General features: G+C 42.5%; 1 protein-coding gene across 6 annotated transcripts; it reads right to left on the bottom strand.

Moving 5' to 3' along the window:
- Positions 1 to 20,257: 20,257 nt before the first annotated feature.
- LOC132883345 (deoxynucleoside triphosphate triphosphohydrolase SAMHD1-like) lies at positions 20,258 to 51,765 on the bottom strand. Of its 6 annotated transcripts, none has more exons than XM_060916866.1 (18): positions 50,709 to 51,765; positions 48,579 to 48,630; positions 47,636 to 48,424; positions 47,358 to 47,544; positions 46,418 to 46,449; positions 38,675 to 38,835; positions 33,255 to 33,370; positions 32,789 to 32,859; positions 29,376 to 29,501; positions 29,195 to 29,289; positions 28,456 to 28,564; positions 27,330 to 27,421; positions 25,122 to 25,237; positions 24,387 to 24,526; positions 23,732 to 23,821; positions 23,538 to 23,642; positions 22,752 to 22,878; positions 20,258 to 22,463 (listed from the first exon to the last, which is right to left on the bottom strand). In XM_060916866.1, the coding sequence occupies exons 4-18, from the start codon at positions 47,476 to 47,478 to the stop codon at positions 22,444 to 22,446; spliced, it is 1,521 nt and encodes a 506-aa protein (XP_060772849.1). In that variant the 5' UTR covers positions 47,479 to 47,544; positions 47,636 to 48,424; positions 48,579 to 48,630; positions 50,709 to 51,765; the 3' UTR covers positions 20,258 to 22,443. The 6 variants fall into 6 exon arrangements, 5 of the variants coding, with proteins under 5 accessions (XP_060772849.1, XP_060772833.1, XP_060772839.1 ...); XM_060916850.1 differs by having other exon boundaries at positions 47,742 to 48,424; XR_009654307.1 differs by having other exon boundaries at positions 20,260 to 21,021; positions 21,459 to 22,463; positions 47,358 to 48,424.
- Positions 51,766 to 72,089: the final 20,324 nt, after the last annotated feature.

Genomic DNA, 72,089 nt, shown 5'->3' with positions numbered 1-72,089 from the left:
CCTCTGTATTTGTCTGACCTTCTTCACATCGTCACTCCAGCCCGTTCCCTTCGTTCCTCCTCTTCCATCCACCTCACTGTCCCCTCTGCCCGCCTCAGCACCATGGGGAGCAGAGCTTTCAGCCACTCTGTTCCCCACCTCTGGAACTCTCTGCCTCCTCACATCCATAACTCTGACTCTCTCTCCATCTTCAAGTCTAAACTCAAAACTCACCTGTTTAAGACTGCTCAATCACTTTAACTTCTATTATACTCTCCATTGTTTCTTTTGTATGCTGATTTTAATTATTGTTTTTTATTCATTATATAGTGTTCTTGAGTGTCTTGAAAGGCGCTTATAAATAAAATTTATTATTATTATTATTAAAGGAACAGTTTGGGATTTGACCCCTGAATCACTTCTGTGATATGATATGATTTTGTATCCTCTGATTGATACATGACCAAAGTTTTTCAGAATCTGGGATACACACCAGTTGTTTGTCCTTTTTCAAAAATAATCACTTTCTAAGCAGGTTAAATGCCTAACAGGAGGATTGCTTGATAAATAACATATAGATCCCAGTGTTCTCTACGGGTGCTTTTAAAGTGATGCACCACCACGTTATAATTCTGGCCCGCCGCCCTTCCCTTGGCCAAAAAAATCCCCCAAAAACCGTAACTTCATCTGTATACACCAAATAAATCATAAAGTATTCGCTTTATTATAATTTTGTAACTATTTAACACGCAGAAGACCATTAAATGAATGCATACGGGGCTACCTGAAGTGGCCACGCGATTGCAATAGAAAACCATCCGGCCGGCTGCATACAGATTGTGACCCAGAGCTCTGCAGATTGAGGTCGATCCCTGCATTACACTACACCGCCCCACATTACACCATACTGACACATAGTAACGCTGGAAGCTACAAGCTGCAGCTAGCCAGCAGCTAAATAACTTTGCGGGTGTTTGTAGTGTTAAGGTGCAATGGTTACGCTTATCTATCATCTTTTCTGACCATACACAGTTACAGTAATCATATAACAGCACACACACACACACACACACACACACACACACACACACACACACACATTAAGTTCAGGTCTTTTATTTTACGTATCTGTGATTATGTAGGCGAGAGCTGCATTTTCCCGTTGCTTCACTGTGGTTGTTTACTGCAGGACTTCTGGGTTCCTGGGTCAAATTATGGAGGCTGGGGTGGCTTTGTAGTGCCAGTCTTGGGCACGCGCACCAGCTTGTGCATGGATTGGAGTGGTTTCACCCAATTAACATTATGTGTATTGTAAAAAATGTATGCATTTATTGTAATTGGGTATTTTGTTTATGCATGGAAGTTCATTTATTTTTCACACACAGAAAAAAATATATAATTAATTCAGGGATGTGCAACAGGCGCATCAGTCTCAACTGAAATGTCAAATGAGTCTCACATTGACAATAAAGATGATCTGTACAGTAAGAATGTGTTAATTTTTTGTAAAATGATTTTAACAATGATTTAGCATTTCCTATCCATTTATTGGCCAGTTTCACTGTCAAAAAAGCCCAAAGTCTGTCAGCTTCAGGGGGACTTTGTCCTCCTGGCCCCCCAAACCCCACCACCACCTTTTATTTTCAGAGGTGGACAGTAATGAAGTACATTTACTTGAGTACTGTACTTAAGTCCACTTTTTGAATATCTGTTCTTTACTTGAGTATTTTTTTTTTTGGGAAACTTATGATTTTAACTGGGCGGCACGGTGGTATAGTGGTTAGCGCTGTCGCCTCACAGCAAGAAGGTCCGGGTTCGAGCCCCATGGCCGGCGAGGGCCTTTCTGTGTGGAGTTTGCATGTTCTCCCCGTGTCCGCGTGAGTTTCCTCTGGGTGCTCCGGTTTCCCCCACAGTCCAAAGACATGCAGGTTAGGTTAACTGGTGACTCTAAATTGACCGTAGGTGTGAATGTGAGTGTGAATGGTTATCTGTGTCTATGTGTCAGCCCTGTGATGACCTGGCGACTTGTCCAGGGTGAACCCCGCCTTTCACCCGTAGTCAGCTGGGATAGGCTCCAGCTTGCCTGCGAACTTGTAGAACAGGATAAAGCGGCTACAGATAATGAGATGAGATGATTTTAACTTCACTACATTTGAAAGGCAAATATCGTACTTTTTACTCCACTACATTTCTATCAAGGTCCTCGTTACTCTTTACTATGAATCAGCTTTGAAAGTGGATGTTTTTTTCTTTTCTAAAACGTGATTGGGTTTTTTGCAGGTGACACTGAGACAGCGGATCAGTAATCACTAGGGTCACGTCACATCCATAGACTGTATAAAATCAAGTTCAATGATTTCTTTGCAGCATTAATTGAATACGATCAGTTGATGGCAGAATGGAAGGAGGCAGTTCTTCTGGGGAATGAACACACCCATGGCCCATGAACCCATGTTTCAGTTTTCTGAAAGGATTAAAGATTCATTTCGTTTTAAATGTTTGCTTCGTTTGCCTAAAATGAACCACATCACAGCCTACAAAAACTTGTCATCCAACCTTTGGAAGTGTATTGAGAGATGTAAATGTTTTATAACAAGAGAAAGCTTGCAGTGAAGTTGTCAGTGCTTTTAGAGCTAGCGATAATGTTGCAATAGCTATGCAGTCTGGTTAGTCAAATGACTTTCTATGGATTTTCCTGCCAAGTTGCCATAGCCTTGTCCACGACTAACGTTAACACATAGCGAGTTAACTTGGACACTGTGAGTTAGCATGTAAAAATGGAGTTACGCTAACATGAATAATGTTAACTTATCTGAAGTACTTTCAGAAATATGTTTTAGCATAATCTTGTCAAATGAACAGAATGTAGAAATCTTTCTTTTCTAGTAGTGTTAGCTAACCAATATGATTTCGAGTTTGAAAAGAGTTTGCTAGCATGTCAGGTGGAGCTTCACTGACTAGCTAGCTTAATGTCACTAACTTGGATTGAAATAACGTTTGACCAGCAGGATCTGTACTTTGACTTAAGTAATAAAGCTGGGTTCTTTGTCCACCTCTGTTTATTTTTAAAAAGTGGAGAACCCTGGATCCATTTGGTCTGCCAGTGTAACAGATTTTAGCTGTTGATTCCACTTGACACAGTGACAAGCAATCAGATTTGCTGTTACATACAATATGTATCATGGACACTCACTGGTTGCCATGGCTCCCCTCAGCATATAAATACTGGCTGTGACGTTACCTCAGTACCAGTACGTGAGGATTGAGCCCATGGTAGGTTACTCAAAGCACAGCACTGCACTGAAACTGTGAAAATAACGTAATGCAATAACACAGCTAAAATTATATTATACTTAAGAAGGTGGCGAACACATTGCACTTAGCAGAATGAGTCAAATTGGTTGTGTATTGTTGTTACATATTGATACGATAGTTAGCTACCTTAGCTCAAAGGCTAAGCTAATATTTGCTAACTTCTTCCCATGAAGCTGTGCCGAGAAACTGCTGTATATGAACGTGACCAACCAGTGGGTTTCCTTGCTGTCTTACAGGCATGGCCGTAACTACCATTGAGGACACCGAGGTCATGTCCTCTGTATTTTTTTCAGAAATTTAAAATTGGTCTACGCTGAATTTGAGCAGTGATCAATGCAAAACGCAGCGTCCACATCCACGTCATCTGTATTTCCCCCCAATAAAATTCACATTTGTCTAATGTCATCTGAAATCTCTCAGCCTCTATCTCTATCGTTGCCGTGTCTAACGCAGCGTCACGCGACGTAGCCTATACTAGTGTCGGCCGGGGAAGTTGGGTTTTGGATAAAACAGGCAGGGTGTAGTCTACGCTCTATCACATATGCCTACCTAACCTAACGTAGGCTAATAGTCACATCGCATTATAGAGCTTTACCCGAGTGCAAAACGAAAACATTGCAACAAACTAAATTAAGGTTTGGACAGCCAACAGAAGAGCAGGGAAAGAGAAGGAGGGAAGGTGAGAAAATATTGTCAGTGCAGTGGCAGACCGTTCAGCGGTGTCATACCAACTTTCCAAGGGGAAACGTTTCATTGTCATTGCCTATTACAGTTTAGTTAGCATTTCGAGAAACATTCAAAACTACGTTGTCACAGGCAGCCCTGTGCAGGGCTGAGTAAACGGGCTTGTTTGAGTAACTCTCTCTCTTTCTCTCATAACTCTCTCTTTCTCTCTCACTCACTTACACACACACACACACACACACACACACACACAAATAATACACTCTCACACACTCTCTCTAATACATAGTCTTCACACAGAACTAATAGCTCTACATTCTAATGTAATTTAACCTCCTAGGGCTTAGCGGTCACATGCGTGGACAGCACTTTATGGAAATTCGGAACAAGAATCCACATATGTGGACATACTTTTTCTCTAAAAGTACATCTTATCAAAAGATGATGCTTAGTTTTTATTCTAATCAGGTTCTAATAAGCCCAAATAGCAAAGAGAAATAAAAAATGCATGTAAAAAAACCAGCTTGGGCCTTAGGAGGTTAAGATAATGAAATGTAAATAATGCCAATACTTCAGGTAGCTGAGCAATACACTCAGTTCAGTTCAGTTTTGACTTTTATGTCAGACAAAACTCCACAGTTCTGATGGCACAGTTTTAGAATTGTTGAAGTAAATGTGTTATGAGCCAAACTTACATTACAGGCAATGGTGAGAACACTCTGTTTCAGAGAATGCATGCAAATGGATCTCAATTCAAGACAGCCAGATAGACTGATGCCTTTACATTACTGCTCAGAATGTCTACACATACAGACACCCACAAATAACACACAAACTCTCTCTCTCTCTCTCTCTCTCTCTCACACACACACACACACACACACACACACACACTCACACTATTATTATAAGGTGTAATACTAAAGCTTAAAATTCAGCAGTTCACACCCTTTCTGTCATGTGTATGCTGCAATGTAAATAATGCCAATACTTTAGGTAACTGGTACTTTAGGTACCGTATTTATCCTTATAGAAGCGCCCTCCCTATTTGACGCGCCTCCACGATTTTCAGAGCTAGAATAGTATTTACCAACCATTTTCTTCATTTAACAAACTTTAAATCCAACAAACCACAACAGAGACGTTCAATTTCACCGCTGATTTTTTTTTTTTACCGGAAATCGCGTTAGTAAACATGGACAGTATAAAATACGGACATTCACTCTGCTGCGGATATCAATACGAGTGCGAGCGTGTTGAAAATTATTTCGTAACAAATAGTGAATACGATTGTTTTTGATAGTTGTTAAGAAACATAAAATCTTACCGTATGTATGGATTATCGTATGACAACATCTCAATATTGCGAGTGACAATGTAAAACGATAATTATATAAGAATCTATAGCTTTACTACAACGATGTGTCGTTATAGTACTATCATTTTAACACAATGTATTTTGTTTTCCATTTTCAGAGACATAAAACCACATGTGATCTAGTTAATTTCAGGATGGAGAGTATCCAGTGAGTCCAGTTACAGGAATGATTGCACCTGTAGAGTCATTTTACTACCCTCGACATTTTCTGCGTGTTTTCTTAATTTAAAAGCAGTGGAATAGATGCTTGTACCTTTCTGTTATTGTCTTCTTGCTAGAATATCAACCAAATTATCCCACAAAAGTTGTTTTGTTGAGTGTTTGATGTGTTAGACTGTTTAAACGTTTTTTCCATTGGGGTATTATATTTATTATTATTTTTTTTCTTTACCAAATTCTAACAGAAAACGAGAGCGCCCGAAAGAGAAAGCTGAGCCGAGCCGCCTCACGGCTGTAATGCAAATTGCTTTCCTCCTCAGTATACAAGTGCGCTTCCATGTCGGGGGAAAAAGAAACTACCACTGCTGCCTATGTAGTGCCCTATTTATACAAATAGGAGTCATTCAGGATTCAGCCATGACACGGAGCAAAAACATGGCTGAATCCTGAATGACTCCTATTTGTATAAATAGGGCACTACATAGGCAGCAGTGGTAGTTTCTTTTTCCCTGACTGGAAGCGCACTTGTATACTGAGGAGGAAAGCAATTTGCATTACAGCCGTGAGGCGGCTCGGCTCAGCTTTCCCTTTCGGGCGCTCTCGTTTTCTGTTAGAATTTGAATTGTGACGTCACTACAAATAGTTTACTTACCAATGTTATCCTTATAAGCGAGCTGGACATTGTTTAATTGACTTTTTGGACATATAACTGTATTTTCATGCGTTTTCAAAATAAATGTTTTAAATTCCGAAGATTTTGTCATGTTCGATTTTTGTCATTTAAGGGTCGAAATTGACGCTCCCCCTTCATGTTTTGCATCGAGCCCGGGCGCGTTTATTAGGATAAATACGGTATGTATACTCAGTTCAAGAGTTCACTACCTTTCTACTTTTATGTCAGATAAAACACCGCAGTTATGGTGCCACAGTTGTAGAATTGTTAAAATAAATGTGTCCACCACCAAATCTATCCTTGGTTTGTTATTTATTTATTTAAGTTGGGGGGGGGGGGGGGTGTGCTGTCAGCCATGCTTGACCTCGGTATTTGAAAAATCCTGGTTACGGCCCTGCTTACACGCAATAAAAGTGCATTAACACTGAGAATGTGTCGGCCTTTGTCACAGAAACACAACACAACGCAGACAGCGGTTACAATGGTGCCGTGACCGCGCTCCGGGAGTCTTCACGTTGGGAGAGTGACCGCATGCTCCTGGAGAAAACTGCCGTAGTTGCTGACAAGTCACTGACGCACTGGGCTGTTTACTGGGCGCAGTGCCGCTTTTCGCCAGCAGGTGGGGCGGTAATCACATCCGTGTTGCAGCAGGGGTTGGTTTCCTCACTGTTTTCTCACTGGGGTGGGAATGATTTGGACGTGAGTGATTTGTGGTGCTTTTCCACTACCAACGCGGCTGAGTTGGGCTGAGCCGTGCCATGCTGAGTTGAGCTGAGTGGGGCTGTTGGAGTTGCATTTCGACTACAACCGCGCTGAACCATGCTGGCTGGAAGTGGGTGGACACATTGGGTGGAGTTAGCGAAAGTGGGTGGACGTCACGTGATGTCGTTAGGCGGCGCAAACAGTGACATCAGTGACCTTTTAAGCGGTAGTCTCACGACCCGGATAGTAAACAATAAACATGGAGGACATGGAGTCGTTAGTGTTGCTGGTCTTGGTGCTGTGGCTTGTTGTCACCGACAACGCCAACAGATACTGGCAAGAATGTATAGATGAGGCGAGGCGCATAATTTGTCGTAATTCTTCTTCTTCCGGGTTTACGGTGTTTACAGATGGTGGTTCCCAGTGTGCTCACAGGGCGTGTGTGGGTATGTGAGGACACTCCTCCTCACCAATCAGTGCACAGGGGAGTGTCTCCTCATGCCCCTAGCCCCACTTAGCGTGGTTTGGCTCACTTCAGCCCCACTGCAAAACGGTGCGAGTTTTGGGTGCTGAGTAGGGCTGAAGTGTGCTGCTCTGAGGTAGTCGAAACGCGAGCCGTGGTGAGCTGAAGTGAGCTGAAAAAGGGTAGTGGAAAAGGGCCATTGGACGCCCATTTATTTTTATTTTGTTCATTTTGCAACTCATTTGGGGTGAAATATCAGCCAGATCATTTACCAGGTCTGAGCAGTCTTGTTGTTTCATTTATACATGACTGTATAACCTGCTCTGTTGGAGTGGCATTTTTTTCTTTGTTTTTTTTTTCCCCCGTTGGAGCTGATTTGATTTTGGATTTGTTTTTTTGTGTGTTTTGTTTTATTGGCTGTGTGCCTTGCTACTTGAAATCTAATTTAAAAAAAAAATTTTGTTTGTTTTTTTGTCCTAATTGGCTTCCTTTTGTTTTGGGCCTGGTAAATTTGGGGTCTCAGTGATTTTACACATGTGACTCCTATTTTCTGTTGTTTTGTCTGTACTGTTTTCATTTAAGAGTGGGTCAAGTGAATCTTTTTTTATATACTGTGTATATATATATATATATATATATATATATATATATATATATATATATACAGGCATCTTGGTGGTGGTTGTTTTTTTTTTTTACTGTTTCTCTTGCTTGTGTTTTCCATACTGAACATGGACTTTGGTGCTGGTGTTGGCAGGAGCAGGGGTGAATTAATGTACACTCCTGTAACACCTGTGGGTAGGGGTAGGGCTAGGGCTAGGTTTCAGTCTACACCTGTCACGTCCACCCCTATGCCAGCTCTTGAACACATTTCAAATACTGATGATGCGTTCACTGATCCGCCACGAATTGGCTGTGCTGGGCTTGACTTGCCTGGTGCATATGAGGGCAGTTCTTCAGTCCATATTATTGCAGGCATAGCTAAGGAAATTGGCATGTCTATTGGAGAGAGTATTCAGTGTTTACCCTAGAAAATGTTTGAAGGTGCAGTGGCAAGACCTGCGCTCAGACGTCCCACCCCAGTACAAGGACAAAAACAGCCAACAGCACAGAAGGCTATACATAGATTAATCCATCGGTCATGACTTTAGCCCACAACATGCCAGCACATAACTGTGCAGAATAAAATGCTAAAACAGCCAACAGTACACAACAAAAGCACCTCGGTAGTAGGCTAACTCAAACAACTTGCTTGTATCAGTACCAATGCAGTATAGAAACATTGAAAACAGTGCACTCGGTGGTGCTAATAGAAGTAACCAATGACTTATGCTTAAAACTTCCCAAAGGCCTGCCTGCGTCTGTCATTGGCCTGCATGAACTCCTTTGCGATGGCTGTCATTTCAGTTTGTTCCAGAATGTCACGGTGAATATGGCAGTTCATCAAGTCATTCAGGGCGTATTCACACCTACGTTGTTTGGTCCGGACCAAACGACCAAACGAACCAAATTTCCCTTGGTCCGGACCTTTTGGGTTGGTCTGAATACAAACCACCGAACTCTGGTCTGGACCAAACAAGTGGACCGAGACCGAGCTGCAAGGTCGGACTCGGTCCGGACCAAAGGAACCCTGGTGCGGATCTTTTGGAGGTGTGAAAACAGACTGGACCTAATCCGACAGTTTTGCTTTTTTGTACCTCGGGAGCTTCCGTCGTTTGTTGAGCATTATGGGAAACAGAGTCTTGACACCCCACCGCAAAGTGCAAACACTGTTTCGGTTGTCAAGGGAACCTTACAACAGTCGTTCAGTCACCAGTGGTAGGCGAGTACAAAAAATGAGTAGGGGGCAAACGTGGGCCGAGGAAGAAACACGTACCCTTGTGGATATATGGGCAGATGTCCACATATCTGACCTTTTGGAGAGAACACACAAAAATGCCAACGTGTTTGCTGTATTCAGTGAGAAAATGAAGGAGAAGGGGTTCACGTGCTCCCCAGAACAATGTCGGCTAAAAGTGAAGAAACTCCGTCAGACCTACATTAAAATCAGGGACATTCTTTCAAAAAGTGGCGGTACTAGCGACGCAAAAAAGAAATTCATCTATTACGATGACCTGGATACTATTCTGGGGTCAAAATATATTTGAGGCGTGGCTTTGTTGACAGATTTTGGTCCGCTTACTAAAATGTACAGTGTGAAAGCGAACCGCACCAAAATGAGAAAATAAAAAAAAACATTTGGTTCGGACCAAAGCAAGTGAACTATTGAACTATCCTGGTCTGAATACACCCTCAGTCTCTTGTGTCATTGTGGATCGGAGGTATGATTTCAGTCGATGAAGTGTGGAAAACAAACGCTCTGCTGATGCCAAGGGCATGAAGGCCAAAAGCCAGGGCACCGAGGCCATAAAATAAAACAATGATTTTAAGTTCATGTCTATAATGAATTTAATTTAAGGACTAATGTCTCTTCTGAGGAAGATTGGAGTCCCGGTCAAAACTATCAAGCAGGTAAAGAAACATCTACACTATTATGTCTGAAGATAAGAAAATATTGAACACATCTAAACTTATCAATCCATCACTCACTTCAAAAATTGTAAAACTTAAACCTATATCCTCCCATAATTTTTGTTCAATTGACACCGAATGTGCAAGAGCATCTTCAGACTGTACTACTATGCAGATTTTTGATTAATCAAAATTGAGCCTGGAGTTCATCAAAATGTTTGACTGTAAATGGAACATATACTAGTATGCAGGCTACTGATTAACCCATAAGAGCCCAGACCGATTTCTCAATCAAGGAAAATTATTGAGGAAATAAAATGAACTAAATAGACGACAAAGAAAACATTTCTGACCTTTTATTTTTTAAAATAGCACTTTCATGTCTCAAGATCTGAAATATTAAATTGCAAATTTGCAGAACACTGCAACACTATTACACTGCCTGAAAGTTCATTCTGTGCAAACAGTTTGAGTAAATTCCACTTTTAAAGATTAGTTTTATTGCATTACTTAAACAATATGAGGATATGAAGAGTATATAAGACAGTCATTGGGTGTACTAATTTTTGTAATTTAAACAAACTAAAACTATCATGTTTTACCTCAGGCCACAGTGCTGCCCTGTTGTGATCGGCTCAAAACTCAAGACAAGTCTGTGCTTGTCCGTTGACGGCTACAGAGGAAGTTGCGACATTTTTCTAATTTACACAGAGCAATTTAAGGTCTTTGAACTTTTGACAGCAAGCTAATTAGCATGTTAGCGGCTACAGTCAGTACTCGGCACGTTAAAAGTGGGTCAACGTTGTAACGACATAACGCTACTGTACAAGCAATGCTTATTTAACGGTAACAAACTTAAGCCCTATATGTTGAAATTCCTCTCTTATTCATTCGTTAATTTATCATGCAGTCTTACCTCAGTCAACTTCTTCCCTCCTTCTGTGAAAATTCAACGCCTCAGACGCGGACACAAGTGGGCGGGAGATGCGTTTGATTAAGTCTTCTGATTGGCTGGTGATAGATTGGTGGGCGGGGGATGCGTTTGATTAAGTCTCCTGATTGGCTGGTGATAGATTGGTGGGCGGGGGATGCGTTTGATTAAGTCTCCTGATTGGCTGGTGATAGATTGGCGTCATTATAGCGCGTCGGAGCGGTTCATGCCAGGCTCGAGTCCGCTCAACGTCAAAAAATATTGGTTTAGCCTATTTTTAAAAATAATTTTCAAAAATAATTTTCAAAAAGTTACCCGGGCCATGGCCCCCCTTCAGGAATTCCTGAAGGTGCGGCGGCAAAAATTAAGGTGTGGCGGCCCGCCGCAGCCAATTGTACATAGTGGAAACACTGGTATTGCCTCCTGCATTACATCACAGCTTGGTAGTGGAGCAGGTAATAATGTTGCTGGTAATACATCCAGTTCAGGGGGGGCGGACTCTTCTTTCACAAACTGGGTGGTGAAGTCTGAAGTCAAAGAGCCAGTATGCTTTAAGGGGGATGGCTTGGATGCCTATACGGTACATGAATGGGAAGCAGTGATCATGACATATCTCAAGAAGCAGGCAGTACCTGTAGCAGAGCAGGCTGAGGAGGTCAGGAACAGGTTGATGGGGAGGGCGAGGGAGGTGGTTAAAGTGGGCCTTCGCAGTAACCCCTTTCTTGTTCTGTCTGATGGCCCAGGTCCCATTTTTGACATTTTGAAGCAACATTTCAGTGACACAGTTTCCTCTATCATGCCACTTGCTGATTTTTATGCCACCATGACATTCTCTGGTGAGGATCCTTTTGAGTATTGGCTCAGGTTGAACAAAACAATGGAAGTGACTGAGGACTGTCTGAAAAGACAGAATAAATCAATGGATAATCCTTCACAGGAACTCACTACTATGTTTATCAGACATTGCCCTGATGCTGAACTGTTCCTAATATTCAGGTGCAAGCTGCTACAGCAGTGGACTGCTGCTGAGGTCCACGAGACACTGGTTGGACACAGGAGGGATAAGAGGCACTCTTCTCAGCTTAAGAGTACCACTGCTGTAGCTGTGTTGCACCAAGACATCAGTCCTGCTCCCCATTTGCCATTACCAACTGGTAAGTCTGCTTGCAACACTAACACAGGCCCAGCATTAGGCCAGTCACCACAGGAGTCTGCTGAGCCTTTGGACCATATTCTCAGCATGTTGGAACATATTCTAGCGCAGGGGCCCCACCAGACTCAGTACTATGACAGGCCAGGACGTCAGTCCCAGGGAGGGCCCAGAAACAGAGCACGACCCTCGCTGCCATGTGAAGTGTGTGGGGACAAGGGGCATACTACTCGTTTTCATTGTCAATCCAACCATCTCTGTTTCCTTTGTTATGCTTCTGGCCACACACGTGCCGAATGTCCAAAGTCTGTCATGCCTCAGCCAGTGGGTGGTGCTACTAGTAAACACACCACTCAGCAAGAGGGAAACGAGAGGGCCAAGTGTTGGGCCAGTAGTCAATCCCCCGAGTACAGAAAATGATGATTTGGAATCTTTTTATGAGAGTGTATGTGAAGAGCTAAAGAGTAAAGTTATATTGCAGAACACACAGAGAATTGCACCTTATGATCCATGCTAAAGCACTGATTGGTAATGGAGTTGATGTGAATGCTATGCTCAACAGTGGTTCGATGGCATGCAGCTTGAGTTCCAGGGTTTTGCAGCGGCTGTCACAGGAGGGAGCGATGAGGAGCCCTTCTCTGGTGGCCACAGATGTGGTTTTGGTTGGTTGTGGTGGGTCACGGACCAAACCCTTGGGAATTTGTGATCTGGAGATTGAGCTGTTTGGCTTCCCCGTGATTGTTCCAACATTTGTGGTTGCTACACAACATGACGATCTCATTGTGGGGAGTAATCTCTTGAAATACCTGATTCGACGCTTGAAAGCTTCGAGGGACGCTTTGAGCCACATGACTGCGTCTGACCACAGTGAAGTTGAGCAACGTAGGCTGCTGAGCCTGTTGGCTAATGTGGAGGTGTGGTCAGGCAGTGATATCCCCGACAAAGTGGGAACAGTGAGGATAAAGAGGGCCGTGACTCTTGATCCTCTAAGTGAACATTTGGTTTGGGGTCGGCTTCAGAATGTTGGCAACATCTCAGTCGGCAGCGCTGTCATCATGGAACCTACTGCTGCCAGGTCACGCCCACAGTCTGTGTTGGTAGGGAGGACTGTGGCATTGCTTCGTGGTGATGGTTGGCTGCCCCTTAAAGTGATAAATCCTTTTGATAAGCCTGTGACACTGAAACAAAATGCCAAGCTCGCCGATGTCTATCCCTGTATAGAGTTGGAGGACTTTGACTGCTCTGATGTGCATGACAATGCACAGTGCGTTCTCCAGCAACAGGTGCAGAAGTCAGGTAATGTTACTGTTGATGGGGAAGACTCCCATCTCACGTCTGATGATTCAAGCTTCCCAGACTGTCATGATGGGAATGGCAGTCCCAGTGGACCTCATGGTGGAGGTACCTCAATCTTGCATGACCTGGGGCTTGCTGATATTGATTTGGATTCTTGTGATGTGACTTCTTCTTGTAAAGAGAGACTTGTCGAGCTGATAGCTAAGTACCAGTCCATCTTTTCTAGACATCGATTGGACTGTGGAAAGGCTAAAGGCTGTGTTCACCAGATTAGACTCAGTGATGAGAGACCTTTTCAGTTACCATACCGACGTGTCGCACCCAACCAGTACGAGAAACTCAGACAAGTATTGGATGAGATGGAAGAACGAGAGATCATAAGAAAGTCCAGCAGTGACTTTGCCTCACCTTTGGTCCTCGTTTGGAAAAAGTCAGGGGACCTGAAGCTCTGTACCAATTTCCGCTGGATAAATGCCCGTACCATCAAGGACGCTCATCCGTTACCTCATCAAGCTGATGCTCTGGCGGCACTGGGTGGCAATGCCTTTTTCTCAACCATGGACCTCACATCTGGTTACTATAATGTTGAGGTTCATGAAGATGACAAGAGCTATACGGCTTTTACATCGCCATTTGGGTTGTACAAATACAACCGCCTGCCACAGGGCCTGTGCAACAGCCCCGCCACCTTTATGTGGCTGATGCTGTCCATCTTTGGGGACCAGAATTTGAGTCTCCTTTGCTACTTGGATGATGTCCTTGTGTTTGCTCCGACCAAGGAGCTGGCATTGGAATGACTGGGAATGGTCTTTGAGCGTCTTCAGGTCCACAATTTGAAACTGACTCCAAAGAAATGTCATTTCTTGTGGAGGTCTGTAAGGTTCCTTGGCCACATCGTGAGTGCAGAGGGCATCACTACGGACCCTGAAAAGGTGCGCGCGATTACTGCCCTGTCTGAGGAGGACCTTATGGAAGACAGTACAGGGGTCCCATCGCAGTGGAAAATATGATCTTTTCTGGGAATGGTGGTTTTCTACCAGCAGTTCATTGAGGGCTTTTCCTCAATAGCCAAACCGCTGTTTGGCCTCACTGCTGGACCTAAGAGTCCCCACCTAAAGCGAAAAAAGGGACGGCCTCCCCACCAGAAGCTGGTGGCCACAGACTGGACTGAGGAGTGCAGACAGGCCTTTCATCTGTTGAGACAGGCTCTGCTTGATCAGGTGGTTTTGGCTCATCCAAATTTTGGGGAGCCTTTCCTTCTTTCAGTGGATGCATCCAGTAATGGCCTTGGAGCAGTCCTGTCACAGGTGCCGGAAGGGGGCACAGTGGCAAGGCCAATTGCTTTCACTAGCAAATCGCTCTCATATGCACAGTCACGGTACCCTGCGCACAGGTTAGAGTTTTTTGCCATGAAATGGGCAGTCTGCAACAAATTCCATCATTGGCTGAGAGGACACCCATTTACAGTCTGGACGGATAATAATCCGTTGACGTATTTTGTCCAAAGCTAAACTTGATGCATGCAAACAGAGGTGGGTCGCCAAACTGGCACCATACCGATTCGACATAAAATACATCCCGGGACTCAAGAACATTGTCGCAGATGCTTTGAGCAGAGAGCCCTTTGTTCATTCAAGTGCACTCCATCGCTTAACGAGAGTGGCTTATGAAACGTTGCTGGCCGAGGCTGATGCTGTTTGTAAAGATCAGGTGCAGGATGTATTCCGGTGGTCTACCCATCCGTTTGAGAAGAACTCTGTTGTGGGGCCTTCTGTTGGCTGCCAGTGTGCTGTTGTTGTCCAGCCCGGGGCTCTGGCGAGTCAGGAAGTGGCGGCTGTTCTGCAGTCACACAAGCTGCAGGAAGGTTCAGTGACACCTCATGCATTGTTGCTGCCACAGCTTCCACAGGCAGTGTTGCCAGTGGAACTGGCTGGGACTGATGTGTTGTCTCGTGACCAGCTGATGGATAAGCAGAGGGCTGACACAGTGCTAAGCAGGGTGATCTTCTTTGTGGAAAGGGGGCGGCGACCATCTAGGAGAGAGCGTGCTCTGGAGCCAGCTGGTGTCCTACATCTCCTGAAGTGTTGGGATAAGCTTTGCATGCAGAAGGGCATGCTGTATTGCGCGTCCAAGAGCCCTGTTACAAAGACCACATCTTTTCTCTATGTGGTACCTGCTTCCCTGAAAACACTTGTGCTGGAGGGGGTCCACGATGAGGCCGGTCACCAGGGTCAACAGCGGACTTTGTACCTTACTAGGCAGCGCTTCTACTGGGCGGGCCTGGAAAAGGATGTAAGGGAACATGTGAAGGGCTGCAGGCAGTGTGTGCTGAGCAAAACCCCTGAGCCAGAAGCGAGAGCACCACTGGAAACCATTGTAATGACAGAACCTCTCGAACTTGTTTGTATTGACTTTTTGTGTGCGGAGGACTCAAAGAACCGGTCATTAGATGTGCTTGTGGTCACTGACCATTTCACGAAGATGGCTAATGCGTTTCTGTGCCCGAACCAATCTGCCAAGGCTGTAGCCCACCAATTGTGGCATAACTTCTTTTGTGTCTATGGGTTTCCAAAGCGAATTCTCTCGGATAGGGGGGCCAATTTCGAAAGTGCCCTTATTGCTGACCTTTTGAAGTTTGCCGGTGTTCAGAAATCCCATACGACGCCATATCATCCCATGGCCAATGGCTCATGTGAGAGGATGAACAGGACTTTGGGGAACATGATTCGGGCACTGCCACCAAGATCAAAGCATAGGTGGCCTCAGGCACTGAAATCTCTCACATTTGCCTACAACTGCACCATCCACGAGACCGCAGGGTATGCCCCGTTTCTCCTGATGTTTGGGAGGACACCTAGGCTGCCCATTGACCTGGCTTTCAGCTCTGTCTTGAATGTCCTGGAGGTTGTGAGCTATGATAAGTATGTTCAGTTTCTGAGGCAGAGTCTGAAGGAGGCTATGGGGGTTGTGCAAGCCTCGGCTTCCAAACAGTTGAGGAGACATGCTGAACTATACAATCGAAGGGTCCGGGGGGCTCCTGTTGAAGTCGGTGATCAGGTATTGTTGGCCAACAAGGGTGAATGTGGTAAACGCAAGCTTGCTGACCGTTGGGAGGATGCCACTTACCTTGTCATCGGGGTGAATGCTGACAGTCACACCTACAAAATTCAGCATGACTTGACTGGTGATGTGAAAACAGTCCACCGCAACCTGATAACACCAGTTAACTTTCTGCCACTCCCCGACACAGTTTCTTTAGACGAGCAGGACTTTTCTGTCTCCTCTATTATTAAGCAAGCTCTCTCTCAGAACTCAACCAAAATGTCAGACTCTGTAGATGATTTGCTGGAATTTTTTAATTTAAATATGACCCAAATTATGGATGATATTGCTCTATTCAAAATAAAAAGAGTCAATGATAAGCAGAAAGCACCATGGAAGCAGTACCCGGCTGTTAAACTGCTAAAGAGAGAATGTAGAAAGACTGAAAGAAAATGGCGCAAATCTAAACTTCACATCCATTATCAAATCCATAAAGAGATGCTTTGTAATTATAATTATGAAATTCGTAAAGCAAGACAGTCTTTCTTCTCCAATATCATCAGCAGGAATATGAACAATGCCCATGTGCTATTTTCAACAGTAGAGAAGCTAACTAATCCCCCACCACAATTAGCACCTGAATTCTCTCAGTTAATAAATGCAATGAGTTTGCATCTTTCTTCAAAGGTAAAATTGATAAAATACGGCAGAATATTTCTCATAATATATCTCAGTTGCAAAAAATTGAAAAACTGCAATCACCAATGACACAGATAGATAACTTTAACACAATGTCAGAATTTTGTTTAATTGATTATGAGACTCTTGAAAAAACTGTACAAAATCTCAGTTCCTCAACATCTGAACTGGACATTCTGCCCACCAACTTTTTTAAGTCTGTTCTTCATCTTATAATTACAGATGTGCTTCAAATTATAAATACATCCTTGGAGACTGGTGTTGTTCCTGTGTCCCTAAAAAAAGCTGTTGTAAAGCCCCTTCTTAAAAAAAATAATCTGGATCCTTCAGTGTTAAATAATTACAGGCCAATATCAAATCTACCATTCATCGGGAAAATCCTGGAAAAAATTGTCTTCAATCAATTAACTGCCTTCTTGATATCAAACAGCCGTTTTGATAATTTTCAGTCAGGATTTCGTGCCAATCATAGCACTGAAACAGCGCTGATTAAAGTTATAAATGACATACGTCTTAATACTGATGCAGGCAAAACATCGGTCCTGGTGTTACTGGACCTCAGTGCAGCTTTTGATACTGTTGATCACAACATACTGCTATATCGACTTGAACACTGGGTTGGATTGACTGGTAAAGTTATCAATTGGTTAAAATCATACTTAAAAGATAGAAGCTTCTTTGTTACCCTGGGAAATTGTTCCTCAACATCAATGCCCTTGACCTGTGGTGTCCCCCAGGGGTCGATTCTTGGACCATTACTTTTCAACCTTTATATGCTCCCACTTGGGCAAATTATCAATAAAAATTCAATTTTGTATCACTGCTATGCAGATGATACCCAAATTTATTTTGCTCTATCACCAAATGATTATGCCCCCCTTGAATGTCTCTACCAGTGTATCGATCAAATCAATAGCTGGATGTCACAAAATTTTCTTCAGCTGAACACAGATAAAACAGAAGTAATTCTATTTGGAAAAAAAGATGAAAGACTCAGGATTACCACTATTCTTGACACAAAAGGGATTAAAACTAAAGAAATGGTTAAAAATCTTGGTGTTTTCATTGACAGCGAGCTAAACTTTGATAGTCACATGAAAGCAATCACTAAAACAGCATTTTATCACCTAAAAAACATTTCCAAACTAAGAGGACTTATGTCAAAACATGATCTGGAAAAACTAATACATGCCTTCATCTCTAGTAGGGTTGATTACTGCAATGGCCTTTTCACAGGCCTGCCAAAAAAGACCATCAAACGACTTCAGCTGGTTCAAAATGCAGCAGCTAGGGTTCTCACACGAACAAAAAGAACAGAGCACATTACTCCAATTCTAAGGTCCCTTCACTGGCTTCCAGTAAGCTACAGAATTGACTTTAAAGCATTGCTGCTGGTGTACAAATCTCTAAATGGTACAGGGCCCAATTCTCTCTCTGATATGTTGCAGCGGCCTAACCCAATCAGATCTACCAGATCGCAGCAGCAAAAATTACTGGTAAAACCTGTTGTTAAAACAAAGTGTGGTGAAGCAGCTTTTAGCTACTATGCAGTACAGCTATGGAACCAACTGCCAGAGGACATTAAAAATGCTCCTGCTGTTGGCAGCTTCAAATCTAGACGAAAGACCAAGCTGTTCTCAGATGCTTTCTGTTAAATAATTAATATTTTTACATTTTTTATAATCTTTACTTTCTCTGCATGTTTTAAATTTACTTTAACTTTATTCTATTTTGTTCTGCTAGTTTCTTTTTTTTTCTTTCTTTCTTTTTCTCCTTTTTCTTTTTCTTTTTGGCATTTTAATATTTTATTTCTACTATTGTTTAATTCTTATTATTTTCTTTTAATTCTTTTAATTCTTTTAATTAATTATTTTAGAATAAAGATAAAATTATTTTATGTAATTTTATTTCTCTATTGTTTACTGTTTTTGTTTTTACTTCTGTAAAGCACATTGAACTGCCATTGTGTATGAAATGTGCTATATAAATAAACTTGCCTTGCCTTGCCTTGCCTCTGCTTCTGATTGTCCATGTGTGGCGAGAGATGATGTTTTCATGGATGATGACATGTCGACGGATGCAGCTGAGTACAGAACCAAAGTTTGGGTTTCTCAGTTGCCATCCGAGGGGTCTAGTGACCAAGGTGGGGAGGTTGATGGCCAATGTCAGGATACCCTGCACACTGCACATCTTGAACCATCTTTGCTTCAGTCACACGATGGTGGCTCTGGTCAACTCAGCTGTCAGGGTGATCCACTCCCTTCACCTGCTTTAGTGGGACTTAAATCTCAGGACCCCCAGCAGCCAGTCTCTGAGTCATGTAACATGGGATCTGGCCAGGGTGACACATCTTGCACTGCCTTGGCTATTGTTTCTGGGTCAAGTGACCACATTCCTATGCTGCATGATGCTCCTGCTCCAGTTCCACCAGACGAACCATCGCGTAGTATTAGGTCTAGGGTGGGGAGGTTGCTTAGACCTGTGAATAGGCTTATTGAGATTATGGACCAAAAGATAAGGGTAAACTGATAGCTGGTTCAATAGTGTTCAAAGGGATGTACTAAGAGTTTGAATAAATTCTCTCTAATGTGTTCATGAATGGTTCGGTTCTGTTAGACAACGTGGAGGGGAGATACGCCTTCCTAACTGCTCGATATGTTGTTAATGGTGCAACTGATTACTTGAGATGTGAAATGTTTTTTTTTCTTCTTTTCTCACTCCTGTGTGGGTGGGGTTAGCTTCCAAGTATGGAGTAGATACAGGGCAGGGTTTCTCATGCTTATATCCCTGACTGTCGTTTTTTTTACTGAGGGTCTGTGGGGTCACATTGTGTATTAGACATGTGACAGGCATGTTTACCCAAGATGGTTTTGGGGGTTTGGCCAGCCTCTTTCTCCTCTAATTCTTTCAGAGAATAGTCTCCTGACTGGGTTACATGTGACTTCATGGTGTTGGCTTCCTCTATCGTTTTTTTTCCCCTGAGGTATAGGGGAGAGCGGGGTAAGATGAGCCACTTTTTACATTTTTCATCATAACTACATGTTAAAGCCATTTTTGCTTCCAGTCTACACACCATACCAAATTTCAAAGTGTACTGTTACTATCTGAGCAAAAAACAATTGATAAGCTCTTATGGTTAGAGTGATATTACCTCTTGAAAAAAAAATGTCAAGTGGCTCAACTTACCCCATGCACGGGGTAAGATGAGCCACTGTGTGGGGTAAATTGAGCCAACACAAAACATGTTAGGTTAACAAAGTAAACAACTTTTATTATTAGAAATGCAATCAATGAATCAAGTCAAGTCAATCAAGTGGGGGATAGGGCCGTTGCATAGAGAAGGGGAGATGAAGAGAGAGGTGATAGAACGAGATGGGATAGGGAGGGATAGATAGATGGATAGAGAGAGAGATATGCATAGATAGATAGAAAGAGGGATGGTTAGAGAGGGAATGAGAGATATACTATATTATAGAAATTACTAAAACAGTAGAGCAGTGCCAAAAAATCTTATTTCTTTCAGTAGGTTAAAACATTGCTAAAACATGCAGCAATCATTCCATCAATCATTTCATCATTATTCAATGTTCCAAGCGTTCAAATTGCAAGGGAACACCATTTGCCTCTCCCTCCGTGCTGTCCCCCCAACAGTAAAGGGGCGGGGAAATTTTTTCACAATATCCTGTCTTGACAGGACAGCCTCATCTTTCTCTTTGAAGACAAAGGTTGGCTTTCTTGCAGAGCCATGGCATGACCGGCTTCTTTTGAGAAATCTTGCCTCTATTTCGAAGACATCCAATTTGATTATCTGGCCAATGAAGAAATGCACTTTCACCAACTTGGTATAACCTGTCTCTACCTCTCCATTCTTTATCTTTTCAATGAACCTAGTCAGAGTCATCCTGTCCAAATGCATATCCCTCGCCACAGCCCGAATAGGCCTGCCTTTCCTGACTTCCTCTGCGGCTCTCTCCAAAACTGCACGGGACTGTGCGGCCCTGTCTGTTTTTCTTTTGTATGAGTGTGGCATCATGCACACCTGTAATAACAGAGGGCATTATTTTATTTATTAAAAACGTTTTAAACATATTATTTATATTAACGTTATTTATTTGTTTGTTTATTTGTTGTTGTTGTCATATATGACCAGCAAATGTGAAAACTTAAGTGTCATCCATATTGGGTAAGCTCAGCCACCAATGGGGTAAGTTGAGCCAGTGGCTCAACTTGCCCCACATCTAATGGCTCATCTTACCCCGTGGCCACCATTTTGTAGAAAAATGCTAATAAAGGGGATTAGGCTAATCAAAATTATTTTTATTAGCATTCATATCATAGCTTAGAAAGCCACTAACTTAACCCTAATGTGTCTAAATATTATTCTACTTTTGTCTTCTCTAAATCACCTTCACTGTGGACAAACATGGAATTGACTTAGAAAGCACAAAAACACATTTTTATGAATATCTCCCTCACCTAGTTTGACATGTGGTGCTCCTCTCCACAAGTGTAAGTAAATGGTCCCGCCCCCCTTTGAATGTGGTCACATGGTCACATTTGTTTACTGTTTCTTAGAAACAGGGGGTGGCTCATCTTACCCCCTGGCTCATCTTACCCCGCTCTCCCCTACTGTATATATTCTTATATGTGATGTTTTTGTTTTCTTTGTTGTTGTTTTATTGTTCGGGGTTGCACTTATGTTCAGTGCCTGATGTGTCACTCACCTGGTTAGATGTTTGTTTGTTTGTTTGTTTGTTTGTTTTTTCTCTCTCTTTTTTTCTCTTTTCTTTCTTCGCCTATTTTTGTTTTTTGTGTGCAAGTGGAATTCAGCAGGGGGGAGTGTAACAGATTTTAGCTGTTGATTCCACTTGACACGGTGACAAGCAATCAGATTTGCTGTTACATACAATATGTATCATGGACACTCACTGGTTGCCATGGCTCCCCTCAGCATATAAATACTGGCTGTGACGTTACCTCAGTACCAGTACGTGAGGATTGAGCCCATGGTAGGTTACTCAAAGCACAGGACTGCACTGAAACTGTGAAAATAACGTAATGCAATAACACAGCTAAAATTATATTATACTTAAGAAGGTGGCGAACACATTGCACTTAGCAGAATGAGTCAAATTGGTTGTGTATTGTTGTTACATATTGATACGATAGTTAGCTACCTTAGCTCAAAGGCTAAGCTAATATTTGCTAACTTCTTCCCATGAAGCTGTGCCGAGAGACTGCTGTATATGAACGTGACCAACCAGTGGGTTTCCTTGCTGTCTTACAGGCAATAAAAGTGCATTCAAACACTGAGAAAGTGTCGGTCTTTGTCACAGAAACACAACAGAATGCAGACAGCGGTTACACCAGCAGGGGGCTTCAGTGCTGTTTTTCCCAGATGTCTGGTTTCTCCAGCTCCTCCACTCCCCTTGGCTTTAGAATCAGTCATGAGTTACATCAGTTATTTGTGGCTCCAGAACCCTACACACACACACACACACACACACAGAGTCATTTTCCAAGACTGGAACAGTGTGCATGTCTTTAAGCCACTACATGAAGACACTTCCTGTTTCTAACAGGGGCTCAGGAGTCATTTTAAGAATCACTGACCAGAATAAATGACTTTCGTAGTGTCGTGCGTGAAGTTGTATTTGTGCTCATATTTTTGGTGAACGTTTATCACAATACTAACTTTAACATTCACAGAAACAAGAGTAGGGCACACACACACACACACACACACACACTGCAGGAGGTGAGTGTTACCTGGTGTCAAGTTCTTCTTCTTACACCACTGCTCAAAGTATTTCTTTGCAGCTTCCAGTTTATCTGGTTGCTTACAATAAACTCTGATGCGTTTCTCAGAAAAGGTTTCAGGCAGCAGGATGGACACCTGCAAAAAGCACATAAGACGTCAAACATGAACCCGATCTTAAATTAATTTGTCCAAGAACTTGAGTCCAGGAATTTTAGTCCAGTAGCTACAGCCTGACTAATTGAACCAAGGAACCTGAACCCATGAATTACAGTCTAAGATCGTGTGTTCAAGAACCTCAACCCAGGAAACTGAGCCCATGAAGTGTAGTCCAGGAACTTAAGCCTCGGAACTTAAGCCAAGGTGCTCAAGACCAGTAACTTAGATCCAGCTATGGGTGATTGCTTTAATACTGCATGATGAGAAGCCTGGGTTACCCTAAAATTTCATTAAAATGTAGTTTTCTGTGAACAGCACTGAATCCACCAACACATACCACTGATTGGAATCCAGTGATACATGGCTTTTATGGCAGATTCAAGTAGAATATATTTTGATGGTATAAAGATTCTCACTCGTTGCACATGAATATGACTGATATCAATAACATATAAATGAAATATCTTAAAGATAAAGATAAATGAGTGCCGTGTTAGTAAAGTAGATCAGCCTTTGCTAATAGCTGTTAAAGTAGAGTTTTGATCTGCTCCTGTAAAAGTTTTGTAAAAGTGACCCAACAGATGTTTGTGTGAAGTGTAATGGAGCCTTTTTTTTCAGAAATGACACTTGATATGTACCTCTTCTTTGGGGATTTCAATGGCTTTGGTGGGGTCAGTCTTTCTGTAGAAATAGACGTTGTCCATGGGGTTTTTGTCCTTCATGCCATAATCTATAGCAAATACCTGCCAGATCATTATTAAAAATGAATTCCAGATTCTAAAATTGTTATTATGAAAGTGTAAAATAATTAATTAGGTGTTTATTTACATACATTGACAATGAAATCTTCACATGTCAGTTCAACATCAGTGCCATCAGGTCTGGACTTAGCCAATTCTCGGCGTATCTGATCCAACTCTTCCTAAAATAAATAAATCATCATCTGCAAAGTTATACCAAACACATGTAACTTCAGGTTGTTAATTTTTCTATTGTGGACAAAACACTGTGCTTGACCATAGTACCAGAGTTCCTGGTTCCATTTTGCTCAAACAGGGTTTAACCAGAAACATATACTCCACACTGAGCCCCCTCCTAACCCCTAATGTTTCGAGGCCCTGAAGAGTGGATTGAATAAGTGTTACTCAGAGGAGTCCATCAATGAACTCCATCATTGGATGGGGCCTTAAAATATTTTGTTCGACTGTATAAGGAAAGCAGTAGAATGCATGTAAAATTGGGGACATTAGCCATTATTCCAATTAGATTTTTTTTTTTGGGGGGGATATTACTCAATTTTTTTCCTATTTAGCCACTGCTTATTATCAGTTAAAGCCAAAGGCTAACATGGTGATTTATGTAGTGTGCTATTTTTCTAAGCTAACTGCTGATTGGGCCATTAACCCATAAAAATGAAGGTTTTATGATGTACAACTCTGACTTAACTGATAATGGTAAATAGATAACTAAAGGTTGTGACCTCTGACCTTTGACCCTGTAAGATTTTTTTGAGGTCTTGTTTGTCCCACAGACTTATACAAGCGTCTGTGGATGATCTTCTCCAGGATGGACTGCGCTTCAGCCAGGTTTGGATCAGAGGAGTACAGAATCTGCTCAAAAATGTGGTCTATGGAAGGGTAAGGAGGACACATCGATAAGTCATTGTAAACTTACACACCATAGCAAATTAAAGTTATGTGTGTGCAGGAGTTATGCTTGTACGGATAATCAGTTATACAATATTTGACAAAATTCAACCAAAACTGTGAGTTTGTGAACACTTAAAATAACATAATTAGAGGTGTACGTCACAAGAGCAGTTAGCATTTTGTTCATTAACCAGATTGAGGTGTAAGTGTTGTACTGAACTGCAAAATTATTATATGCAATTCAAACAAATATTTTGGGAATAAAATAAGATCTGCTATAGTTTGCAATACCACTATGATGTTACTGCAACAGAATGTTTATTTGGAACTGTTCACATCTGTTGGTATTTTAGCTGTTAACGAACCTTGGCCACTTCCCAGCTGTAATTCATGATATACTTTATATCAATATATTACTTATATCATCATGCAATGGGTTGTTGGCTTCTCAATTTAGATCCAATTATGGCTTGGATTTTCAAACACTTAGGTCTTGATTGACTAACACTAATAACTGTATATAATTGTGCAACTGATAATCAGAACATGTCAATTAAAGGCTAATTAACTGACCTGTGAGCTTGGTGTAGGCCTCCATGTCATCTATGGTCTCTGATATTTTACAAGTCCTTCCGGAGGATCCCTCAATCTTAATGTGAGGATTGGCCTTCACCAAGGCTTCTGTTATCCTACAATGTGGTTATTTTGTAGTTTATATCCCAGCTATATGGAAATTGCAGCTGCATGTGTGACAGTAAAATCTGACCATCCCTCTATAGTTCTATGGCATCATAAAAAAATCAGAGAGCCATCACTGGAGTAAGATGATATATTGGTACAAAGGTACATGCACAAACTGGTTTAAGCAGCAAAGGTGAAGTTCAAGTTAAATTGGATCAGCCAATTTTAAGCACCTGGCAACTTTTTTGTAAAATAACCTACATACCAGTATCAACCATCATTTGGACATATTGGAACAGACATGATGAGGCCATGGCCACATTTGGCCTGAGGTACATGAATTTGCAGATCTGTTTCAGAATGTCTTTATCACTGTTTGTGGCCAAATCCACCTCTTCCACATCTTCATCAAAATACTGTGAATAGTTTTCTTTGACTCAGCCCTACTGGATAGTTGAGGCCTATAGAAAAGATGTAGAGAACATACCAGCTGGAAGTCATAGTGGAGTCCACCAGTCTCTGGTCTGATGAGTCTCTGGACAATGAGGCTCCCATTGTCATTATGCCCAAATTGGATGAAACATTCCAATTTTGCAATAATTCCTGACAGCTGAACAAGGTGTCCAACACTTCGCTTTTTAAATATACATTATTGAGACTATTTCAGGATTTGTTACCATTATCAGCAGTATATTTCCCATGCCACAAGCGCAGAAGGTCATTTAAGAGACTGTAGATCCCCATGGGGCGGCACGGTGGTGTAGTGGTTAGCGCTGTCGCCTCACAGCAAGAAGGTCCTGGGCTCGAGCCCAGTGGCCGGTGAGGGCCTTTCTGTGTGGAGTTTGCATGTTCTCCCCGTGTTTGCATGGGCTTCCTCTGGGTGCTCCGGTTTCCCCCACAGTCCAAAGACATGCAGATTAGGTTAATTGGTGGCTCTAAATTGACTGTAGGCATGAATGTGAGTGTGAATGGTTGTTTGTTTCTGTGTCAGCCCTGCGATAACCTGGCAACTTGTCCAGGGTGTACCCCGCCTCCTGCCCATAGTCAGCTGGGATAGGCTCCAGCTTGCCTGCAACCCTGTAGAACAAGATAAGTGGCTACAGATAATGGATGGATAGATCCATCTCTCAAGCTCTCCTGGTGTCCTGAAAAACTACCTCTTAACAGCCTCTAGCCTGCCAAATGGTCTCTGGCAATACCAGAGTCTGCCCTTCAGCCTCTATAGAGCACCAGCAACCTTCAGTAGCTCACAGATATCACGAGTCACTCCATTGCATTCCGAAATGTATCTGGACAATGTTGTGGTTCAAAGGGCTTGACAAAACACAACCTATTACTAAGACCAAGGTACAAGTTTTTCTTGTGTTGGCAAGGTACTAGAGGTGTTTTATCCTTAACTTTTCCACTTCTCTGAAGACACAGACTGAGGAAAAGGTAGAAGTGGAGCAACAATGCCTTTTATTCTTCACATCAAGGTATCAAAGGTTGGGCTGAGAGGATTGCTCTACCAACAGGCAGGGGTTTTAATTGTTGTAAACTATTGCCCACAACACAAAAATCTGCAGCAGTACAGCAGCAGGCATTAGCTGTTAAGTGAGATATTGAAGACATGCTCAAACATCTTCAATCCTTCACATAGTCCATATCTTCTTCAGTAGACAGGGGTAAAGAACTTCAACCCCCTCATTATCAGGAATTACAAGTCATGTTATCTCAGGTTTAAGGTCATCCTCTTTGAAAACAGGAAGCTTTAAGTCACTACTGTGACACACTGAAAGCCATCATACCAGACCTGGCAGATATCATACTGGATAATTAATTATATCCTTCCACCTCTCTTTGCAAGAGAGTACTAATCAGGCCCTTAAGGGGCATTGGCCGGCACCGATCTCCGTTTCCATAGCCCTCGGCCTCTCACCTATACAGTTAGGGTTAGAGTGGGGGGCAGTAGGTACCATTTTTAGGATGGTCTTTGGTATGACCTGACTGTGAGTAGAACTTGTGACCTCCCGATCGAGAGGTGAACATGCTAACCACTAGGCCAGCTATACAGCTATATTAGTACTGGTTTAATTCAAATATTGATGTAACGATACTCACATTTCCTCGATTATTTTGGTCACAGTGTGCTGATAGGCTCTGCGGTGTAGACAGTGTCTTGTGTGAAACATCTCATATAAATCATGGACTTCCTGGAGAAAAGAGAATGTGCATTAAGTGTACCATTTGATAAATATTAAATTATCTTCTTTGACTTGCAAAACAAATCTCTTCCTGCATATTGATGTAAATGTACTCTCTTCAAGCTATTCAAATACTGATGGTAATGATACTTACGTTTCCTCAATGATCCGTGTCAGTGGCTAACCACCTATTCTGGAAATGTTTGGATGGCTCTCTGAGTTTACAAAGCACTGCACTACCTTCTTCTTCTTTTGGCTGCTCACATTAGAGGTCACCACAGCAGATCATCTGGATCCGCATATTTGATTTAGATTTTTTTTTAACACCAGATGCCCTTCCTGATGCAACCCTTCCCAGTCTATCTGGGCTTGAGGCCAGCACTAAGTATGCACTGGCTTGTACAACCCCAAGGGCTGGGTATTTTACCTAACCAGCATGTCTTTGAACTGTGGGGTAAACCAGAGCACCCAGAGGAAACCCATGCAGACATGAGGAGAACATGCAAACTCCACACAGAAAGGGCCCTGTCAGCCAAGAGGTTTGAACCCGGAACCTTCTTGCTGTGAGGTGACAGTGCTAAACACTGCAACACCGTACTGCCCCAAAGGACTGCACTAACAACATTCATAAATTTAGACCATAAGCAGTGATTCCCTGGACCACTATCAGTTTAGCTTTGTGTCGGCTGCATGTTATAATCTTATTAAATATTCAGACATCAGAATGAATTTTGACATTTTTCAAAATCTGAATTTTGAAGACAAAAGCATGGCCATATCCTAAAGCTTAGAGAAGCAGGTTTAGGACCGAAAGGTTTGATTCCTGGAACAGCAGGAAAATGTGTGGGCAGAGAAAGTGAATGAGCAGCACTTTCCCCTCCATTGGCATAGCATCATTGAGTGAGGTACCAAACCCCCAACTGCTCCCTGGGCGTGTGTGTGTTCACTGCTTTGGATGGGTTAGCTGCAGAGCATAATTTCCCCTCGGGTATAAAAAAATATAAAATAAGGTGCATCACAGGTGAGGATACCCATAAGCATACCTTGTCTCTGGCACAGATGAACTTCTTCCCCTCGACCTCACACACTCGGGCAAATTTGATGAAACGGTTGTGGTCTGAGCTATTCGGGATGCCCAGGTGATACGAGTCTCTGTTCAGATGGAAAATATATTACAATGCTTTGTAAATATAAAATTTGTCCCATTTTGAGGTTATTTCTTTGGAAAGAAAATGTCATATGTTGATATAGAAGTCAACGCTGTAACTCAAAACTCCTTGTGTAAGTCAAGTTTATTTGTATAGCACTTTTAACAATAAACATTGTCACAAAGCAGCTTTACAGAATTTGAATTACTTTAAACATGAGTGAATTTTATCCCGAATCTATCCCCAATGAGTAAGCCTGTGGCGACGGTGGCAAGGAAAGGCTCCCTCAGATGAGTAAGTATCAAGGAAACCACCATGCTCACTACTCAGATGACTCCTGTGTATAATTCAGGTCATATTTAATACTTTATTTTCAGGACCCTTCAGATGGCTAGCTAATTTATGTCTATCGATTGTATTTTAGTGACTGCTGCCCGTTGTTGCCCAGAGCTAGTTAACTTTAGTGAACAGTTACTTTTGTTCCTTCTTTAAATTATGTATAAGTTTCCTTTATTCATGTCAATATGGTACAAGTATACTTATGTAATTCCACTCTAGGTTAATGTTAATATGTACATTAACATTAGTACCTTAATTTTAATACACCTTCCAAGTATCTTAAAGACAGACTCACCTGGCGAAATAATCCCATTTATCCACATCAATACCGGTTCTCTTATTTGCCACAATCTCATACAAGAAATCCTCTCTACGTTTGTGTTTGTGCTTCTGTTAATGGAAAAAGAGATTATTCAATCAGTTTCAACATAGACAGTAAACGAAAATGAAAAACAAACAAACAAAAACAACTCTACTGTATCTTGTGAGTCAGTGGAGTCAATTAGTGCTTTGATAAAGTTGAGGTCATCAGGAGTGAATTTATCTTTCAGTTCATTCCTCTCCACCAGGTGGTCAAACATCTGCACTGACGCAGTCTCATGCTGCAGGGAAACACAGGGGTAACACTGAACATAATAAACAAGCATTACATAGTACACATGCAGGTGGTTTCCGTGCTTTATAGGTTTTCTGACACAGGTATCGTCCAAATGATGTTTCACTGATGAAAAGAGAATAAAAACAATAGCTGCCTAGAAGGGCACTCAGTAAAATGCACACTTCCACCAAACCACGTACTCAGATTTTCATCAAAATCTCATCAATTGTTCCATGGCCCATGGCCCACCTTTCCTCAGAATTTCATCAAAATCTGTTCACTACTTTTAGAGTTATGTTGGGAAGAAGAGAACAAACAAACAAACGGAGGAGAAAACATAACCTCCAATGAAGTTGGTGGAGGTCATAATGCTGCGAAGCCCTATTTGTCTTACAAATCTTCCACATATCATATCAGCAAAAGGGCAGAGATTGTTATAAGTTTTTATCAAGATGAATATGAATAGTTTAGTTCATAAATCATTCATATGAGTGTTTACACAAGAAGAGAAATCTTTGGAAATGATAACACAGGGGCGGCATGGTGGTGTAGTGGTTAGCACTGTCGCCTCACAGCAAGAAGGTCCGCGTTCGAGCCCCGTGGCCGGCGAGGGCCTTTCTGTGTGGAGTTTGCATGTTCTCCCCATGTCCGCGTGGGTTTCCTCCGGGTGCTCCGTTTTCCCCCACAGTCCAAAGACATGCAGGTTAGGTTAACTGGTGACTCTAAATTGAGCGTAGGTGTGAATGTGAGTGTGAATGGTTGTCTGTGTCTATGTGTCAGCCCTGTGATGACCTGGCGACTTGTCCAGGGTGTACCCCGCCTTTTGCCTGTAGTCAGCTGGGATAGGCTCCAGCTTGCCTGCAACCCTGTAGAAGGATAAAGCGGCTAGAGATAATGAGATGAATGAGATGATAATGCAGACATCTACATTTGGCTCCTGAATGGGTCTTACTGGGATTTATTTTTATTTTTTTGTGTGTGTGTCCTTCCCTGATTCATTTCAGTCCTATCACGTGACCCTTTTCCAGAAGAAAGCAAACTAGCTGTCAGAATGCAGGCACTCATGGATGTAAGTGCAGGGGAGAGTTGGGGATGCAAACAGGAAGCGGAGTCAAATCAGTAAGCAAACTCGTAGTCAGTAAGCAGGTCGGGGTCAATCAGTCGGCAAACAGAGTGGTAGAGAGCAGACTAAAGAGTTAAACGGATAAACGTACCAAAGGTTCAGGAAACTAGAGGCAGGCAGGCGGGTGGGCATTCGGGGCTCTGTATGACTGGATAAATGGAGAATGATACTTCACACTGAAGCTGTGTGAGAGAGAGGCTGAAAGCATAGACGCAGAGCCATGGCCTCACTTTCGTTTATAAATGCCGTGAGACCTCAAGAATGGCACAGGAATAGTTTTAAACGTTAACAATAAATCTAATATAGTCATTTTTACCATTAAAGTGATTTATATAGGTAGCGGTCTGAGTGAATGACCTTGAAATCTGTGATGCCACCGCAGGAAGTCTATTGGTCTCGTTGCCATTTCTGCTATACTAAAACACAGAGCTGACTGCAACTCCGATCCTCCATTTTGAGCTAATTTATCGCCATGCCACGTAGATGTGTTTTTGGCTGGTGCAGCAACATGACAGAAGGTGGATTTACGTTGCATTCATGGCCCAAGAATGTTCAAAATGCAAAGATTTGGACGCATTTTGCGAGAAGTTCACGGGCACATTGGGCGCCTACGAAGTGGTCTCTCCTCTGCTCTGCACATTTTACTGAAGACTCATACGAGACCTCTGATCTGTTGAGGAGCGTTGGCTATAAGCCCGTATTGAAAGAGGGTGCAGTAACAACAATTAAATAAAAAAAACAAGAAAAGGAAAGTGGTTGTCTGTGTCTGTGTGTCAGCCCTGTGATGACCTGGCGACTTGTCCAGGGTGTACCCCGCCTTTCGCCTGTAGTCAGCTGGGATAGGCTCCAGCTTGCCTGCGACCCTGTAGAACAGGATAAAGCGGCTACAGATAATGAGATGAGATGAAGAAAAGGAAAGTATTTATTTATTTATTTTCAAAGGAAAGGGAGTTCAGTTGCACCAGTCCTCCTGGAGTGAGCCGAGGGTTGTTGCTAAAACCCGGGACGGAACTGGACGGAACATATTGCTCGGGCAGTGACCTCCACGCAGTTGTTGCTAAAACCGGTGACATCCTGTTCCATCCCGGGTTTTAGTAATTGCCTGAGCCCAGCAGTAATGGCGAAATGCACAGTATGAAGAAAAGTGAATGAGTGGAGCAGCCGTCTGATTTCTAAACTGGATATCGCTGCCATCTCGCCCTTACGTGGAAGAACTGAATGAACGGAGAACTGAACAAACAACTGAAAGTCACTTCATTTTGAGTAGACTTCAGTAAACTTCTTTTGTTCAGATTTTAAGCATATAGTAGTGTGTTCTTTATACGATGACAGTGTTCTTCAAAATTAGATTTTAAAAGTTGCAGTATATCACCTTGCTTACAGTATCACAGTAAACTGAATCGTAACCCCTGTAAGATGATACGTAACATATCACAAGATTCTTACTAATATTGGACTCATTAACACTAGACTCCTATTAGATTTATTTCAACACTCACCATCTTCTCATTCATATAATCATCATATTAGTCTTCAGTATTATTCTTCAGTTTTAAATGGCCTCTTGCTTTTATGTTACATCATAAAACATTTGACAGTGAAGATGAAAAAAAACCCACTAAGTTCATTCTTCAGTCTGTATTTTTCCAGGTTTAAAGGTGTGTTTATGTTTAAAGGTGGTGGTCTAAATGCTCTTGAAAACTCCATCTCAGACACTTCTGAAGATCTGGCAACCTCAGAGACATGAACTACATTCAACAACTCTAAATCCGAGGAACTTTCCACACATACATATTGCTGTAAATTGATGTGACAAAATAGTGTGCATGTGTGAGTATGTTGACTAGATAACCTTTCTGAGCAGAGATAAAGTCTGTTCCATTGGGAAGACGGAGCTGTATTTACAGGCTCCTGTTTTGGACCAAGGAGAATCGCCTGTTACTCCGTCCTGTAGCAAACATTTTCATGACTGTTCTTATTAACAGTCAGATCCATAGTCTGAGAGAAGCTGTTGCCATGGTTGCCCAAACTGACAGGCAGCATGTGTGGCTCACATTTTCTTGCTCCAAGAGCAAAATCTATCTTTAAAAACAGAGTTGTTTTTGTCTCTATCCTGAGAGGCAGGAATGATGCTGTGGTCAGCGTTTATGCACCGCTTCAGTTCTTACCTTCCATTTCAGGTCAGGACGGACCTTTGCTATAAACAAGCTGTCAAACAGATGAGAAAATGGGCCGTGACCTGTGGAAAATTGTAAACAATTTAAAAAGTATTTCTTATTCTTGTTTTTCTGTGAAATTAATGATGTGTTCTTTAACATGAAGTACCGAAACTACAGCTCGTCCCTACACTATGAACTATATTCCTGAATTCTTATATTCTTACACTCGACTCTGAGATGTGCTTGAAATGAACAGTAATGTTTTACACTAAACAGACTCACTTTTTACATGCTTTACTTACAGTATATTACAGACAGAAACAGAAGAGGAACACACATGAGTTTGTCAATGTGAAAACACAACTGCTTAAAAGTGGCGCATTATGAAACATAAATAATGTGCAAAGACCATCTACAATGATTTACAATGAAGAACAGTGTGTGTGTGTGTGTGTGTGTGTGTGTGTGTTTTCACCCAAGTCATGGCACAAGCCAGCGATTTGAACACACAGGATGTCTCTTTCGGTGATCTCTAGCTCTGGTTGGTTGTCCCTCAGAGATTTAAGGAGACAGCCTGCTAAATGCGCAACACTGAAAAACACACAAGAGTCAACATTTTAATTTCATCAAATATATACAACTGTCTGACTTCTTTATCACATTTACTACTTTGTCTTATTTAGTCCCCACATCACGTGGGACATCATCACTCTCTCACTTCTTGTCTTAAATTCACTAACGAGCTAAATAACCCCCTCCTAGAACTGCCACCTTATTGTGGTGGAGGGGTTTGTGTGCTTGAATGATCCTAGGAGCTATGTTGTCGGGGGCATTATGCCCCTGTTAGGGTTTCCCAAGGCAGACAGGTCCTAGGTGACAGGCCAGACCAAGAGCAGTTCACCAAAAAAACCCCTATGGAGAAAAAATCCAGGACCGTGACGTCGCCCGGTAGGACGCAGCCGGGGCCCCACCCTGGAGCCAGGCCCGGGGTTGGGGCTCGTATGCGAGCGCTTGGTGGCCAGGCCTTTGCCCATGGGGCCTGGCCGGGCTCAGCCCGAAGAGGTGACGTGGGCCCGACCTCCTGTGGGTTCACCACCCACAGAGGTAGCAGTAGGGGTTTGGTGCAGTGTGGATTGGGTGGCAGTCGAAGGCAGGGGCCTCGACGACCTGATCCCCGGACACAGCAGCTGGCTGTTGGGACATGGAATGTCACTTCGCTGGGGGGGAAGGAGCCTGAGCTTGTGCGGGAGGTTGAGAGGTACCGGCTAGAGATAGTCGGGCTCACCTCCACGCACAGCTTGGGCTCTGGAACCCAGCTCCTCGAGAGGGGCTGGACTTTCCACTTCTCTGGAGTCGCCCGTGGTGAGCGGCGGCAGGCTGGTGTGGGCTTGCTTATAGCTCCCCAGCTCAGCCGCCATGTGTTGGAGTTTACCCCAGTGAACAAGAGGGTCGCCTCTCTGCGCCTTCGGATTGGGGAGAGGGCTCTTGCTGTTGTTTGTGCCTACGGGCCAAATAGCAGTATAGAGTATCCGGCCTTCTTGGAGTCCCTGGGAGAGGTACTGAGGGGTGCTCAGACTGGGGACTCCATTGTGCTACTGGGGGACTTCAATGCTCACGTGGGAGACGACAGTGACACCTGGAGGGGCGTGGTTGGGAGGAACGGCCTCCCCGATCTGAACCCGAGTGGTGTTTTGTTATTGGACTTCTGTGCTAGTCACGGTTTGTCCATAACGAACACCATGTTCGAGCATAGGGGTGTCCATAAGTGCACGTGGCACCAGGACACCTTAGGTCAGAGGTCGATGATCGACTTTGTAGTCGTTTCATCCGATCTCCGGCCCTATGTCTTGGACACTCGGGTGAAGAGAGGGGCTGAGCTGTCAACTGATCACCACCTGGTGGTGAGTTGGATCCACTGGCAGAGGAGGAAGCTGGACAGACCTGGCAGGCCCAAATGTATGGTGAGGGTCTGCTGGGAACGTCTGGCCGAGCACTCTGTTGGGGAGGTCTTTAACTCCCACCTCCGGGAGAGCTTTTCCCAGCTTCCGAGGGAGGTGGGGGACATTGAGTCTGAGTGGACCATGTTCTCTACCTCCATTGTGGACGCAGCTGTTCGGAGCTGTGGCCGCAAGGTCTCCGGTGCCTGTCGTGGCGGCAATCCCCGAACCCGGTGGTGGACACCGGAAGTAAGGGATGCTGTCAAGCTGAAGAAGGAGTCCTATCGGGCCATGTTGACCTCCAGGACTCCTGAGGCAGCTGACAGGTATCGGCAGGCCAGGCGTGCTGCAGCTCGGGCAGTTGCAGAGGCAAAAACTTGGAACTGGGAGGAGTTCGGGGAGGCCATGGAGAAGGACTATCGGTCGGCCTCGAAGAAATTCTGGCAAACCGTCCGGCGCCTCAGGAGGGGGAAGCAGTACTCTGCCAACACTGTTTACAGTGCGGGTGGGGAGCTGTTGACCTCGACTGGGGACATTGTTGGGCGGTGGAAGGAATACTTTGAGGATCTCCTCAATCCCACCGTCATGTCTTCCACTGAGGAGACTGAGGCTGACTCAGAGGTGGACTCGTCCATTACCCAAGCCGAAGTCACTGAGGTGGTTTGCAAGCTCCTCGGTGGCAAGGCACCGGGGGTGGATGAGATCCGCCCTGAGTATCTCAAGTCTCTGGATGTTGTGGGGCTGTCTTGGTTGACACGCCTCTGCAACATCGCGTGCCGGTCGGGGACGGTGCCTCTGGAGTGGCAGACTGGGGTGGTGGTCCCTCTTTTTAAGAAAGGGGACCGGAGAGTGTGCTCCAATTATAGGGGAATCACACTTCTCAGCCTCCCAGGGAAAGTTTACTCCAGGGTACTGGAGAGGAGAATTCGACCAATAGTCGAACCTTGGATCCAGGAGGAACAATGCGGTTTTCGTCCTGGTCGCGGAACACTGGACCAGCTCTATACCCTTCATAGGGTGCTCGAGGGTTCATGGGAGTTTGCCCAACCAGTCCACATGTGCTTTGTGGATCTGGAGAAGGCATTCGACCGTGTCCCCCGTGGTATTCTGTGGGGGGTGCTTCGGGAGTATGGGGTTCGGGGCTCTTTGCTAAGGGCTGTCCGGTCCCTGTACGAACGGAGCAGGAGTCTGGTTCGCATTGCCGGCAGTAAGTTAGACCTGTTCCCAGTGCATGTTGGACTCCGGCAGGGCTGCCCTTTGTCACCGGTTCTGTTCATAATTTTTATGGACAGAATTTCTAGGCGCAGCCAGGGGCCGGAAGGAATCCTGTTTGGGAACCACAGGATTTCATCTCTGCTTTTTGCGGATGATGTTGTCCTGTTGGCTTCTTCAAACCAGGACCTTCAGCATGCACTGGGGTGGTTTGCAGTCGAGTGTGAAGCAGTTGGGATGAGAATCAGCACCTCCAAGTCCGAGGCCATGGTTCTCTACCAGAAAAGGGTGGCTTGCCCTCTCCAGGTTGGTGGAGAAGTCCTGCCTCAAGTGGAGGAGTTTAAGTATCTCGGGATCTTGTTCAAGAGTGAGGGAAGGATGGAGCGTGAGATCGACAGGTGGATCGGTGCAGCCTCTGCAGTGATGCGGTCGCTTTACCGGTCCATCGTGGTAAAGAAGGAGCTGAGCCAAAAGGCGAAGCTCTCAATTTACCGGTCGATCTACGTTCCGACTCTCACCTATGGTCATGAGCTTTGGGTGATGACTGAAAGAACAAGATCACGGATACAAGTGGCTGAAATGAGTTTCCTTCGCAGGGTGGCTGGGTGCTCCCTTAGAGATAGGGTGAGAAGCACAGTCACTCGGGAGGAGCTCGGAGTAGAGCCGCTGCTCCTCCACATCGAGAGGAACCAGCTGAGGTGGCTCGGGCATCTTTTTCGGATGCCTCCTGGACGCCTCCCTGGGGAGGTGTTCCAGGCATGTCCCCCCGGGAGGAGGCCCCGGGGAAGACCCAGGACACGCTGGAGGGACTATGTCTCTCGGCTGGACTGGGAACGCCTCGGTGTTCTTCCCGAGGAGCTGGCCGAGGTGTCTGGGGAAAGGGAAGTTTGGGCTTCCATGCTTAGACTGCTGCCTCCGCGACCCGGTCCCAGATAAGCGGAAGAAGACAAGACGAGCTAAATAACAAATGAACTAACAGTAGTACAACCCCGATTCCAAAAAAGTTGGGACAAAGTACAAATTGTAAATAAAAATGGAATGCAATAATTTACAAATCTCAAAAACTGATATTGTATTCACAATAGAACATAGACAACATATCAAATGTCGAAAGTGAGACATTTTGAAATGTCATGCCAAATATTGGCTCATTTGAAATTTCATGACAGCAACACATCTCAAAAAAGTTGGGACAGGGGCAATAACAGGCTGGAAAAGTTAAAGGTACAAAAAAGGAACAGCTGGAGGAGCAAATTGCAACTCAATAGGTCAATTGGCAATAGGTCATTAACATGACTGGGTATAAAAAGGGCATCTTGGAGTGGCAGCGGCTCTCAGAAGTAAAGATGGGAAGAGGATCACCAAGCCCCCTAATTCTGCACCGACAAATAGTGGAGCAATATCAGAAAGGAGTTCGACAGTGTAAAATTGCAAAGAGTTTGAACATATCATCATCTACAGTGCATAATATCATCAAAAGATTCAGAGAATCTGGAAGAATCTCTGTGCGTAAGGGTCAAGGCCAGAAAACCATACTGGGTGCCCGTGATCTTCGGGCCCTTAGATGGCACTGCATCACATACAGGCATGCTTCTGTATTGGAAATCACAAAATGGGCTCAGGAATATTTCCAGAGAACATTATCTGTGAACACAATTCACCGTGCCATCCACTGTTGCCAGCTAAAACTCTACCGTTCAAAGAAGAAGCCGTATCTAAACATGATCCAGAAGTGCAGACGTCTTCTCTGGGCCAAGGCTCATTTAAAATGGACTGTGGCAAAGTGGAAAACTGTTCTGTGGTCAGACGAATCAAAATTTGAAGTTCTTTATGGAAATCAGGGACGCCGTGTCATTCGGACTAAAGAGGAGAAGGACGACCCAAGTTGTTATCAGCGCTCAGTTCAGAAGCCTGCATCTCTGATGGTATGGGGTTGCATTAGTGCATGTGGCATGGGCAGCTTACACATCTGGAAAGACACCATCAATGCTGAAAGGTATATCCAGGTTCTAGAGCAACATATGCTCCCATTCAGACGACGTCTCTTTTAGGGAAGACCTTGCATTTTCCAACATGACAATGCCAAACCACACACTGCATCAATTACAGCATCATGGCTGCGTAGGAGAAGGGTCCGGGTACTGAACTGGCCAGCCTGCAGTCCAGATCTTTCACCCATAGAAAACATTTGGCGCATCATAAAACGGAAGATACGACAAAAAAGACCTAAGACAGTTGAGCAACTCGAATCCTACATTAGACAAGAATGGGTTAACATTCCTATCCCTAAACTTGAGCAACTTGTCTCCTCAGTCCCCAGACGTTTACAGACTGTTGTAAAGAGAAAAGGGGATGTCTCACAGTGGTAAACATGGCCTTGTCCCAACTTTTTTGAGATGTGTTGTTGTCATGAAATTTAAAATCACCTCATTTTTCTCTTTAAATGATACCTTTTCTCAGTTTAAACATTTGATATGTCATCTATGTTCTATTCTGAATAAAATATGGAATTTTGAAACTTCCACATCATTGCATTCCGTTTTTATTTACAATTTGTACTTTGTCCCAACTTTTTTGGAATCGGGGTTGTAAACACCACAGGGGTGTGTCCCTGTTTTAATGATACAACACCTGATTCAGAGGGATTGATGTTATCTTGTGCATGTGTCCAGCATACAGTGAATTTATGAGTGAAGGAAAAACTACAGGTCACAGTAATATCATAGATTCTCACACACACACACACCCTATGGAGTGTTCAAAGCGGTTGTGTGAAGCTCCAGGAAACACAAAGTATGCTCCTCCCAGCTGTTTAATGTATCGTAGTCTCTGGAACTGAGGAGTGTCAATGATCTTCACCAGCAGGGGGTGGAGCTCAATGTGACCATGGATCGGGTCATTAAACACCTGAGCAAGAGAACAGACATTATTATTATTATTATTATTATTATTATTATTATTAATAACTGAGTATTAGTTAAGATCCTGACTCATTTCCATCATCATTAAACTTTCATGAATTTCCACACTGCACACTCTCAGTTTCAGAATCAATTATTTCAGTTGAGCTGACAGCTCATCCACAGGATGGCATTTATAAAATTTTCTCTATATTTTGGTCATTTGGCTCATTTCCAGTTCTTCCCTACAACATACGTCATGCACTTCCTCCAAGACACGTGAAGTCAGCCAACTGCATCTCGGAGGAAGGCACTGTCTGCCCTCTTCCACATACAGGAGCTCACAGATACCTATGACTGGTTACTAGTGTCATTGTGATTGACAGGGGGAGGGGGGAGAATACGTAGAGACTACACAGTCACAGCCAATTTTGCTCACTTAGCTTTGGGATAGCTGTCATTGTCAGAGTTTGAATTCATCGTTGGGATTTGGATCACCCAAAGTTAGGGTGAATGCTTTTCTGTTGCACCACTCAGAAGACCAACACAAGTGCATTTTAACAACTGGTATATCATTAAACTGATATCATTAATGTTATCTCATCTCATCTCATTATCTGTAGCCGCTTTATCCTGTTCTACAGGGTCGCAGGCAAGCTGGATCCTATCCCAGCTGACTACGGGCGAAAGGCGGGGTACACCCTGGACAAGTCGCCAGGTCATCACAGGGCTGACACATAGACACAGACAACCATTCGCACTCACATTCACACCTACGGTCAATTTAGAGTCACCAGTTAACCTAACCTGCATGTCTTTGGACTGTGGGGGAAACCGGAGCACCCGGAGGAAACCCACGTGGACACGGGGAGAACATGCAAACTCCACACAGAAGGGCCCTCGCCGGCCCCGGGGCTCGAACCCAGGACCTTCTTGCTGTGAGGCGACAGTGCTAACCACTACACCACCGTGCCGCCCCTCATTAATGTTATACAAAGATTTAAAGAGTAACTTCACTCCCAGCTCCGAGCCTAACTCCACCCACTGCATAATTTTGAAAAATGCTAAAAAGTGGCCAAAGGGCTGGAGAAGTGGAGGTGTGAAAACTCCAGTGAATGAAGACGTCACTGATGATTTTTGGACTGCGAAGCCCAGAACTTCCAAATTCTGACCTGTGCCTTTGTGCTCTACTCAGCGTTTTCCCCGTTCTCCCTGAGCTGCGTTAGCACACCTGCTACACATTTGCTATTAGCCACTCTATATCAACACACCAAGGAGAATTAGACAATGGAGATTAATACTCACTGTAAGTTAAAGTTCATGTTCACATTCTGTATCCTGACTTGGATTATGCTTTTTGGACTAAGATTTTTGTCTGCCAATTTTTGGGATTTGTGACTGGGGCTTTGACTCAGGACTCTGTTTTTCTGGCTCCATCTTCTCCTGGGATTATTATCATCTGTTACACTGCCCTCATTCCATCTTCCTGGGATTTTGCTGAGAGATTTTTGGACTGTGCAGCTGCACCTTCTTCTTGCCTGTTCTTCTCACGAGCCTACTCATCAGGTATGCCTCAGTTCATTTCTAGTAGTTGATCATTGGGTCCAATCTGTTCCTGTGGCCTCTGGGTCATGATAGAAGAGTCTCATTCAGGTTATATTTGAAAATGAGCAAGGTTTCACAAACTCCCACTCAAGGGCAAGGGCTGGGGGAGTCGGCCCACTCACCTCTGATTAGTGGGCCTCAACATTCTTTTTTTTTAAATAAAAATTGTGATGTTGAGAAGTACCAAACAGTCAACTCTATGTCAGTATCAGCCTTGCAAGGTTCAGAATGATCTTAACCAGTAGATAGTGTTTTGAGCCATTTTCAGCCCATAAAATGCTGATTTTTATAAAAATGGTAATTTTGTCAATATTAACACCAACGTTGATGTGTTTCATCACAGTACAATCATATAATTTCATTTACAGCTAAAAAAAAATCAGTGCGTGGTACCTCTAATATATTGCACATTTATTATGCTGATTTATTTACCATCCATCCACCCATTATCCTTAACCGCTTATCCTGTGCAGGGTCACGGGCAAGCTGGAGCCTATCTCAGCTGACTATGGGTGAGAGGCAGGGTACACCCTGGACAAATCGCCAAATCATCGCAGGTCTGACACAGAGAGACAAACAACCATTCACACTCACATTCACACCTACTGTTAAGGGTGGCGAGATGTGGTGAGTTAGGATCCAATAGCAGAACACAAACCAGAAAATCCGATGAATAAAGAATGATTTAATTAAAGTCCAAAAAAGAGTCAACAAACAAAAATAGCAAAAATAATCTAGACAACAATGAGGTAGACAAAGAGCTAATATGAAAAAACATGAAAAATAGTTCAGACAAAAATTGGAGACAAAAACGCAGTGCAAAAACATGAAAAAATGACAAAACGTGAGTGCAAAAAACTGTGGCTAAGACTAGGCAAAACAGAGAGCAAAAATCCAGGAAGCAAAAAATGGCACAGAGATGCCGTGAGAAACAGACAAGACATTCTGGCAAAGTCCCCTTCTGAGAACTGCCTATTTATACACAGCAGAACAGACCAGGAAGTGAATGCCAGCAAGAAAAGATGGTATAAACCATGCATACCGTCTGTCATCATGGGAAACGTAAGATCTCTCCCTAATAAGATGGATGAGCTAACGATGCTAACCAGGCTGCAGAGGGAGTACCGGGAGTGTAGCCTTATGTGCTTCACAGAGACTTGGCTGAATGAACTCTCACTGGACTCACATGTCGCTCTGGACGGATTTCAACTCGTGAGAGTGGACAGGAAAGCCAAGGAGAGCAGTAAGAGGAAAGGAGGGGGTATAGCGATGTTTGTAAATGACAGATGGTGTAACCCGGGGCACATCAGGAAAAAAGAGCAGTACTGCAGTAAAAACATTGAACTGCTAGCGGTTAGCATTCGGCCATATTACTCATACCTCCCGAGGGAATTCTCACACATTATTGCGATAACTGTGTACATCCCCCCGGCAGCCGATGCTGCTGCAGCCTGTGAGCTCTTACACACTACAGTGTCAAAGCTTCAGACATCGCACCCCCAGTCCCTGCTACTAATCTCCGGTGACTTTAATCATGCTTCCCTGTCCTCCACTCTCCCAACCTTCACTCAGTATGTGAAATGCCACACCAGATAGACAATAGAACTTTGGATTTAATGTATGTGAACACCAAGGACGCATATAGTTCATCACCCCTCCCCCCACTGGGCCGTTCTGACCACAATCTGGTTCACTTGTCCCTTACATACATACCTATGGTGAATAAACAACCACCCACCAAGAGGTATGTAAGGAGCTGGTCTGAGGAGACCAGTATGGCACTGAGGTATGCATGGTTTATATATAAAGCCATGCATGAGACCAGTATGGCTTTGACACCACGGACTGGGATGTGTTGTGTAAACCTCATGGGAATGACATTGATAGCCTGACAACCTGCATCACAGATTACATTAATTTCTGTGTTGAAAACACTGTGCCAGTCAGGAAGGTACAGTGTTTTCCCAACAATAAACCCTGGGTGACCTCTGAACTAAAAGCCCTATTAAACAACAAGAAGAGGGTTTTTAAATCTGGCAACAAGGAGGAGATGAGGAGAGTGCAGAGGGAGCTGAAGAGGGGGATAAGGAGAGGCAAGGACAGCAACAGGAGGAAGCTGGAGGAGCGCCTCAAGGGGAGCAACACCGGAGAGGTATGGAGAGGCCTGAAAACCATCTCTGGCCACACAAAAGACAGTTGGAGGGGCCCTGTATCTGGGGGCCAGGACTGGGCAAATGAGTTGAATCTCTGTTTCAACAGATTTGATTGTACCACCCCACCCTCCCCCACTCACCATAGTCCTGACCTGTCTGTGATATCACTCCACCCCCCCTCCCCTCATAATACCTCTGACACCAACAGCTCCCTCCTCACACCACATCACCCCCCTCCGCTCCCTGCCAGACCAATCCACACACTCCACCCCCGACCTCACTCTACAGGAGTCACACCTCGGCTACACCCCTCGCCTCTCCATAACAGCTGATCAGGTGTTGAAGGAGCTGAGGAGGATCAAGACGAGGAAAGCTGCTGGCCCTGATGGTATCAACTCCAGACTGCTTAAGAACTGTGCAGATCAACTCTGTGGGATACTTCTGTACATTTTCAACTTGAGCCTCAGTCTGGAGAGAGTTCCACTTCTGTGGAAAACATCATGTGTGGTTCCAGTTCCCAAGACTGCGCATCCCAGGGAGCTCAACCACTTTAGGCCAGTAGCTTTAACGTCTCACCTGATGAAGATCATGGAGAGGATTGTTCTCTCCCACCTCTGACACCTGGTGAACAGCGAGATGGACCCCTGCAGTTTGCATATCAACCAGGCATTGGTGTGGATGATGCTGTCATTTACCTGCTACACCGGTCACTTTTACACCTGGAGGGCACTGTGAGCACTGTGAGTCATGTTCTTTGACTTCTCCAGTGCTTTCAACACAATCCAGCCATCACTGCTTAGGGGGAAGCTGGAGGGAGCTGGTGTCGACTGCCACCTGGCTGCATGGATCATCGACTACCTCATTAACAGACTGCAGTATGTGAGGCTCCGCGACTGTGTGTCTGATGTGGTAGTCTGCAGCACGGGGGCAACACAGGGTACAGTGCTCTCTCTCCTTTCCTCTTTACACATCTGACTTCAGCTACAACACAGACAACTGCCACCTCCAGAAGTTCTCAGATGATACAGCCATCATTGGACATGTGTCAGAGGGGGACGATCTGGAGTACAGAGAGGTCATCACCAACTTTGTCGCCTGGTGCGAACTGAACCACCTGCGCATCAACGCCAGCAAGACAAAGGAGGTGGTGATCGATTTCAGAAGGACGGCTCCTCAAATTGCACCAGTGAACATCCAGGGTTTGGACATTGAGATCGTGGAGGAGTACAAATACCTGGGTGTTCACCTCAACAACAAACTGGACTGGACTAACAACACAGATGTCCTGCACAAGAAGGGCCAAAGTCATCTCCACCTCTTGAGAAGTCTGAGGTCTTTTGGTGTGTGCAGGACACTGCTTAGGACTTTTTATGACTCTGTGGTAGCATCAGCGATTTTCTACTCTGTGGTCTGCTGGGGCTGTGGAAGTTCAGAGAGGTACAGGAAGAAACTTAATAAACTGGTCAGAAGGGCTGGCTCAGTCTTGGACTGTCCTCTGGACTCCATTGAGGAGGTTGGTGAGAGGAGGATGTTAGCCAAGCTGACCTCAATCATGGATAACCCCTCTCACCCCCTACATGAGGCTGTGGGGGCTTTAAGCAGCTCTTTTAGTAGTAGACTGCTACACCCATGGTGTAAGAAGGAGAGGTACCACAGGTCATTCATACCTGATGCTGTCAGACTGTATAACACCCACAACTTGTAATGTAGCACCAATAACCTGTTTGTTGTTATATTTACACTACTTCACCACTACTACCTCTGCCATCTCTCATCGATGCAATTATTATGTGCAATAATATAGGTCTTAAACTATTTTTATACATACTTATATATACACAGAGTCTACCTGTAATGTGCAATTTTTCCAAGCCTCTCAATAAGGCAATATTTCTATACTTTTTCACGGTAGATAATGCAAATAGCCCTCTGTATTTAATCTTTCGTTTGTCTAATTTTTATTTCAGTTTTATTTGTTATCTGCATGACATTTTCTTGCTACTGTAACACGTAAATTTCCCCGATGTGGGATGAATAAAGTGAATCTAATCTAATCTAATCTAATCTAATCTAATCTAATCTAATCTAAGATGGAAGTCCCATCCCGGATTGCGCTGAACTGGGAGATAATTCTCCTCAGTGTGTTTGTATGGGCGTGGAGCTATAAATAGGACTGATCAGGGATTGGTCAAATACAATGAATGGAGAAATGCTATTTATAATAACACTAGGGTTACATCGCACACTATGTACAAAGTCGTCCACATACAGCATTAGTGTTAGCTATTAACATCAGCATCCTGTGGAAAACAGTGTCACCCCACAACACCTATTTTAAAGAAACTCTGCTCACATTCACAGGTGGAAGTCCGGGGCGGATCATGACATCTACGGTCTATTTAGAGCCACCAATTATCCTAACCTGCATGTCTTTGGACTGTGGGGGAAACCGGAGCACCCAGAGGAAACCCACACAGACACGGGGAGAACATGCAAACTCCACACAGAAAGGCCCTCGCCGGCCACGGGGCTCAAACCCGGACCTTCTTGCTGTGAGGCGACAGTGCTAACGACTACATCATCATGCCGCCCTGATTTATTTCCTTTCATTTTAAATAGTGTGTGACTGTTAAATGAAGTGTAGTTTGCTGTATTCTTTACTGCACAAATAAAATAGCCTAGAGTAGTATTGTCCTGAAAATTCTTTTGCTTTATCTATGGAAAAGATGACTGGTTGTCTTAGTTGATTAGAAATGCTCGGTCTTCCTGGATTTCACTAAGTGAGTGTGGCAGCGGGGGCGTGGTCAAGCGCCGGTCTGTGACAGGAGGGCGGAGTTGGGGAAGGTAAGTGGCAGAATCGCTACACCTGAGTGTAATTAACCTGTGTTTTGTGTGTGTTCTCCCCAGTAAACCGCCCTACTTAAGGAGGGAAAGGGAGAGCGGAAGGGAGCTTCTTCCCTGGCAGAGACGACAGTATGTGTGTGTGCGTGTCTCTGCCTGTTGGTTTAAATATTGTTAGACTGAAAAGTTCGGCAATAAAGCCTTCTGAGAACCTTGATCTCTGTCCTGCCGTCCTCTGTGCTCCACCCACACGCTATTCTCGCTACAGTGAGTTTGGGACTGTGCTGCTGTACCTGCTTCCTGCCTGTTCTCCTCATGAGCCTACTCATCAGGTATGTCTCAGTTCATTTCCAGTAGTTGCATATCAGGTCCAATCTGTTCCTGTGGCCTCTGGATCATGGCAGATACATGAATGTCATGATCCAGAATGTGAACATGAACTTAACAAAACTTACAGTGAGTATTTATCCATGTTGAATAATTCTCTTCAGTGTGTTTATGATATATTTATATTTATCCACGTTGAATAATTCTCCTCAGTGTGTTTGTATGGGCGTGGAGCTATAAATAGGACTGATCAGGGATTGGTCAAATACAATGAATGGAGAAATGCTATTTATAATAACACTAGGGTTACATCGCACACTATGTACAAAGTCGTCCACATACAGCATTAGTGTTAGCTATTAACATCAGCATCCTGTGGAAAACAGTGTCACCCCACAACACCTATTTTAAAGAAACTCTGCTCACATTCACAGGTGCTGTTGTGTGACAGGAAACAGACACAGAATTTCAGACTGTATACAGATGGTTTTGAATCTGGATTAGTGTCTGTACCATAGCACAGTGACGAATGGAGAAGAAACGTACGTTACTTACAGTATATCAGTCAGTCAGAACACAGTGAAGAGTGATGGTTCAAGATTTATGATTTAATAAAGACTTGTGTAGTTCTTGGTAGTTTAGAGATGACTGTAGGATACACACCTTATATTCAGTTGGAAGCTTAGAAGAGGTGCCTGAAAAAAAAAATATATATATATATTTGTGTTAAAATATTTTGGCTTCCTCTGGGCAGACATGACATTTTTCTGACTCATTGAATCCTCCCCTCAATCACCAAAGATATGAATGCATTATTGATATTTATTGGTCTGAAGATTTCGGGCAACTTGGCATGTAAATCTTGAATATCTATAGTATTAGCCACTAATGTTTTAATTTGAACCATGGCTGGAAGGAAGGAAAAGGTCATAAAAACTAAAGTCAGCTAGCTAGCATTTTGTAAGCAGTGATTTGAGCCTTTTTTTTCTTTGCTTGCATTTTCTTTGTTTGTTTCTCTTCCTATAGACATGATCCACCCATGGAAAATTGTTTACCAGGATACATTTTCGTTGCATTCTCTTTTCTTTTCAGACCACAAGGGGGTGCCCTGAGACTTCCATCACCCTCATCTCACTGGGCTCTTAGTTATAAGAATAGAATAGAATGCCTTTATTGTCACTATACACATGTACAATGAGATTTAAAGCAACTGCTTCGAGAAAATGAACCACCACCCAAATGCATATCTGTAAATTAATTCTCCTGAGGTGGATGGTACTGCCTCTCACTCCACTGACCCTCATTATCTCTTTTGGAACTGTCCCCGTCCCCCACCTCCAGCACGACTGCACTTCCCGATTCCTTTTTTCGCTGCTGCCCCACCCAGTAAAGATTCTAGACATTAATATATTCTAAAATTACTTCAGATATCCTGTCTGCTGAACTCAGAGGATGAACATTTACAAACAGGACCTGAACATGCTGAATGTGATTGTAGATATGGTTCTCAAAAGAGTTATTAAAAATACATTGTTTCTTCATCAGATTTATGTGTTTAATTATTGTTGCGTATCAATGCTGAGATTTAAACTCAGTGGTTTACCTTTCTGCTGATTGTCTGATGCCTGATCGTCTCCTTGCTGTCTCTTGGCTTCCGTTGTGTCCTGGGTGGGTTCAAGGTAACCAGGGTCTCCCACATCCTCTCTGCAGCGCTTTCGGCTCATCGTGGTGCTGAAATTCTTATTCTGGAGATCAGTATCAGGAGCTTAGCTCTTTGCACTCTTTTAATTCTGCCAATAAAAAGTGAAAGTTAAAACCTGGAGAGGAAAGAGCAGAGCGTGGAAACAGTAATGCTTCGTTAATGACTATTGCTGGCTGTACTTCAGCTTTAATTCCTCAAGAGGTGGAGCCAGTAGTAGTGTGTTGTTATGAGCAACATCAGCAGTTTTACAGGGTGGCACACTTGAACTGCAATACTTGAACCAACCTGCAATATCATTCCTTCTGCAATCAGTGTATGATCTCCTACCATCACCAGTTAACCTCAAGCTGTGGGGTTATTCTCAGTCTGATGTATGCCTTTGTTGTGGTGTGGAACGAGGCACACGTAGTCATGTGCTGTTGGTGTGTAAACAACTTTTAAGTCTTGGTGCCACAACCAGGTGTTGGTAGTGTTAATGGACATAGTGAAAAAGCAATGGAAATACATCAATGAGAATCCTATGCGGAAAACATCTCTTAGAATGAGGTTCTGCTGAGAAGGTGAATATCCAGCCGGTTATGGAAAACCAACTAAACAGTCAAGGTTGCTTGTGGGTGCTTGGGATTGGCAAGTCATTGTCGATTTGGGTGAGAACCTAATCTTTCCAACACATATTGCTGTAACTAATGAGTGACCAGATGTGATCATGTGGTCCAAATCAGTAAGACATGTACATCTCATAGAAATGACTGTCCCCTGGGAGGACAATATGGAGAAGGCATTTGAACATAAGAGAATGCAGTAACAGCAGTTGCTTAGTTGTGAGGACAAAGGGTGGGTGTGCTCAGTATGGCCAGTAGATGTTGGCTGTTGTGGATTCCTGGGGAGGTCCATGACAGCCTTCCTATCCAAACTTGGACTTGGCACAAGTGCCATAACATCTGCTTCCAAGTAGCTTCATGCAGCAGCTGAAAAAATCATGAAAGTGATTTTTAGATTTTTACAAAGCAAGTAACTTGTCAATGTGATGGTCAACTTATAAGACACCCCCAGTGGCTTTTTGCTGCTGGTGGTGCCATGAATGGCAGTACCATCTTAGCCACCGAAACTGTGTATTCATACCTGGTTGGTGGCTGATGAGAGGGTTTCAAGCAGCTGTAGGCTGTATTCTTTTCTGTTAACCATACAGTAGATTAGCTTCACACTGTCTCTACTGATATTACGAGGCTTGCAGCTACTATTTGATAGCTTTGATACACGATTGTGCTCTTTTTAAATCTTACTTTTGTATCTTGTAACTGTTACTGTCTTGGCAAATCTTAATCAAATAAACTGAAACCCCTCGAGAGGGTGATTTGTGTACCTTATGTCTGGCTTGGGTTTGGTTTTTCTCAGAAAAAAGTTCTCATGGGCTTTACACAGGACCATCAAGAGTAAGTGGGCACATACACTTGTAATTCTGGAATAAAACTTCTCTATCGTGATGTAACTAATTCAAAGCCGTGAATAAAACTTAAACTAGGAGTAATTTAGGGTTTTACAAGTACACTAGTTACTTCTGTTAAATATTAGATCTCTTACATCTAAAGTGCTCATTATTAGTAAAATTATTACTAATCAGGAGTTTAATGTACTGTATTTAACAGAAACATGGATAAAACCAAACCAAACCAAACTAAACCCTGTGATTATGAGACACATAGAAGAGGGTGTCAAATGAACAGCTATAGCAGGAATTGGAATACACCCTACTCAAGCCTGATTGTCGCAGCTGGTGAATTTCAAAATGCAATCTGGACGTGAGGACACTTTAGAAGAACGATATGCAATAAAATTCTGTTTTAAACTTGGAAAAACTGCCACAGAAACGTATGGAATGCTTCAGACTGCTTATGGACCATCTTGCATGAATCGAGCATCGGTTTTTGAGTGGCACAAGAGATTCAAGGAAGGCAGGGAGTCTGTGAGGGATGATGGGAGGTGTGGGAGGAGTAGGGTTAGGGTTACAGGCCTCTCTCATCTTTTTAAGTGGAAGAACTTGCACAATTGGTGACTGACTAAATACTTTTTTGCCCCACTGTATATATATATATTACATTTAGAGTCATTTTCTTTATTACCCCCACCAACTTTGTTGAAAGAGATTATGTTTTTAATCTCCATTCGTTTGTTTGTCTGTTCCCAACATAACTCAAAAAGTAGTGAATGGATTTTGATGAAATGTTGAGGAAAGGGCCAATAAACTGGGGCAGCATGGTGGTGTCATGGTTAGCACTGTTGCCTCACAGCAAGAAGGTTCTGGGTTCAAGTCCAGTGGCCGACAGGGGCATTCTGTGTAGAGTTTGCATGTTCTCCCTGTGTCTGTGTGGGTTTCCTCTGGGTTCTTCTATCTCCCCCACAGTCCAAAGACATGCGGTTAGGTTAACATGGGGCAGCTTTGGGCTGAAGGTTGGGTTGAACCCCCAACTGCTCCCTGGGTGCTGTAGCATAGCTCCCCACTTAGTTTTTTGTTTCTATTTTTATCAGACGCCTTCTACTGTCAGTTCGTCCCCTGCAAGATGGCACTCCAGGTATGGGAGAGCATGTATGCTCCCTCATCTCGGTTGATGGTCCTCGGGCTTCGCTTACGGATCTCCATGGCCTCCCTGATCCAGCGCTGATGTTTATTATCTTCTGTGCGGATGACTCTGGCATTCCCCCAGTCCATAATATGATTTTCCCTTTTGCAATGATCTGTTATGGCTGACTTATAATTTTCCTGTTGTGTCTTTTCTTTTATTGTTCGGGTTTGTCTTATAGCTGTCTCCTTTTCACACTCTTTCTTATGTTCATTTTTTCTTGTGTTGAAACTCCTTCCTGTCTCCCCAATGTAAGTTTTATTGCATAATTGACATGGAATCTCATATATGGTGTTGCATCTGTTGTCCGGATGTATTCTGTCTTTGGGATGAACCAGGATCTGATGGAGTGTTGTGTATGGTTTGACAGGTGTGTTAATGTTGTGTTTCCTCATTGCTCATTGCATTCCGGTGACACTCTGAGGAAGACGACAGTCGTACGTCGAAACATGTCAGGTAAACAAACCCAAAAACTAGATGTCTGATAAAAATAGAAACAAAAAACTAACTATATTTAATATAAGACATAATGAACATAATCGAAAGATTAAGAATAAGTTACGGAGACGAAAGCATCAAGGAGTTTCGCCGCATAGAGAGATTGACACGAAAACGGGCACGCTACAGGAACCACCTGAGATTCAATCTGCGCTGCCGGGATGAGGAAGTCGTACCGGCCAGCCTGAACATCAAGAACCCAATTCCAACCAGAAACGCGGAAAAGATGATCAGGAAAGTGCGGATGACTCTGGTAAAAGAACGGATACGGTGCACAACGGACAAACTAAATAATATCAACAGCGAACTACATAGGGAGACGGAAACTTTCAAACGCTGGTTTCCCCAGAACAAGGAAATGGAATTAGCATTACACGGACACTTGGCAGACATACACGAACAGGAATTCACCAAGACAAAAACCCGACAAATACGAAAACTGGACAAACTCATTGCACAGAAAAAGAAGGCAGAACCGGAGCATGCACACATCAACGACAAATGGATTCATAACATATCAAGGTACAAACTCTCACAAGCAGAACGCAGTATATTAGCAAAAGGACTCAACTATGCGGTCACACCGAACAATATACCTCACGATGAATTCATTCTGGCAACTGAATTAGCATGTGAGAAAATACAGGATCAGGGACAAAAAGCAGCACTAAGAAACGCAATAGCTGGTATATTGAAAACGGCCAGACCACCACCCAGTAACATCACCAAACAGGAAGCCAAAGCCATGAGAACATTAGCTAAAAATAAAGATATCACAATCCTCCCAGCAGATAAAGGCAGGACAACAGTTATTATGGACACTGATGAATATGAACGAAAAATGATTGAATTACTCAGTGACAACGCATTTGAAATATTAAAAAAAGACCCAACAGAAGACAAGAAAAAGAAACTTAAAGCACTACTCAAACCACTACTCGATGAAAATAAAATAGATAAGCAGGCATACAATCATTTAGTACCCACAGCCAATGTCATCCCCAGGATTTACGGCACACCAAAAATACACAAACCAGGAACACCATTACGCCCCATAGTAGATAGCATTGGTTCAGTCACATACAACTTATCAAAAGCACTCACCGAAATAATTAAACCATTACTAGGACTCACAGACCAACACTGCAAAAACTCAAAACAACTGGCAGAAGAACTAAAAAACATCAAAATGCAGCAAGACGAAGTTTTCATATCACACGACATCATATCTCTTTTCACCAGAACACCCACGGAAGCCACCATACAGATAATACAAGAAAAATTAAAAACAGACAGGACGCTCCAGAAACGCACAAACCTCACCGTACAAGACATCACTCAGCTCCTTCAATTCATTGCCACATCCACATACTTTCAGTTCAGGAATACAATTTACAGACAAAAGGAAGGTTTTGCCATGGGAGACCCACTATCAGCCATCATGTGTGGCTTTTTCATGGAAGATCTGGAGCAGAAAACACTCACTACAATACCAGCAGAATACAGGCCAACACTCTGGAAACGTTACATGGATGACATATTAGAAAAAGTTAAGAGGGGACACACTCAACAACTCACCGACCATCTCAACACCATAGATAATACCGGTAGTATAAAATTCACGCATGAAGAAGAAACGGAGCAGTCAATAGCATTTTTGGATTTAAAAATACATCACACAGAAGATGGGGACATCAAAATAAAAGTACACAGAAAACCCACACACACCGACCAATATTTAAACTGGACTTCCGAACACCCCATAATGCACAAAATATCAGTAGTCAGAACATTACATGAACGCACAGCAATAATTACAGATCCACAGGACAAAGAACAGGAGGAACAACATATACAACACGCACTGAAGGCATGTCAATATCCACAATGGGCAATATCCAAAGGGGCGGAACAGGTTAAGAACAACAAAACACAGAAGAAAGAGAAAAAACAAACTAACAAACAAGAACACAGGGGAGTAGTAACATTACCATACATTAGGGGAATAACTGAACGCATTCAAAGAGCAATGAGGAAACACAACATTAACACACCTGTCAAACCACACACAACACTCCGTCAGATCCTGGTTCATCCCAAAGACAGAATACATCCGGACAACAGATGCAACACCATATATGAGATTCCATGTCAATTATGCAATAAAACTTACATTGGGGAGACAGGAAGGAGTTTCAACACAAGAAAAAATGAACATAAGAAAGAGTGTGAAAAGGAGACAGCTACAAGACAAACCCGAACAATAAAAGAAAAGGCACAACAGGAAAATTATAAGTCAGCCATAACAGATCACTGTAAAAGGGAAAATCATATTATGGACTGGGGGAATGCCAGAGTCATCCGCACAGAAGATAACAAACATCAGCGCTGGATCAGGGAGGCCATAGAGATCCGTAAGCGAAGCCCGAGGACCATCAACCGAGATGAGGGAGCATACATGCTCTCCCATACCTGGAGTGCCATCTTGCAGGGGACGAACTGACAGTAGAAGGCGTGACCGACCTGTCAATCCAGACAGGAAGGTCACGCCTTCGGAATCATCAGCTGATAAAAGATGCGTCACCAATAACATCCGGTGACACTCTGAGGAAGACGACAGTCGTACGTCGAAACATGTCAGGTAAACAAACCCAAAAACTAGATGTCTGATAAAAATAGAAACAAAAAACTAACTATATTTAATATAAGACATAATGAACGTAATCGAAAGATAGCTCCCCACTGTCTGTGTGTGTGCTCATTGCTTTAGATGTGTTAAATGCAGAGGAGGAATTTCACTGTGTGTTTAAATCTGCACTTGAGTTTACTACATGTGACAAATAAAGGCTTCTTCAACAATTGATTAGATTTTTATGCTAATCCGGATATGTATGTGTCTCCAGGATTTTTAACCACATTAAAAAAAAAAATTAAATAAAATACCATGGCGCTGGTTGAAGCGACATGCAGCAGCAGAGAGAGAGTGTGTGTGTATGTGTGTGGTGGCGTTTTATTTGTTTTTATCGTTGTTTTAACTTATGTTACAATGTTTTCATGGATCTGATCTCATAAAAACAATTTACCAAAGGCTGATAGCTCTCATCTTGTCCATGACACTTTGTTTTGGCCCTTTGAGTAGACACGGTGTGCTCCCTGAGTCACGCCAGTATGGATGGGAGTTTCTCCTGTTACTCCAGGACACTGGTGCGGGAGCTGTGGACACCACATCCTTCCCTACGGAGATCATCCGTCACCATGATTCCTCTCTGGGGAGCAGGAGCCCGGCTTTCCAGCCCACATCTGGAGGGAGGAAGAGGGACAGATGTGGAAGAGTTCCCCCTTCCCTCGATTATCCTTGCTAATGCACAGTCTCTTCCAAACAAGGTGGAAGCCATTCCACCGAATTGGTGCCATTTCCGTCCCTAGAAAATTATATGTATAAATGCACATAAAAATGTACTTTAAAATACATTTCCTTATTACGCAGAATGCCCTGCACATTGATCTGATTTCAAATTTAAGATATATAATTGTAAGTATTAATAAAAACGACCTAAAACACTGAAAAATAGCATGTGTTACCTGTCCCCGCACTCTAACTTTATACTTAACTATGAAATATTATGATTAAAATCCTTCAGAAACAGTATTTCTTTTGCACTGTTGTGTGACTCCATATCCTATCCATGGTTTAAATATATTTTTTTCATAAGAAATCCACAATATCTTAGTTAAAATACACACTTTAGTCGTGTCCTTGGCTTTTCACTCAGTCCTGTTACCCAAACATATTACCCCATCTGACAAATTTGGAACATTCCATGAATCACATGCTCAACAGGAAGTTACATCAGTTGTGTCTTCTGAAGGCCATGGGAAGACCAAAAGTTAGTTCTCTCATTTACTTTTCTGTATATTTGATGATTTTTTTTTTTTTAACTTTGACTGATAAGGTCAATGTCAACATACTGTCCTATTACTTAAATTATTTCTTAGATGATGTTTGTTTATTTTAAAAATACAGACTTTTGGTAAATCACTAGAATGTGCTAAGTGTGGTCATGCTATTAGTGATGACGCCATGTGGCTTAATTCCATGTATTAGCTAATCCTAGGCTAAAAACTCAGTCCTGTTACTTTCAGTCCTGTTACTCATATAAAGAGTATGCAGCCATCTTTGACTTCCAAACCTTGTAAATAAATATAAATAACGTAGCCTGAGGTTGATCAATACACATTTTGAATAATTAAATATGTGTGTTATTATAATCAGTGTTGAAAAGATATAACAAATTAAGTTTAATTTGGGAGTGGTACAACAAGCAAATGGCACCCATTCGGTGGAATGTCCCTTAATGTGTGTTCCATGTTTGTCTCCCATCAGCATCGCTGGGAGCCTGGCCTACTCCTACATCACCTTCACTCAGGAGGGCACCAGTGAGTGTGCACTTCACATAACATTATTATTCCATAACACACAACACCGTGGGCGTGTCCCAGACCACACCCTGTGCTTTCACAGGCTCTGGAACACGGCTACAGGACGTCTGTCTGTATCCTCATGTTTATTTATACAGTAAACAAATGAAAACACAAGGGGATGTGACTTCCACCACCCCCTGTGGGGTCGGGACACACTGATGTAACAGACCCTGTAGTGTGTCATATAGGCATAATTACTGCACTAGATAGGGTGTAGGGAGTAGTGAGAGTGAGGTGGTACTGTGAACATGACTCTTTATTCCTCTGTGTGTGTGTGGCAGAGAGCTCCTGATGAAGAGGATGGATGAGCCTGGGAGCTGGGAGTAGTGTGTTCATGTTTTATGTATTAATTATGTAAAAACTAATTTTAAAAAGAATGTAAATTCATGTAAAATGGATGAAGATGCTGATTGTCAGATTTTCAGTAATTTGTTGTAATTAATGAGTAATAATGCGGTGGAATGTCCCGTGGACGACTTGCAAGCAAATGTCAAGTTCCTCTTGGAATATAAAGTGCTTGTCTCATTGCCCTGACCGAGACATGGCTCAAGCAGCAGGATCTGCAGTCTGATCTGGTAATAGACGGCTTCAGGGAACCGCTGCGTCTGGCAGAGACCCTTCAGTGACGGGGAATCACTGGGAGGTGGACTCGGTTTATATATTCATAAAAAATGGTGCAACACTTCTGTAGTCAGGGAGACATTGTGCACCCCTGATATAGAACTTCTTTCTGTCTCTTTGTGTCTGTTTTACCTCCCGAGGGAGTTTCCATAAATTTCTCTCTGGTGTATATTCACCCAAAGGCAAATGCTGTTAATGCTTTACAGGTCATTGTGGATACAGTCCACAGGCTTCAGAGCATTGCACCGGACACTCCCAGTTTCATTATGGGGGATTTTAATCATTGTAAACTTGGGAAGTCACTTACCAGACCCTCCAGGATTTTGCGATGTTGCGATTTGCAACTTCAACGCAAATTCAACCAATCCCCACAAATTCAGGGCGGTGTTGCAATTATACCCAATCACCGCAACTTTCCCACAAATTTGACCAATCGTTGGCGTCATCTTGAGGTGACGTCGACAAACTACCTTCCGCCTTACTTCCGTGTATACGTTCAAGAGAAGCAGCATGTGCGAGTCAGTGTTTATATAGGCTTAAATTCTGTCACTGAAAGTGTGTTATGTTTACAGTGAAGGACTGTGTGCACTTTACATTATTTTTTACTTAATACAAGAAATTAATGGATGCCGACATTTTTGCCAAAATGGTATTTTATTTTCCATTGTTTAGGCAGCTTCAGCATCATACTGTGAGATTCTGTTCAAATTGTTTTTTTTTCTTCTATGAAGCCTGAGCCATTTATTTTATTAGTTTATAATTGTTTAATTTAGTCTTCAGGAGAGACTGCCTGCACACAGTACTAGTATTAATAGTTTTTTTTTCTTACATGAAAGCTGAGGCATTTATATTATATTTTAAGGTAACTTCATGTTGTGCTGTGAGGTTCTCTGCACTTTAACTTTTGAACCAACAGGTGCATTTGGATAAGTAAAGCCTATTTTTATGCATTTTTGTAGTCCTGGTAATCTTTTATATTGGTAAAGTTGTTTATAGGACCATTTCTCAGTGTCTTTGTTTTTTTAATCAATAGTTTTTCAGTAATAACTTAATATTTAACATATCACTCAATTTTAATCACAAAAAGAGAAAATCGCAATAATTTCTCGCAACTTTCACTTCCTCCTGCAATGTAATCGCAACAAAACCCTAAAAAACACCGCAACTTTCATCACAATTTTTTGGAAAACCCCCGCAACATCAGACATTTTAGCCTGCAACAATCACAAAAAAGGCCCGCGGAATCCTGGGGGGACTGACTTACAAACTTTCAACAATATGTCACTTGCCCTACGAGGAATATGAGGTGTCTGGATCTTTGTTACGGCTCCATAAAAGGTGCTGATAAATCCTTCCAGAGAGTGCCTCTGGGCACGGCCGACCATAGTGCGGTTTATTTGTGTCTGATGTACAAACCTGTCCTGAAGGAAACAAAACCCGAGCGGCGTTTGGTTCCGGTCTGGTCAGCGGAATCTATTCGGTGCCTCCAGGACTGTTTCTTCTGTACAGACTGGGATTTATTTATGGATGCATGTTCAGATCCGGATGAACTGACTGAGACTGTCACCTCATATATTAATTTCTGCGAGGACCTGATAATTCCAAGGAAATTAATTTCCATCTTTCCCAATAACAAGCCATGGGTGTCTAAATCTGCATACATGTCAACCCCTCACGGCTCTCACCTGTACTCCCTGGTAAAGAAATCCATAATTTCCATACCAAATCCATAGTAATATTCAGTGCTTAATTTGTGAAGTGGGAGGTCCCGGAACGCAGGAGGTGGGTGGGTCCGGCGACTCAAAAAAAAAAAAAGGCGGGGGGCGGTTTACTATAACTTTACGCACACACGCCTATTGCATGACATGTATTGCAACAGCACCAGTTATCAAATCCTGGACAACAATGGACAACGCTCAGAATGTTCTCCAAACAGGCACTCAAGTTCACGCTCGCTCTCCACACATACGTTAAGGCAGGGGTCGGGAACCTTCTGGCTGAGAGATCCATGAAAGCCACATATTTTCAAATACATTTTCGTGAGAGCCATATATAAAAAGTGACGCTGAATACAACTAAAATGCATTTTTACGTATGACCAACAATTTGAGTGTAATATATTCTTTTTCATAATGAAGAGGCTCTTGACATGCCGTCTTCCTCCTGTCCCCCGCTGAATATTTTGACGCAAACGTAGCTTGGCATGTTTCGAAGTGCCGCTTTATTTCATTGTTTCATCAATGCAATGCAATCTTGTCATTGTATAGGCCTATTGGACACAAAGCAGAACCTTCTCACCCCACAAAGGCGAATTCCTCTGTCCATTCCTGTTGAAATGTATGGTAGCCTACCAGTCACCTTTTTTCCCTTTTCGCCATGTTCTTTGTCAAAAGGCTTTGCTTTGCGGTTGGTGCGCTAACACTTCTAGCTTCACCGCCATCATCATTCTTCTCGTCTTCTTTTTGATCGTTCCCGTGGACTGGTACACTTGCAGCAGGTGCTGGTGCAGTGTCACTATGTCCAACGTCGTCCATTTTAGGTCGTTTAGGATCCGGCTGTCCTGGGACTTTGAAAAATTTTAGTAAGCTTTCTTGTTTTTTTGCCATTTTTTCCACAGCGCAAGCTAACGGCTACAAAAAACCCGGTGTTCTATTGAGCGGAAGTATACACCCCATGTCCCCCCCTTCCCTTTTCGCATAGATTTTGTGGATGTCATAGGAGAGAAATCAACAACAGATATCAAAATCAAAACTGAACACTAAACAAATTTTTATTTACTTATTTATTTAATTTATTGTTTGATTTTTTTTCCCTTTGTGATGGTCATGGAGGTGATCTGATCCATTTAAATAGCTGCCGGAACACCGAATGAAATGAAAATAGCTGCCGGATCCAACGACGGAGGTTCCGGATCTTGTTCCATCATGTTCCGGCTCAAATTAAGCCCTGGTAATATTTCATGCATAATAAAAATGTATCAGATCTTACCTAATATATACACTGGTTTATTTCTGTACATCCATATGTACTGTTAACACTCAATTAAACAACAGTCAGTGTTTTCTTAACCCTATATCAGTTCAACAAAATTTAGTGTCTTTTCTCACATAATCCAATAATTTGGGGTTCACTTGGCACATTGTTCAGCAATGTTCCTGATTGTATGAACATGTTGCACTTCTACCCACCTTTACATGTTCATGGGTTATCTCTAATTTGCAGCATAAGTCACACCCAACTTTACATGTTCATGGGTTATCTCTAATTTGCAGCATAAGTCACACCCAACTTTACATGTTCATGGGTTATCTCTAATTTGCAGCATAAGTCACTGTTCATCTTGGTCTGCAGGAGTGCAGTTAGAGTATCTGCATTCATGTTCTTTCTGCAGTCAGTGTGGATCTTCCTCACCTGGGAGAACACCCTCTCACAATCAGCATTGCTGTGTGGGAGACACAGCAATGCTGTCATCACTTTTTTCATGGTGGGGAATCTTACTTCTCCCATGGCTGCTTTCATCTTTAAGATGTTAACCCACACCATGTCAAGTCTGATCCTGTTCCCCTGAGAGTCCACCAACTTGAGCTGTGAGCCTTCCATCAGTTGAAAGTCCTCATACTCTTCCTTTAGCTCCTCCAAATCAACATAAGGAGTGAATTTGTTGGCCAGTGATACAACTGAAATAAAATATGAAACAATATAGTCGTGATAGTAATATAAAATAGTATAAAAGATTTTGAATAAAAAATTTTCTTGTTTAAATGTGGTTAATTGTTTAGAATTTGAACTAGATCATATATTTTAATGTTTAGAAATCTAATATATCCTAATAGCATTTTCAGGAACCAAAGAACTGCAGAATGAACCTACTGTTGACATATGTAAGGTCAGCTCTCAGTTTGGGACCCAGAACTTTCAGGTCTGACAACACTTGGTCCTCAAAGGGGAATTTCTTCAGCATCTTCCCAACCACAGAGCAGTGGAAAGATCTTGCCTCACTGAAAATCAAGAATAAAAGTTTTCATTTGATACTTGTACCAGTGTCTCTCTCACAAATTTATGCTGTAATATATGCTTTGAGAAATATTTTTTTTAAAAAGTGACACTTCAGTGTTGTTCTAGCAAAATGCTTCATGAACTAAGTTGAAAGTATGAGACTTGTGTTTTTGATAAAGTCATGACACCTATGTTTAATTGATAGTCTCAGTATTATAAATGAACTAACAGTATAAGACAGACTTCATTGTGACATTTGAGAAGAAATAAATTTGTGAGAATCAAAAAGAATCATCTACTCATGCACAGATCATGCATCAATAAACATCAATAAAAATTGAAATAATTTATTCTAAGGTCAACAATGGACTATAATGGGTATCATGAAATTAAACAATAGTTAATTTTCAGATTTTCTTGACTTTAACACCATTCAATATATACAGCAGTGATTGAGAAAGGAAGGAAGCATGGTTTATATTGCATATTGGATACAAAATGGTCCATTGAAATGTGGAGTGTTACCATTAATGACCTGAACAATTACCCATCTCAAAGTTTGAAAAGGACTTGAAAAAATTAATATGGCTCCTTGCAAATGTCTTTCTCAATCCTTGTATATTACAAACAAAAATAAATATAGTTACCTGTATATCATGCATCATGCACAAGTTAACAGCACTCATAAATAAAAGGGATCCAAAATCATGCATCAACCAATGGTCCACCTGAAAAATTTGCTGATGACAGCTGGATCACTATCCTCAAGCTGTCAGGGAAGTTCGTGCAGATAGGCCCACTGCAAGTGAATCGTTGTCATGTTGCAGCTTTCTGTCGCTGTATTGAACTTGACGAAGATCACTGTGTCCACGAACGTTGGCCAACTTGACAAACTTGATCAAGAACTTCCTCAGCAATCGATCCATCTCTCCCATCATGAAGCCGATCTTTGTTTCATCTGCCTGTAAACAATGAGAAATAATATGCTACAGTTACACTTAAAATTTAAACCAAAGTGTTTGTACTTTTACATTTTTACCTTCAGCTTAACACAGTTTTACACAGATGCATGTAAAATATTTATATATAAAATATACATATTTGTATGTTAATTGCCAAAAGTATACTTGTATTTTATGTCAAACAATACATGCTATATGATAATTACTATTTTAATTATGTCTAAGTTTTATTTAGTATCATTTAAAAGCAAACCTGAAACAATTTGTTGAATTCATTCAGAAGAGGTAGGATGAATGGCAGGAATTGTAGAGATAGTGGGTTGGCAAGTTGTTCTTGGATTCTCTTCACTCGACCTGGCTTTTCTACATCTGCATGGCTTGTGAAGTAGCTGAGAAGTGCTGGAAACTGATCTAGGATTCTGTCAACAACTTTCTGCAAGGAAAGCCATCTTGTCTGACAGTGCTTCAAGATCTACCTCTGCAAAGTCTTGAAATTCCTTGAACTCCTCCCTTCTTTTTGAGCTTAAATAGGAACAGAAATATGTCATAGAACCAAGATCACTGTCACAATTCCTAAATAGACAATGATTAGAATTTCTCTCTTTGTACCTACATTTCAAGGTAACTAAAACTAAACTGAATAGAACATGCAAATTACTTCAAACAGTATTCATATCTTAGAATATATTCAGGATTAATATGTGAACTTCATTTAAAACATTAAATAAAAATATTCTTCCCTACCAATTACCTACTAAATTATTTATGCCTTGTGATCTGACACAGAACACTTTTTTGTTTTGGCCTGAACATAAATATGATGAATTATCATGTGTAACTAAAATCACCTGTGTTCAAAGTGGAAATAAATGTCAATGAGGAGTTCATCCACAGGAATCCACAACTCTTACTCCAGCAGCAACACAAAGATTTGCTAAGTGGCAAATACATCCGATGTTGAAGATGTTGGGCTGTTTCTCTCGGATTCTTGTCAGCACAGAGTTCTTTCTCCCAATCATGACGCTGCAATTGTCACTGGCAAAGCCAATACAATTTGTCCAAGGAATGTCCTGCTTCCTGAAAAAATATATCAAAATTTTCAATTTATATCAAACTTTTAAAAAAATATTTCAGAAATTATCAGTACGAAAGGAAATATTAATTCCACATAATTACAAATGTTTTTTTTTAACAAATTACATGTAACTTATATTAAAAGGAATATTTCAGACATAATTAACACAAAAGGGATAATATTTATTTCTCATAAATAACATACTTAAATGATATGCAACTTTTTAACATGTATACTTCAGACATTAATCATACAAAGGAGATAATTGTGTGTAACATTACAGTTAAAGAATTTATTTTTATTCAGATATTAAAGCCTATTTACAAATACATAATCACATCAGGCATTTAATTTTTTTCTCATCTCTTGATTTTAAATGATCTCATTTATAAGTATTACGATCATCATGCATCTTTAAAACAAAGTTATCTCATCTCATCTCATTATCTGTAGCCGCTTTATCCTTCTACAGGGTCGCAGGCAAGCTGGAGCCTATCCCAGCTGACTACGGGCGAAAGGCGGGGTACACCCTGGACAAGTCGCCAGGTCATCACAGGGCTGACACATAGACACAGACAACCATTCACACTCACATTCACACCTACGCTCAATTTAGAGTCACCAGTTAACCTAACCTGCATGTCTTTGGACTGTGGGGGAAACCGGAGCACCCGGAGGAAACCCATGCGGACACGGGGAGAACATGCAAACTCCACACAGAAAGGCCCTCGCCAGCCCCGGGGCTCGAACCCAGGACCTTCTTGCTGTGAGGCGACAGCGCTAACCACTACACCACCGTGCCGCCCCCAAAACAAAGTTATATTTCAGAAATTATTCATACAAATAGAAATGTATTTATTCTATACTCATTAAAATGGACATAACATACTGACTGTAATACTTCATCCAAAGTTTTGAAAAGTCATCCAAAGCCCCAACATTCACGTCAAAAATTCGGACAAGCACTGCCAGTCTCTTGTCACTCTTTTTATTATTGCTTTCATCAATAATTACAGAAAAGGGCATAGTCTTACAATGATCTATCACTGGAGAAGTGGCCTCTGGTGCTAGACTTCGTTTTATAATCTGAGTCGCCTTGGTCCATTTACAGCTGAATTTCTTTGCTAGATAACTATCTGGAAATAGTGTAGGGACGAGTTCCGGGAAATGGTCTGTGACGGACATCGGGAGGTTGTGTTGAGCAATGAAATTGCAAAATGCCACTTCTGATTTTAAGATAGTGTCAGATACAACCTTTGTTGGCTTTTGCGTGAAGAAATTAATTGACGGCTGTCTCTTTTTCTGGTTTGCATTCTTCACATGCATTTGAGATTTCATGTGTTCCCTCACGTCGTAAATTCCAGAGGCAAACACTTTCACATCTCTACAACAAATTGTGCAGTTGACATACTCAGCACCCGTTTTGGAAGCGATAATTATTCCATTGAATGTTTCTGTCCATTCGGGAAGAAAGTGACCTCCAGTTTTAGATGTTTTGAGTTTTTTCTTTCTTCGGTGGTGCCGACATCGTGACCTCTTGACCTGTCTATTGTTACGCTGCATGTGCTGTTATTTCCTGCTCGGTGTGCAGGAAAATCACAATTGCGCATGCTCAGACATTCGGAATGGCTTGTTGGTACTAGCGGAAGTACCGGTTGAGTAATTCTAAATGTAGAAAATGGCGGCTCCCATGCATTTTCGTATTTCATGACGATTTTTTTGATGGTAATAAATCAAAATAATTTTAAGGTGAAAATGTAGAAAAATCTGTAGTTGAATACCACTACGCCCGTACCATGTTTAAAATGCCAAAATCCGTAGGGAATATGGGAAATCCGTAGGGGTTGACATGTATGAATCTGTTAAAAACATCATCAATCAGAGGAACTTCAGTTTTAATAAAGGGGACATCACCTGCAGCAGGGAGTTACAAAAGCAAGTTAAGCGTAAACTTAAACTTGCAAAAATTATATATATAAAAACAAGGTACAAACCCTGTTAATTTCTGGTAACTCTCGGTCTGCATGGGAGGGTGTTAAATCCATTATGGGCATGCAGTCTAGTAAGAGCCCTATTTCCCTTGCTGGTATGTCAAATTCTGAGCTTGCTGATGATCTAAACAGTTTTTACAATCGTTTTAACTCTTGTGATTTTAGTAAGGAGCTGTCGGTATACAGAGATGCTCCCCTGGCACAGATTAGATTAGATTACATAAAACTTTATTGATCCCTTTGGGAGGGTTCCCTCAGGGAAATTAAGATTCCAGCAGCATCATTACAGATAAACAGAGAAAAGAAATAGAGAAAACTTCTAGATAAATTAAAATAAACTAAGTATTTACATATACAAATATAAAAGAATAAAATATGGGGAAGAGATGAAGGGGAGAAGGCGGAAAAAAAGGTGGGGAGAAGGGGGGACGGCAGGAGAGATATTGCACATTATATTGCACGTTGTCCAGTATTGCTTATTGTCAGGCTCGGCTACTGCTCCTTCCCGTCCTCTGTCCTCCTGTTACCCCTCCTCCCCCACAGAGAGGAGTTGTACAGTCTGATGGCGTGAGGGACAAAGGAGTTTTTGAGTCTGTTCGTCCTGCACTTGGGAAGGAGCATTCTGTCACTGAACAGGCTCCTCTGGTTGCTGATGACGGTGTGCAGAGGGTGACTGGCATCGTCCATGATGTTCGATAGTTTGTCCATAGTCCTTTTCTCTGCCACCGTCACCAGAGAGTCCAGCTTCATGCCGACCACAGGGCCAGCCCGGCTGATCAGTTTGTCCAGCCTGGATGTGTCCTTCTTGGATGTGCTGCCCCCCCCCAGCACACCACGGTGTAAAACAGGACACTGGTGACCACAGACTGATAGAACATCCACAGGAGTTTCCTGCAGATGTTAAAGGACCACAGCCTCCTAAGGAAGTATAGCCTGCTCTGTCCCTTCCTGTATAAGTGATTGGTGTTGCAAGTCCAGTCCAGCTTGCTTTCCAGCCACAGACCGAGGTACTTGTAAGAATCCACAGCCTCCACCTCAACTCCCTCGATCAGAACTGGTCGTGACCTTGGTCTGGCCCTCCCAAAGATGGACATACTGGTAGTCATCAATTGTGATATTGTTTGTTAACTTTTTAAGGGTGTGAAGGAGAGGAAAAGTCCTGGACCAGACAACATTGGAGGCAGACTTCTGAAGAACTGTGCAGAGCAGTTGTCTGGCATCTTCACTTTTATCTTCCGAAAATCTCTCCAGCTCTGCAGGGTCCCTCATCTTTGGAAAGACTCCATTATTGTGCTGGTGCCCAAGATTAAAACACCGAAATCCCAAAATGATTTTCAGCCTGCTGCGCTCACTTCTCTTGTTATGAAGATTTTTGAGCGGATTATAAAGGCGGAGATCTTGGGCACAACTCGGAGCAGTTTTGACCCTCTGCAATTTGCCTACAGAGCGGGGAGGGGTGTTGATGATGCTGTTAACACCCTAATCAACCTGGTACTGGGCCATCTTGAGGGGGTACATACTTTTGCTCATTTGCTTTTTATTGACTTCTTCTGCTTTTAACTGTATACAACCACACATTTTAGCTGATTATCTTAACAACACACACAATCTTGACCAGGGTATAGTAAGCTGGTTAGTTGATTTTTTAACTGACCAACCACAGAGGGTGAAGGTGAATGGCGTTTTATCCAACGTACTTTTATCCTCCACTGGCTCCCCTCAGGGCTGTGTCCTTTCACCACTTTTATTTATTTTATATACAAATGAGTGCAAAAGTCAGCATTCTGATAGACACGTCATTAAATTTGCGGATGACTCTGTGATCGTGTTGCTTCTCAGCAATCAAGACACCAATCACGGTCCAGTGGTGAGTGATTTTATTGATTGGTGTGAGTGCTCATCTCTGAGCATTAATATTTGAAAAACTAAGGAGATGATTATTGATTTTAGGAAGAAGCCTCCGCCAAATTTCCCTGTTTTTATTCATGGTCAGTATGGCCTTCAGCCGGTATGTTGTACTTTACCTTACTATGTACTTTATTATTATATACTGTTATAATGTACTTACTTACTTATATATTATACATACTGCTATATATACTAACTTAATATTTATATACTAACTTAATATTATATATCGTATACTATCACACTATTACATATACTATATGTACTGATATATACTTTAACTATGCCTATTGTGTCATTTACTATGCTTTTTATCGACCATCTACCACTAAACACACTGCACATGTATGTAACTGTCCACAAAGTATTTGCACTGCTCATTACACCCTTATTTGCACTGTGACTGGTTACTGCCAACTGCACTACCTCACTACCTCCCACACTGAGAGCTGTATATTCTATTACTTGCTCTTTGAGGTAATGTTTTATTTCTTTGGTATTTTGTATTTTAGTTTTTTATACAACCTCCTTGTATAATGCTATTTAGTTTTTGTATTGATCTTGTGCAATGCAGAAATGTTACTGGATACCTTCAATTTCCTTCTGGGATTAATAAAATATCTATCTATCTACAGTGGCATGCAAAAGTTTGGGCACCCTTGCTGAAAATGTCTGTTACTGTGAATAGTTAAGTGAGCAGAAGATGAACTGATCACCAAAAGGCATAAGGGTAAAGATGACACATTTCTTTAATATTTTCCGCAAGATTACGTTTTTATTTCCATCATTTACAGGTGTAAAATACCAAAAAATGAAAAGGACCTGAAGCAAAAGTTTGGGCACCTGACATGGTAACACCCCCTTTGGCAAGTATCACAGCTTGTAAACACTTTTTGTAGCCAGCTAATAATCTTTCAGTTCTTACCTGGGGGATTTTCACACATTCGTCCTTGCAAAAGGCTTCCAGTTCTACAAGTTTCTTGGGCTGTCTTGCATGCACTGCTCTTTTGAGATCTAGCCACAGATTTTCAATGATGTTTAGGTCAGGGGACTGTGAGGGCCTGGGCAAAACCTTCAGCTTGGGCCTCTTGAGGTATTCCATTGTAGGTTTTGAGGTGTGTTTTGGATCATCGTCTTATTGTAGGACCCGTCCTCTTTTTAACTTCAACTTTTTTACAGATAGTGTGATGTTTGCTTCCAGAGTTTGCTGGTATTTATTCGAATCCATGCTTCCCTCGACCAGTGAAATGTGCCCTGTGCCACTGGCTGCAACACAACCCCAAAGCATGATCGATCCACACCCATGCTTCAGAGTTGGAGAGGTGTTCTTTTCCTGGAATTTGGCACCCTTTTTTCTCCAAACATACCTTTGCACATTGTGGCCAAAAAGTTCTATTTAGGATTTATTCCTTTGTAAGGATAAATAATATTATATTCTGATCATATAAGGATTTATTCTTAATATTGTTAATATTCTACTCCATTCTATTTTACTATTTCAGCTAGAAGGCTAGAATTCTTCTGTGACCTTCTGTCTCACTGTGTACTGTACTGTTGTGATGACACATTGCTCGAGACATAATATTGATATCTTTTTGAACATTCTATCAGGAACATCTTGCCCTTTGCTATCTCTGACCTAAGGTTGTGCGTAAGGAATGGCCTTTTATATCTGTCTGCACATTGCTATCATATCATATTATTAGAACATTTTGTTTATTTGATCATAAATGTGTCATTATGGGTCTCTGAGGCATGCAATATGCAATGATGTCACTTCATCCACACAGATAGGCATGCAATATGCAATGATGTCACTTCATCCACACAGATAACACACACACACACACACACACACACACACACACACACACACACACACACACATATAAAATCCCCTGTATTCTCTTGTCTCATTGGGGGACTTGCGAATAAAGATGCGAACTACTTTGTGGGGTTCCTGTCTTTCTTTGCGACTCAGCCCCAGACGTCTGGGTGACACAGAGGGACTGATCTCGAGATGGGGTAATCGCTCTCTGGAGGCTGAGGGCAAGAGGTGAAGAAACCTTTCATTTACGAAAACTTTAAATCATACAAAACAAAAGATGAATTCCTAACTTCTAAATCTGACGTGCTGCAGCAAGGCACAGTGCCGATGGTGCTGGTCAAAAGACTGTGGTGCTCCTTGGCTCGAGGCTTCCGTTCTGTCGTCTTTAATGCATGATCACGTTTTTATACTACTTCCGCCGCAAGTCAAATTGCATCACAGCTTCGTAATAACTACGTTCTTACATTACTAAATGAATTCTTAACATTACTAAGATGCATTTATATTCTTATTCTTCTTATTCTACAAATTAACCAGAAATATTATAACAAAAAGTATTAATGGAAATATTAATTCTAAATGTACATATATGCAATCTATATCTATTTTACATCTCTTACAATGCAAATATGAATTTTCAGTTAAACATAAAAATGGCTCTAACACATCCCAGCCCCTAATTGACTAGGCCTTAGCACAGGGGTGGGCAAACTTTTTGGCTCAGGGGCCACATTGACTTTTGAAATTTGCCAGGCGGGCCGGGCCAACACCAAATTCATACATATCGAACATAAACCGGAAAAGCTTTAGTGTTATTGTAAGGCCTTCACTGACAGAGACCCAAATGCAGATCAGATTGACATTTATTTTAGTTCTCAGTCAACAAAGGCAGAGCAGAAAAATGCTTGCAGTTCAATAGATTGGCACTGGATCCATCCAGAAAAGTAACACACACACACACACACACACACACACACACACACACACACACACACACACACACACACACGTGACAGTAAGAAAAGTAGCACACTTAATTCTTAAATTACATCTTTGAGCTGCCAGGATGAGTAGGATGCCAGTGTACTGTATTTGTATATTTGTATCATTTTATACATACAACTAAATTGCATATCATTAAATTGAACTAAATTACATATCAGTACATACATTTTTGTACATTTCACTGAACTCGTAGATTTATACCTGAGTGTTTTTTTTTAACCATCCACTTCCAGCCTGCCAGTACAACCAACCACCATTAGTAGGAGAGGTACCACACCATTCCAAAATGTTTGCAGGTCAACAGTTTGGGTACCACACCATGCCAACATATTTGCAGTTCAGTGGTTTGGCACTGGATCCATCCAGCCCACAAAATCAAACAAAACGGCTCAAGAAAGCAAAAAACTCCAAACTGGTTTTCAGGTTCAAAGTCACTCACTGAAATATTCCAGTCCTCAAAAAATCAAAACACAGGTTCCAAACAGGTTTTCATATTCCAAAAGGCCACTCATAGATCAGAATAACCTCCACAGGCAAAAGTCCAGGAACAGATATAAGCAGAAGCAAGGTCAGCTGCTCATAATACACCTATAATAGCAGACAGGGACATAAATGAGGGGCGGAGCAGACACCCAAAAGCACACGGTACTTAAAAACAAACACCAGCACTATAGCAGCCACCCACGACAACCAAAATTACTGAGTTATACTTTTTATATTATTATGTCTGTAAACATGTGACTACCATCTTATTACAGCTCCAACATAGTTTTAAAAAGAGAAAGTGTTAATACTCACATTCACTCAGCAACCGCTGAGCTGTATTCGTCCGTGCTTGCGCTGACTGGTTGTTAGCATAATTAGCATGCTTGGAGGAAAAGTGCCGTTTGATGTTATATTCCTTTAAAACTGCAACGGTTTCTTTGCAAATAAGGCATACAGCCTTTGATCGGACTTCAGCAAAAAAATATTTAGTTGTCCATTCTTTATTGAACACCCTGCACTCACTGTCCACTTTTCTTTTTTTAGGACCACTCACTGTAAAGTTTTATCCTGTGTTCTCGAGATCATCAGTGGCACGGGCGCCAGAATGACTTCCATGGCACGCGCTGCACCACTCTGCAAATGTAATCTCGCGTGAATACGACTGACTGGAAAGACGGATCTCTAGAACACCTGTCTACATGATAACACTGACGCTTATAGTTTATAGATCTGCTCAATCGTGTTTATATGATTGTCTTCCGCGGGCCGGATTAAAAACGCCAACGGGCCGGATGTGGCCCGCGGGCCATAGTTTGCCCACCTCTGCCTTAGCATATCAATTATCAACTTAAACTCAAACTCAGAGCCATTACTCTTCTTCTGTCACATTTCTGCAACAATAAATATTGTCATGAATTTTACTTCAAAATATTATTGTCTCTCTTTTCTTTACAGGTAAGTATGTATTTTACTCAATTTACAGTCCATGTCTACTCAGGTAAGTCTTCCTCTTCTTTCATTCTTCTCCCTGCAAGAAACACAATTTAGTTATGGGTCTTTGTATGGTGCTCATCTTCGTCCAGACTTCAGCACTTCTGACAATCCCTCTGGAGTCTGGCATGACCTTGGTGATTCTTCCTAGCATCCAGGAATTCCTTGCCAGGGATGGATCAGCAACAAGGACGACATCTCCAACTTGGAAGCTTCTTTTCAGTCTAAGCCATTTTTGCTGCTCTTGCAGAAGTGGCAAATACTCCTGGGTCCACCTCCTCCAGAATAAATCTGTCATATATTGGATTTGTCTCCAGCGCCGCCGCGCGTAGACGTCATCTTTCTTGAACACACCAGGTGGCATGCTGGGTTGCGTCTTCAATAGGAGTAGATGATTTGGGGTCAATGGCTCAAGGTCGTTGGGATCATCTGGATTGGTGGTATTAGGTCTCCCATTGATGATGCTTTCAACTTCGCACAGGAAGGTCTGTAGTCCTTCATCATCTAGCGATTGTTGTCTCACAACAGAACTCAGCACCTTCTTAACGGTACGAATTTGACGTTCCCAGATGCTGCCGTGATGAGATGCAGCAGGTGGGTTGAACAACCACTGCACTTCTTTCTGCATCATGGCTTCATTTATGCGGGACTGGTCTAGCTCTTTCAAAGCCTGTCTTAGCTCTCTCTCTGCGCCAACCAGATTTGTGCTGTTATCAGAACGGATGACTGACACTTGTCCTCATCTGGCTTGGAAAAGGCGTAGAGCGTTAATACACGAGTCAGTGTCAAGGGTATGGGCGACCTCTATGTGCACTGTTCTGACTGTCAAGCATGTAAAGAGCACTCCATAACGTTTGACCTTGGCTCGTCCTCTTTTGATCTCAAAAGGACCAAAATAATCCATACCTGTGTTGGTAAAAGGCAGTTTATCAGGAAGCAGATGGTCTTGTGGCAAGTCAGCCATTTTCTGTTCTCCAGCTTTTGCACGCAGCCTTCTGCAGAGGCTGCACTCTGAGATCACAGTTCGGGCTGCTGTATTGGCTTTGGGTATCCAATACCGTTGTCTCAACCTTACCAAGACATGATTTCTGCCACCGTGTCCTGTTTCCAAGTGGATGTGGTGGAGAATAAGGTGGGCTATTCTGTGCTGTTTATCCAGAAGGGCAGGATGCTTGGCCTCCTCAGGCATCGCTGATCTGTTCAGACGGCCCCCTACTCTCAACACACCATCTTGCAAATATGGGTCCAACTTGAAAACTGAACTGTTTCTTTTGACGTGAGACTTCCCTTGATGTAGTTCTTTTATTTCTTCAGCATAGGTTTTTCTCTGACTGTATCTAATCAGCTCCATTTCAGCTTTGGATAAATCCTCAACTGTGAGCATTTTCTTTTCCAGGTTCTTTTTACACATGGTCATTTGTTCTTTAACCATTGATCTGCATTTCTCTGTGTCATGTTCAGACTGTTTGACAGCCTTCTCAACTTCTTTTCTTTTCCCACTCAGGTGCCGCAGTATCTCTTTTAAGCGCAGAATTCAGGTGATTGCTTTCTTCAGTTTGTGCCAACTGGAGTAATGCTCGACAAGTTGGTTCACTGAATCTGTATTGTCTACCACTGGATTTGTGCATGATACAGCAGCTGATGTCTTAACCTCTTCATCATTTTCTGACAGGTAAGTAGATTGTTCAGGTTGCTCTGGCCACTCCTCTGGATTACTCAAGAAACTAGGCCCTTGAAACCAGCTTTCACTTGACATGAAGCTCTCAATCTTTAGGCCTCTTGAAGCCTGATCAGCTGGGTTCTGAGAGGTGTTGACATACTTCCACTGAGCTCTTGTGGTGGCTTCTCTGATGAAACAGACGCGATTTGCCACAAACGTTTTGAAACGAAGAGCATCATTTTCAATGTACCTTAGTACCGCTGTACTATCGGTCCAGAAGATCGAATCTGTCAAGGGAACTTCAAGTTCTTATTTCAACATCTGGTCAACCTTGACTGAGACCATTGCAGCCGTCAACTCCATTCTTGGAATCGTAACCTGCTTAAGAGGAGCGACTCGGGACTTTCCCATCAAAAGGCAAACATGTTTCTCCTCTCGCTCATTCGTCAGCAGGAGGTACGACACCACCCCATGTCCATCTTGACTTGTGTCCGAGAAATGGTGGATTTGGGC

This window comes from Neoarius graeffei, chromosome 1 (genome assembly GCF_027579695.1).
Source record: "Neoarius graeffei isolate fNeoGra1 chromosome 1, fNeoGra1.pri, whole genome shotgun sequence".
NCBI classification, from domain to species: domain Eukaryota; kingdom Metazoa; phylum Chordata; class Actinopteri; order Siluriformes; family Ariidae; genus Neoarius; species Neoarius graeffei.
Note: the sequence above shows the minus strand (reverse complement) of the source record. Positions and strands in the feature narration are given on the sequence as shown.

Excerpts from the sequence above, each read along its gene's own strand:
- LOC132883345 (XM_060916866.1), bottom strand. The coding sequence starts at position 47,478 with ATGAGCCGAAAGCGCTGCAGAGAGGATGTGGGAGACCCTGGTTACCTT. Across the intron at positions 27,422-28,455 it reads TCATCTGTGCCAGAGACAAG|GAAGTCCATGATTTATATGA; the intron begins GTATGCTTATGG and ends TCTTTTCTCCAG. Across the intron at positions 23,822-24,386 it reads AAAATCTTACAGGGTCAAAG|GAAGAGTTGGATCAGATACG; the intron begins GTCAGAGGTCAC and ends TATTTATTTTAG.